Source organism: Malaclemys terrapin, chromosome 23, assembly GCF_027887155.1.
Source record: "Malaclemys terrapin pileata isolate rMalTer1 chromosome 23, rMalTer1.hap1, whole genome shotgun sequence".
In the NCBI taxonomy this organism is placed as follows: Eukaryota; Metazoa; Chordata; order Testudines; family Emydidae; genus Malaclemys; species Malaclemys terrapin.
The window spans coordinates 12,091,353-12,160,906 of record NC_071527.1 but is presented as its reverse complement, the minus strand read 5'-3'; the positions used below and the strand labels follow the sequence as shown (position 1 = coordinate 12,160,906).

General features: G+C 56.3%; 1 protein-coding gene and 1 pseudogene across 5 annotated transcripts; both read right to left on the bottom strand.

Annotated features, from left to right (window-relative positions):
- Window positions 1-17,423: 17,423 nt before the first annotated feature.
- On the bottom strand, window positions 17,424-37,129 carry LOC128828327 (syntaxin-binding protein 2-like). 5 transcript variants are annotated; one of them, XM_054012895.1, is made up of 20 exons: window positions 37,093-37,129; window positions 35,010-35,059; window positions 33,898-33,979; window positions 33,203-33,298; window positions 32,671-32,684; window positions 32,482-32,560; window positions 31,653-31,756; window positions 30,374-30,522; window positions 29,686-29,770; window positions 25,655-25,785; window positions 25,408-25,515; window positions 24,375-24,432; window positions 23,772-23,837; window positions 22,986-23,066; window positions 22,513-22,651; window positions 21,826-21,958; window positions 21,288-21,375; window positions 18,833-18,924; window positions 18,056-18,213; window positions 17,424-17,503 (listed from the first exon to the last, which is right to left on the bottom strand). In XM_054012895.1, the coding sequence occupies exons 1-20, from the start codon at window positions 37,127-37,129 to the stop codon at window positions 17,424-17,426; spliced, it is 1,830 nt and encodes a 609-aa protein (XP_053868870.1). The 5 variants fall into 5 exon arrangements, with proteins under 5 accessions (XP_053868870.1, XP_053868871.1, XP_053868873.1 ...); XM_054012896.1 differs by lacking the exon at window positions 32,671-32,684 and having other exon boundaries at window positions 33,222-33,298; XM_054012898.1 differs by lacking the exon at window positions 32,671-32,684 and having other exon boundaries at window positions 21,832-21,958; window positions 33,222-33,298.
- Window positions 37,130-41,732: 4,603 nt separating this feature from the next.
- Window positions 41,733-53,861, bottom strand: LOC128828464 (vesicle-associated membrane protein 3-like; annotated as a pseudogene).
- Between the last annotated feature and the right edge of the window lie 15,693 nt (window positions 53,862-69,554).

Here is a 69,554-nt window from a genome sequence, read left to right as displayed (position 1 = left end):
GCCCCCCCAGTCCCATTGCACCCCCTCCCTTCAGCCTGCCCCCCCAGTCCCACTGCATCCCCTCAGCCTGCCCTCCCCAGTCCCACTGCATTCCTTCCCCTCAGCTTGCACCCCCAAGTCCCACTGCACCCACAGCCTGTGCCACCTCATCCCACTTCACCCCCCCACTCTCCCATTGCACCCCTCCTGTTGGCCTGTGCCCCTGCACTTTCCCACTGCACCACCTCCCCTCAGCCTGCACCACCCCCTCCCCTCAGCCTGCACCCCCCACTGAACTCTCCTCCCACAGCCTCTACCATCCCTGCAGTCCCACTGCCCCCCCTTCCCACAGCCTGCACCACCCAATCCCACTGCACCCCCTCCCACAGCCTGCACCCCCCTGTCCCACTGCACCTCACTGCCCTTGACCTGTGCCCCTGTCCTACTGCACCCCCTCCCTTCAGCCTGCACCCCCCCAGTCCCACTGCACCCCCTCTCTCGGCCTGCTCTCCCACTGAACTCCCTCCCCTCCCCTCAGCCTGCATCCCCCGAGTCCCACTGCACTCCCACCCCTTGACCAGTTCCCACACTGACCACTGCACCCCCTCAATCAGCCTGGGCCCCCCAGTTCCACTGCACCCCACTGCCCTTGGCCTGTGCCCCCCATCCCACTGCACCCTCCTCCCCTCAGCCTGCACCCCCCAGTCCCACTGCACCCTCTTTCCTTAACCTGCATCCCTCTACTGTCCAACTGCATCTGCTCCCTAAGGCCTGCGCCACCCCTCCTGCCCCATGCACCTCTGACTCTCCCACTGCACCAAATATCAGTTGGAAATAAATAGCCCTACAGTTTGTAATATTTGGTTACGCATTGCACCCCAACGCTCTCTAATGACTGGACACATCCACCATCTACGCTCTGACACTTTTTGGGGTTACATTACCCAAGGTGTCTGGGATGAATCACGACCACCTGCTTAAAGCAGGCGGGAGCCCTGTCTGTGCCCATGGAGGGAACTCTCCCCAGCCGCTGGCTGCTGGCCATGCAGGTGCTCCACTCCAGGTTCTGTCAGCCTGCGCCCCCTGTCCCATTGCACCTCCTCCCCTCAGCCTGTGCCACCCCATTCATCAATGATTTAGATAATGGTATAGTGCGTACACTTATAACGTTTGTGGACGATACCAAGCTGGGAGGGGTTACAAGTGCTTTGGAGGATAGGATTAAAATTCAGAATGATCTGGACAAACTGGAGAAATGGTCTGAAGTAAATATTATGAAATTCAATAAGGACAAATGTAAAGTACTTCATTTAGGAAGGAACAATCAGTTGCACATATACAAACTGGAAAATGACTGCCTAGGAAGGAGTACTGCGGAAAGGCAGGGGCGGCTCTATGTATTTTGCCGCCCCAAGCACGGCAGTCAGGCGGTTTTCGGCGGCGCTCCTGCGGGAGGTCCGCTGGTAACGCGGATTCGGCGGCATGCCTGTGGGAGGTCCGCCGGTCCCGCGGATTCGGCGTACCCGCCTCCAAATTGCCGCCGAAGCCGCAGGACCGGCGGACTTCCCGCAGGCATGCCGTCAAAGGCTCCTTGACTGCCGCCCCCACAGCAACCGGCAGGCTGCCCCCGGCACGCGCTTGCTGCGCTGGTGCCTGGAGCCGCCCCTGCAGAAAGGGATCTGGGGGTCTGGTGGACCATCAGCTAAATACGAGTCAGCAGTGTAACACTTGCAAAAAAGCGAACATCATGTATTAGCAGGAGTGTTGTAAGCAAGACGTAATTCTTCCATTCTACTCTGTGCTGATTAGGCCTCAACTGGAGTATTGTGTCCAGTTCTGGGCACCACATTTCAGGAAAGATGTGGACAAATTGGAGAAAGTCCAGAGAAGAGCAACAAAATTGATTAAAGGTCTAGAAAACATGACCTATGAGAGAAGGTTGAAAAAATTGGGTTTGTTTAGTCTGGAAAAGAGAAGAGTGTTTGAGGGGACATGATAATAGTTTTCAAGTGCATAAAAGGTTGTTACAAGGAGGAGGGAGAAGAATTATTCTTCTTAACCTCTGAGGTTAGGACAAGAAGCAATGGGTTTAAATTGCAGCAAGGGAGGTTTAGGTTGGACATTAGGAAAAACTAACTGTTAGGGTGGTGAAGCACTGGAATAAATTACCTAGGGAGGTTGTGGAATCTCCATCATTGGAGATTTTTAAGAGCAGGTTAGACAAACACCTGTCAGGGATGGTCTAGATCAGTGGTTCCCAAACTGGCGTTCGTGAACCCTGGGGGTTTGTGAAATGTTACAGGGGGTTCTCAGGAAAAAATTCCCTAATGACGGACAGAGCTGTCCCTAGGGTCCCCGGGGAGCATGGGGCCAGCAGCCTAGAGCCCCTGGACTTCCAAGAGCTAAGCAGATCAAAGCAAGCATATCTATCACATTAAAAGAACAGGAGTACTTGGGGCACCTTAGAGAATAACAAATTTATTTGAGCATAAGCTTTCGTGGCCTACAGCCCACTTCATCAGATGCATAGAATGGAACATATGGTAAGAAGAGATCTATAAACACACAGAGACCATGAAAAGGTAGAAGTTGCCATACCAACTCTAAGAGGCTAATTAAGATGAGCTATTATCAGCAAGAGAAAAAAAAACTTTTGTAGTGATAAGCAAGATGGCCCATTTCAGATAGCTGACAAAAAGGTGTGAGGATACTTAACATGGGGAAATAGATTCAATTTGTGTAATGACCCCGCCACTCCCAGTTTCTGTTCAAGCCCAAATTAATGGTATCTAGTTTGCATATTCATTCAAGTTCAGCAGTTTCTCATTGAGTCTGTTTTTGAAGCTTTTCTGTTACAAAATTGCCACCTTTAAGTTTGTTACTGAGTGACCAGAGAGGTTGAAGTGTTCTCCTACTCACCAGCAACCACACACCACAAACACTAACCCAGGAACCTATCCTTGCAACAAAGCCCAATGCCAACTCTGTCCACATATCTATTTAATTGACACCATCATAGGACCTAATCACATCAGCCACGCCATCCACTGCTGGGATGATTTAGTTGGGAATTGGTCCTGCTTTGAGCACCGGGTTGGACTAGATGACCTCCTGAGGTCCCTTCCAACCCTGATATTCTATGATTCTGTGATCAGGGGCTCATTCACCTGCACATCTACCAATGTGATATGTGCCAGCAATACCCCACTGCCATGTACATTGGCCAAACTGGACAGTCTGTACGCAAAAGAATAAATGGACACAAATCTGACATCAGGAATCATAACATTCAGAAACCAGTAGGAGAACACTTCAACCTCTCTGGTCACTCAGTAACAGACTTCAAGGTGTGTAATCGCAGTGCTATCTCTGGGGTTGTCTGTTGTTCTCAGCATTGATTGAGGTAGCCCTGAGATCCTGCCTTGCCCCAGCTAACCAGTCCCCCTTCAACGCTTTTGCAATTTACTCATCTGCATTTTCCATGTCTCTGAAGCTATTTCCCATACAAACAGCTCCCAATAACCATGACAACCAGCTAGTTCGTGGCTTTCTGCAGAGACCACACACGACCCCTTTGGTGAGATATTGAGAAGACAGTTGGACACAGGAGTGATGTGTCTGCCTGAGGTGTTTGTGTCACGTGCATAAAATCTCCTCTCTCTCTCCAACATCTGTCCCCATTCGCTCTCGCTATAACCTAACTGGTGCGAAGTACAATTGAAACGGTACCCTAAAGAATCGTTGTTTTATTGTGCAACAGGCCGAGGTTGCGGCTCCTCTTTCCCAGAGCAAATTCCATTCCTCTGAGGTCATTTGTCTGCCCAGATCCTTTCCCCAGTGAATCAGAGATGGACGTTTTTAGTTAGGAAAGATTGACATAAATCATTTTTCTGTTTTTAAACTGACCAGAAGCCATCACTTCTATTGACGTTTGTGTTCTGGATACAAAGCAGGTTGGGGTTTTTTTGAGCATCCAAGACCCCAAGGAGGGGAAAGATTCCATGGCCTGCTGGCTCTGGCTGGGGGCCAGCTCGCCATGCCTCATCCATCCTCTCCACGCCCTCACCCTGTTTGTGGTGACTCCAGCCCAACGTGGATGTGGAGGTCAGGATGGTGGGAGTCCGTAGCCCTGGCAGGATCCCACATACTTTGTTGGCATTTGGGAGGGGGATGCAGATTCTGGGGATGGAGCAAGCCTAGATGGAGAAACCGAGTCCTGGCTGGGTCAGAACAATTCATCAAGTCCCAGCCAGATCAGACCCAGCACGGGGACTCTGGCACCTCCTGCCCCTTTGCCCCATCTGCTCAATGGCTGGAAAGTGCCACTCACCCCTTCTTTGAGTCCCCTCACTCCATCTGGATTCCCACCACACTTCACTTGCCTGCCTGGAGCCAACTGGCCTCAAATTTCCCTGGCACAATCTAGATGTTCATCTGTGGGGCTCCATGAAACCTGTTGGAGGAGGAGGAGGAATTCTGGGGCAAAGGCAGTTTGACTCCTACCTGAGTCCCACTGGGGTCCTCCTGGGTCTGGCTGGCACAGCTGCGCCAAGGCTCACGTGCCACCTCCCTGGGCTATCACATGCCAGGAACCGTCTGTCTGACTAGGGTGACCCAGGCTCTAGGTGCCTGTCTGGTGGAATGGGCACAAGGCTGGTTCCCACCACTCTAAACCCACCACAAACATTGCGCTTGGATAGGGCTTCACAGCCAGATGGGTGGCCCCCCCAGCTCTGGGAAAAGAAATACCATCCCGGGGGGTGGGGGGACAGGCCCAGAGAGGGGAAGTGAGTCACCCAAGGTCCCTCAGCAACTCAATGGCACAGCAGGAATAGACCCAGGCCACCTGCTCCCTGGCATAGACAGGTCCTAAGGCAGCTGCCTGCCCCAGGGCTGCGATCTCTGCGTGGGGAATTGGCCACAGCTCCTCTATTGCTCCCACAGCATTAGCTCCCCATGTTGCTGCTACCCCAAGCTTCGCAGAGCGCCTGGCCCAACAGCCTCCTCCTCTGTGAGCCCTTCCTGCCCCTCCCTTTCTGTGCGATTCTCACAGCCCAGAGGCATGCTAAAGCCAGCTGTGGGCAGGGCCGGGAGCCGGGGCGCTGGGAAAGACCTGCCAAGTCCCTCGACCTCTCAGAGCACATCTGCAGAGGTTTGGGGGGCCAGGAAGCAGCCTCAGCAACAGCTTTGGGGTGCCAAAGTGCAGTCAGCACAATGGGCTGGGGGAACAAGGGCTCTGGGGGACACAGACAGGTTGGAGGGCAGCGTGTGGGGCTTGGGAACACAAGCAGAGGGATTTGGGGAGCACAATGAGAGGTTTGAGTGCCTAGGAGTGCACCCTGTGAAGGGTTTGGGGGTGGCAAAGTGACAGGTTTTGGGGGCAAAAACACACAGCAGCGGATTTGGGGGTGCCTGGGGGCTCACACAGTGAGGGTTCAGGGGTATCAGGGGGGCTCACACAGTGAGAGTTTGGGGGTGCTGGGGGGTCACAGTGAGGGTTCAGGGGTACTAGGAGGCTCACACAGTGAGGGTTCAGGGGTGCTATGGGGAGATGTGGGGCTGGAGGGTAGCAGGGGGACTGGGGGGCTGGAGGGGAGATGTGGGGGGATAATGTGGGGCTGGAGGGGAGCAGGGGGGTGGCTGGGAAGGATCTTTTGAAGCTGAAAAGATGCGTCTTTGTCATCCGTGCCGAACTGGGGAACACCTGCAGCGATACCAGCAAAGCCCGTCTGGGCTGGGACCCAGCAGAAGCTGCAGCCCGGGGTGGGGCAGAGCCTGGGAGATGATTAGGGACAGAACGAACCTGCGCAGGCCCCACTGCCCCCTACAACCTGCCTCCCCCATCCCTACTGCCACATACACGGTATGCAGGGACCAGCCAGCGCTGAGCTGCAGCCACTTCTGGGGTGGGCCAGGGGCAGTTTAACAGCCACATGCACTACATGGCTGTGCAGACATGGCTGTTTAGGACAGGAAGTGAAGGTCGCAGTCATAGCAGGGAAGATGGAGTCTGGCTGCCTGTTGGGGACTCTGGCCTGTATCTGCTGTTCCCCCTCCCCCACAGCCTCCGCTCACTGCGCCGCCGTCGCAATGCTCTGGGCGTCAGCGCAGCTGCAGAGCCCACAGCCTGACCCGGTGCTGTGTGCTGCGCGGTGGCGTGGCTGGCTCCAGCCGGGTGGCGCGGCTACCTGTCCTGGTGCTCTGGGCGGCACGGCTGTAGCGCTGCCAGCCATCATGCTCCAGGCAGCACGGTAAGGGGGTAGGGAGCAGGGGGGGTTGGATAGAGGGCAGGGGAGTTCGGGGTGGTGGTCAGAGGGCAGGGAACAGGGGTGTTGAATAGGGGCAGGGGTCCCAGGGGAGCAGTCAGGAAGGAGGGGGGGGGTTGGATGGGGTGGTGGGGGGCAGTCAAGAGCAGGGGTTCTGGGCGCGGTCGGGGAGAAGGGGTGGTTGGATGGGGCAGAGGTCCCGGGGGGGCAGTCAGGAATGAGAAGAGGGGTTGGATGGGGCAGTCAGGGGCAGGGGGTCTGGGCGCGGTCAGGGGACAGGGAGGGGTAGATGGGTCAGGGGTCCCAGAGCGGGCCGTCAGGGGACAGGGAACAGGGGGGGATTGGATGGGGCAGGAGTCTCGGGGGGCTGCCAGGGGGCGAGAAGCAGGGCGGGTCAGATAGGGGGTGGGGGCCGGGCCAGGCCTGGCTGTTTGGGGAGGCACAGCCTCTCCTAACCGGCCCTCCATACAATTTCAGAAACTCGATGCGGCCCTCAGGCCAGAAAGTTTGCCCGCCCCTGCCCTAGAACAAGGGAGCTGCTACAAGGATAGTGAGGGGCAGCTGGTGAGGGTGCTAGAGGGACCTGAGGTGGCCGAATGGGGGTGGTGGTGAGGAGCGGGGAGGAGGTTGGGGGCTGGGCTGTCTCAGGGGTAGGAGGGGTTGAGGCACTGGGGCAGCAACACTTTTGGGCCATGAGCTCCGCTCTCCGCACTCCATCCCTGGGGAGGCGTGAGGCAGATCCAGGCAGGACGTGGTGCTGGGGCCCATACAAGGCCGCAAGGATGCAGGGGGAGGGGGGAAGGGAAGTGGCAGCAGCTTCTGAGGAGAGGAACCCTCCCTGCCCCATATGTCAGGGGCACTTCCCCCCAGCCCCACCCCAAGGATAGGGTTACCATTCGTCCGGATTTACCCGGACATGTCCTCCTTTTTGTGCTAAAAATAGCGTCCGGGGGGAATTTGTAAAGCACTCACAATGTCCGGGATTTCCCCCTCCCCCGGCAGAGCAGAGCGAGCGGCTGGGAGGGCTGCAGGAAAGTCCCGGGCTGGACTCCGGAGCAGCTGTAGAGGAGCTCCGCCCTGCATTCTGAGCAAGTGTCTCAGCACAAAGTGCAGCCCTCCCCTTTTGCAACTGGGAGCGGTTTCTGCCATGCAGCGTAGCAAAACGGGAGCGAGAGCACTTTGTGCTGATACAAGGGCAGCTCCCCCCCTGCAGCCCAGTCCGGCAGCCCTGTGCAGGGCCAGGGACCGGGTTTTGTTGTGCTGGGGAGCGCAGCCACGTGTCCGGCTGGCACAGAGCCCAACACCCTGTTCTGAGCAGCAGGGTAAGGGGGCCAGGGGGCAGGGAGGTTCTGGAGGGGGCAGTCAAGAAACGGGTGGGGGGGCTTTTTGGGGGGAGTGGAGAAAGTTTTGGGCAGTCAGGGTACAGGTAGGGGGTAGGGTCCTGGAGGGCAGTTGGGGGGGGGTCTTAGGAGGGGGCAGTTAGGGGACAAGGAACAGGGAGTCTTAGGTAGGGGGTGGGGTTCTGGAGGGCAGTTAGGAACAGGGGTCCCAGGAGGGGGCAGTCAGGGGACAAGGAGCGGGGGGGTGGGGGGCTGGGAGTTCTGGGGGGGAGCTGTCAGGGGGCAGGAGTGGGGAGAGGGATCGGAGAAGTCGGGACAGGGAGCAGAGGGGTTTAGATGGGTTGGGAGTTCTGGGGGGGGCTGTCAGGGGGTGGGGAGTGGTTGGATGGGGCGTGGGAGTCCCAGGGGTCTGTCTGGGGGTGGGGGTGTGGATAAGGGTTGGGGCAGTCAGGGGACAAGAGGCAGGGAGGCTTAGATAGGGAGTGGAGTCCTGGGGGGCAGTTAGGGGCAGGGGTCCCAGGAGGGGGCAGTCAGGGGACAAGGAACGGGGGGAGGGTTGGGGGTTCTGGGGGGGCGGGAAGTGGGAGGGGCTAGGGCGGGGCTCCTCCCATCCTCTTTTTTGCTTGCTGAAATATGGTAACCCTACCCAAGGAGAGCTGCTCTGTGGGCACCCAGCGCAGCCCCCCTCCCCTGAGTCGAGCCGCCCAGCTGCTCTCCCCAGCACAGGGAGCCCCAGAATGTGCAGGCCTTCTACCCACCACCACTTGGGGGTCTCCCCATCCCCACACCACAGGGCTGGGCTAAGGGTCCTGGGGACTGGGACCACCCCCACCCCCGCTCAGGGCACCAGCCCCCTCTGGGCCAAGTATCCCACAGCTGCTCTGAGCCTGGCCCTGCAATGCAGGGCTCTCCCCTGTCCCCTCTGGGGACAGCAGCTGGTCTGGGCCCAGACCCATCATGGCAGAGCTCAGCCCAGACTCAGTGCCTGCGCGGAGCAAGGTCACAACATACGGTCAGCATGAACTCTGCAGGGGAAGCTCCCTCTCCTGGGGGAAGCCCTGGCGTCCAGGGGGCACCGAGGAAGCTCAGTGCAGGCCAGGCCCGCTAAGGCCCCACAGCCGCCCACATGACCTTGCATTGGGGAAGCAGAAAGGGGGACCAGAGGAACCATAGTTATGGCCCGTGGCGCTATACAGACATGGCCCAGGTGACCTGGTCATGGAGGCTAGGGGGTGGGGAGGGGGCTGTCCACTTGGCCCCCCACCCCACCCCTCCACCCACAGCAGGGAGGGAGCTCCTGGCAGCAGGACAAGGGTGTGTGGGGAGGGCAGGGGGGATGGTGCAGCCCTGGAGTCAGAACTCCTGGGTTCTATCTCCAGCTCTGGGTGGGGAGTGGAGTCTACAGGTTAAAGAGCAAGGGGTGCTGGGAGCCAGGACTCTTGGATTTTCTACCACTATCTCGCTGCACAACCCGGGGTCAGTCCCTGACCCTCTCTGTGCCCTGCCCCTCTAGTTCAGGTGGTGAGTGGGACTCTGCCATCTCCCTAATGCGGTTGCCAGGGGGGTCCAGTCACTGCCTCCCCACCCTGGATCACCCCAGCCTCAGTCTGACTGAGGAGTCTGGGATGATGGGGCAGCTGCCCGAGGGAAGGGCACAAGACAGGCACCTTCTGTCTCCAACTCTCTGTAGAAGGAAGGACTTTGGGGGGAGGGGGAAGGCTGGAGGGGCCTCATCCCCCCAAGGGGTGCTGGGTCTGACTGAGACATCTGCAGATATGGGCGCTGTTTGGGGAAGCATTTCCCTGCCCCTCTGTTGTCTATCTCCGCCCCTTCACTCCCCTCCCTTGGTCGGTGCACAGCCCGCACTCACTGGGTCCTGCACTGTCCATCTCCCCTCCCCGTCCCGCTTCCCTGTGTCTCCAAAGGGGGGATGCTGACCCCTGGCTGGGACATGTCTGTATTTAGGGCCCCCTGTGCCCGGCGACAGGTGACTTTGTGGGTGGCTCAGTGGCACCTGCGCAGATCTTGAGCACCTCCTCCCACAGCCCCTCAACTGTTCCCCCCACCTCCCGCGCCCCAGCGCAGTTCCCCCTTCATGTCCTGGGGGCAGGTCCCTTAAGCTGCATTCCCAGACCTAGACCTCAAACCTCAGCCCCCCACTGATCAATGCCGGTGGGGGCCTGGGTCCTCGAGGCCAGAGCCAGCAGAGGGGAGACGGACTGGTTCCTCTGTCCCTGTCCTGCCTGATATGGGGCCCTGGCTTGTGTGCAGACATCTGGAGCTGGGCAGAACCACATGGCCTCTTCCCCTCCCCACGCCCCGGTTGCAGGGAGACTGCACTGGCAGCTGATACAGGCAGCTGCTTCTCTGGGGCTTCTCCCTGCAGCTTCCAGCCCGGGGAGCCTGTCACGGACTCACAGGTCGTCCCCATTCTTGGCCCCATGCGGTCCGTGGGGGGAACCCCTTTCCGTGTGACAGCCCTTCTCGGGGGTCCCTCTCTCTTGGGGGTTAAGCCCCTCCACCTCCTGGAGACGCACCTCTCGGAGCCTTAGCACACCTGTTTCTCGCCGTGGGCCCCCTCAGGGAGTCCACTTGCTCTGGACCCCCAGGGCCTCCACTCCCCAGAGGGAATAATACAACCCTGATCTCTAGACCGGAGCGACTCTCAGCCAGCATAAAACAGGAGGGTTTATTGAGAGTTGAACACAGCACGGGAAGCTCTCAGGGCCTCAGGCCTGGCCTCCCTCAGCCCAGCACACCCCAGTATCTCTGCACCCTGGTCGGCTCTGCCTGCTCCCCGTCTCCAGCCCAGAGCCCCCCTGCTTCCCAGCTGGGCATCTGATATCACCTCCCCCAAGCCCCGCCTCTGTCCATTGTCTTCTCTTCAGGGAAACAGGGTCGTGAACCGGGGCCTCCTCTCCCCTCTTCTGTCCTCTGGCTGGAACCGGCTGCTTAGGTCACTGGGTCCTCACTCTGCAGTCCATTGTCTGCCCACCGGCCATAACCGGCTGCAGCTCCTAAGCTGGGCCTCCGGGTCACCAGGTCGCCAGGTCACCGGTCGCTGGGGTATCCATCCTCCAGGCCATCGGCTGGGGCCCCAAGTTCTCTCTCCGGTCCTTTGCAACAACAAACTCCCTCTCCCCTCACCTTGTTAAACCAGTAACACCCAGGGAAACTGAGTCCCACCCCCTCCGCATGCAAACCATTTAAACTCCACAGAAAACAAGAAAACTCCCCACTTTGTCACAGCATAGCACAGCTCACAGGCCTGAAGCCTCCCTCCCACCTTGTGGAGTGCACGACTATGTGCCCCCGGGGCACCAAGGGAGCAGGGGATGGGCTGGGAGAGGGCCGGAGGGGCCATGGCGTGTGCGCAGGTTGAGAGAAGTTAGACAACCCTCAACCCTCATGAGTGATGGGTCTGATCCCCCGCCACGGTCACCCCTGATCTGGGCCCTGATCTCCTATACCCCTCCGGGACCTGGGGCAGGTCCTTGACCTGGCACTGGTCTCTGTCTCCAGCTGGTGGGGGGTGGGGTGGGATTGCTGATGGCGCTAACCCCCATGCCCAGTGACTACAGAGGCAGGACGAGTCTCCGAGCTGAGCCGGGGGAGCGGGGTGCGGGAAGGGTAGGAGAATGGGGCTCTCACAGCCCCTCCTTGTCTCCTTTCACCCTCCAGTGGGGGGGGAGGAGTTTGGGGACACTGTCACTGCACCCCCAGCTGCTGGCACAGGCTAGAGGGTGCCAGAGGGGAGGCCTCGCCTGGCTGGCGGGATGAGCCTACAGCAGGTGCTCACACAATGCAGGTGCCAGCGCAGGAACAGGGCCCCAAGGGCTGGGGGCCAGCAGCAGCCGGGGTAGCAGGACCCTGGGCAGCTCTAGGCACAGGAGGATGGAGGAGGTGGGGGTTGGGGAAAGGCCAGGCCCTAGAGGGGGAGCAAGGAGGCAGGTGTTCTGTCCCAGATCTGAGCGGGAAGCGGGGGCTAGTGCTTAGAGCGGGAGCTGGGACGTAGGGGGCTGGGTTCCAGCGCTGATTATGGGAGGGACAGGAGCTGGGTGGGTATGGCTCCCTGTGGGGGCCAGCCTGGGGGCTGGGCCCTGGTGCTCGCTCAGTGCCTGCCCCAACCCCACACCTGATGGGGACCCTATAGCTGCTTGGGGGAACTCCTGGGGCTCCCTGCTGGTCCCTCTGGCACACGGACCAGAGAGGCAGAACAAGTGAGTCGGGGCAGCGGGACACGGGAACTGTGTAGGTTCTGGGGCACGGCTGGGTGAGCCAGCACTGTACCAGCAGGGGGCGTCCACAGGCCAGAGCAGAGCTGCCCCCAGGCCCTGGTCCAACACTCCAGCTACTGCCCCACCCTCCTCCTGGGGGCGGAAGGTTGGGAGGGGGCAGGGTTGGCCGGGTGACTCGGAGCCAGGGACCTGGAGCAGGGCCAGAGGGGGAGCTGGGGAGATCCCGCTCCCTGGCACCATGGGCCCTCAGCCTCACACCCCGCCCCGTCCCCTCCCTTCCCCTTCCCCGCCTGTGAACAGCAGCAAAGGCCTCGGCCAGCCTTTGGCATCGCACTTTACTGGCCCAGGAACAAGCCCAGTAGGGCAGGAGCAGGGGCAGGGGCAGGGCCAGCACTGACTGTGTGATAATGGGGTGGGAGGCTCAGAGCAGAGAAAACACAGACACAGACACACACACAGAGTCCTCTTTACCACCCTGGGAGGTCACTCCTGGTAAATGAGGTCACTGCTTTACCTGGGGTCACTCCTGCCAGCGCTTCCCCAGCACAGCCCGGCTGGCGGGCAAGAGGGAGGGGACCTCTAGGGCCCGTGGGATGCAGGGGGTGAGGCTTGGCTCAGGGCTTGGTCAGACCCACGGGGGCTGGAGCTGGCTGCCTCAGCTGGAGCTGGGGCTCCAGGTGCCCAGGGGGTGGCTCTGATACCCAGGGAAAGGCACTGGGGAGGGTGTCTGCCACTGGGCAGGGGCATTTGATCCAGGCCCATCGGGGCGGCAAACCCGTCCTGCGGGGTCCTAGATGCAGCCTGGCTCCGCCCTGCTGCTGCTGCCCAACCCTGGACACGCCTCCTATGCAGCCCTGGCTCCACCCCCACTTACTTGGGCACCTGACTGCAACTCCTCCTAGGACCCCTCCCTGTCACGGAGTATTGGGGGACTCAGGGCCCTGCACCCCCGGCTTCCTGCGATTCACCATGACTCTCAGCCAGCCAGTAAAGCAGAAGGTTTATTTGGATGACAGGAATACAGTCCAAGACAGGTCTTGCAGGCACAGACAACAGGGACCCCCTCAGTTAGGTCCATCTTGGGGTCCCCGGGCATCCCAGCCCAGCCCCCCTTGGGAGGTCAGAGCCATCTCTGCCCCCCAGCCCTCTCTCCCTGCCTGCTTCCAGCACTCTGCCTTCAGCGACCCCTCCCACAGCCTTTGTTGTTTCCCGGGCTAAGGAGTCGCCTCCCCTTCAACCCCTTCCTGGGTTCTCATGTTACACACTCAGGTATGCGCCCTCGGGCAGATCCCATCCTGCAATGCAGACCATCCTAGTCACACTCCCCTGTCAGCATTCACAGACCACAGTGAGAACAGGCCCAGTTCGTCACATCTCTCCCCCCTTCGAGACCGAACTGAGCAGGGTCACTTTAGCCAGTGACCCGGGGAAGTTCGAACCTACCCCCGTTCCCATGGATGCCCCCGCATCCCTCCCATTCCTTGGTGAGAATTACACCAGGCCCCTCCAGTTTCACGCCCCCCCTTAGGTCGGGGGTGCTTGATGGCACTCGCAGTTCGCATGTGGGAAGGTTTATGCGGCCTGCGCCCTTTTCCCACCCCCATACCTCTGGGGTTCCAACTGGGCTGTGGTCTTCTCCCAGCGCTCCAGTCTGGAGGTCTGTGCTTTGGGCTCTCTTAGTTCAGAGCCGCCCTTTTAACCTTGGCCACCCTCTGGAAAGGATCCTTTATGCTGGGCAAGGGTCCTAAAGCTGTTTTCCCCTTGTCCCAGGCCTTCCTCCCCCTCTGACAGGGGTCACAGGATCCGCAGTACTGTCGGACAGTAACAAAGACCCCAGGCCAGTAAAAGCTCCGTAGCAGCCTCTGCTGGGTACGCCAGGTTCCCTGGTGCCCTGAGAGGGGAATGTCATGGGCCCGGCACAGCAGCTGGCGGCGATACTTCTGGGGTACCACCAGCTGCCTCCTGATCCCCCCTGACTCCATTTTCCCTGGGGGAGCCCATTCTCGGTACAGGAACCCCTTCTCCCACAGGAACCTTTTCCGGCCACCTCGTCCCATGGTCTGTACCGCATTGAGGTCGGCCAGGTCCCTTATCTTCCGCAAGGAGGGATCTCTCTGCAACTCGGCCTGGAACTCAGCAGCTGGGACAGGGATGGCCACCTGCTCTTTCTCGCCCGCTGGGTCCGAAGCTGCAGCCTCCCTGAGCCGCGTCCCTGGGCGTTCCCTCCCCACCAGCTTAGGGTCCCACGCCTCAGGCAAAGCACCCCCCCCAAGGCCAGGGGGCAGTGCCCCTTGCCGGCTCTGACCGCGGGTCACAACTAAGGCGGTCTGGGGGCTGCTTGGCCAGTCCTCTAGGTCCCCCCCCATCAACACCTCGGTGGGCAAATGGTGGTGCACTCCCACGTCCTTGGGGCCCTCCTTGGCCCCCCATTTCAGGTGTACCCTCGCTACGGGAACCTTGAATGGGGTCCCGCCCACCCCGGTCAGGGTCAGGAAGGTGTTGGGCACCACCCGATCTGGGGCCACCACCTCGGGCCGGGCCAGTGTCACCTCTGCGCCCGTGTCCCAGTAACCATAAACTTTCTTCCCCTCCACCTCCAGGGGAACAAGGCACTCGCTCCGCAGGGACAGCCCCGCGCCAACCCTGTAAACGGAGAACTTTGAATCCGGAGCATCTGGCCCCCCAGAGAAGCTAGCCTGGGGCTCTCCTCCCTCCTTAGCAGGTGGTACTCTGCCAGCCCCCCTTCCCTGGGAATGCTGCCTCTCGCCGGGCTGGGTCTCTACCCAGTCAACCCTCTGTGGGTTCGGCCTGCTCAGTCTGTCCCTGAGCCTGGGGCACTGGGCCCGTATGTGGCCCTTTTGGCCACAGTGGTAGCAGCCCATGTCCCATGGGTCCCCTTGAGTGGGTCGGATGGTCCTGATGCCGGATGTTCCCCTCTGATGGGGTTTTTCTGTATTTTCCCACGGGGAGGTCCCATGGTGACTCTCTCTCTGCGTTGTGGTGGGATTGCTCCTTTGGGACTCCTCCCTTTTATCTCCTGACCGGCTCTTTACGAACTCATCGGCCAGCCGGCCTGCCTGTCGCGGGTTCTCTGGCTTTCTGTCCACCAACCACAGCCTCAGGTCAGATGGGCACCGCTCATACAGTTGCTCCAGTACCAGCAGTTTGACCAGGTCCTCCTTCGTCTGGGCCCCATCAGCCCACTTGCTGGCGTATCCTTCCATGCGGGCGGCTAGTTGCAGATATGAGATCTCAGGGGTTTTATCCTGATTCCGGAACCTTTCCCGGTACATCTCAGGAGTCAGCCCAAACTCCCGTAGCAGGGCCTTTTTGAATAGCTCGTAGTCCCCTTTCTCTGCCTCTTCCAGTTGGCGGTACAATGCCACGGCTTTGGGGTCCAGTAAGGGGGTAAGGACCCGGAGTCTGTCCGCGGGATCAACCTGGTGCAGCTCGCAGGCCGTCTCAAAGGCCTCCAGGAAGTCATCCATGTCCTCCCCCTCCTTGTATGGGGCCATGATGCACTTATCAAAGCTCCGTGCAGTCCTGGGTCCCCCCTCACTCACCGCAGCCGGGGGTTCGCTGCCCCTCAGTCTCGCCAGTTCCAGTTCACGCTGATGCTGTCTCTCATTCTCCTGTCTCTGTCTCTCTTTCTCCTCCCGTTCATGCTGTCTCTGTCTCTCTTCACGCTGATGCTGTCTCTCTTTCTCCTCCCGTTCACGCTGATGCTGTCTCTCTTTCTCCTCCTGTTCATGCTGACGCTGTCTCTCTTCATGCTGTCTCTGTTGTTCACGATCCTCCAGCTCTCTCAGTTTTAGCTCTTTCTCCCATTCCAGCCAATTCCGCTCCCCGGATGCCGAACGTCGCCGGGAGGATCCTCTGCTGGCCGGCGAGCTTCGCCGGGGGGACCCCCTGCTGGCCGGGGGGGGTCACGGCGCCCTCGGTATTTGCTGGGCTCCTCCCCACCCTTCCCCTAGGCATAGGAAGGAGGGGTCTCGGGAAGCCCTCAGCAGCCGGCTGACCACTCCCAGCTGGGACAGACACTGGTGCCTGCGCTGCATTTGCCAGGCTGCTTCCCTGAGACACAGGGATCAGTTCATTCGCGCGATCTTCCGCCTCCAGCTGGGCAATGAGCTGTTCTTTGGTGAGCCTCCCAATGCGCAGCCGCCTCTGCTTGCACAGCTCCACCAGGTCGCTCTTAAGCCGCTTGGCATACATCTTCCTGCTGGCCACTCACCGGCCTGTGTGCTCACAGCTCCCCACAGTTCCCAGGGGGCCCCCTAGTGTGCCAGCCCTTCTCGAGGTCACCGCCTCTCTGCCAGGGTCGAGCTGCAGACTCCTCCGCCCCTGGGACCACTCGCTGCGATCCCCCCGGGGGACCCTGTTACTGCAAAAGTCCTTCTCGCTGGTCACACACTCCCAGGGGTAATAACCGTCTCTCTCTCACTCTTCAGCACGCCTGGTCCCCGTCAATCCCCCTTCGTTTTACTGCTCCCCAGTCACTTACTGCAGGAAGCGCCGTCCACGGGGTGCAGTAGATCCCACCGCTGCCACCAGTTGTCACGGAGTATTGGGGGACTCAGGGCCCTGCACCCCCGGCTTCCTGCGATTCACCATGACTCTCAGCCAGCCAGTAAAGCAGAAGGTTTATTTGGATGACAGGAATACAGTCCAAGACAGGTCTTGCAGGCACAGACAACAGGGACCCCCTCAGTTAGGTCCATCTTGGGGTCCCCGGGCATCCCAGCCCAGCCCCCCTTGGGAGGTCAGAGCCATCTCTGCCCCCCAGCCCTCTCTCCCTGCCTGCTTCCAGCACTCTGCCTTCAGCGACCCCTCCCACAGCCTTTGTTCAGTTTCCCGGGCTAAGGAGTCGCCTCCCCTTCAACCCCTTCCTGGGTTCTCATGTTACACACTCAGGTATGCGCCCTCGGGCAGATCCCATCCTGCAATGCAGACCATCCTAGTCACACTCCCCTGTCAGCATTCACAGACCACAGTGAGAACAGGCCCAGTTCGTCACACTCCCCCCTTCTGGAGCCGAGGTTCCCACCGCGAGGCCAGGGTGCCAGGCTGTGCTGGGAGGGGTGCAGGGAGCCAGGGCTGGGCCAGCACCCCAAGGCGGTGAAGGGGGATGAGATGGGGACAGAAGGGGGGTTCTCTTTAACCCTTTGCAGACTGGACAGACACAGCCTGGGGCTCAGTGGCTGGATCACATCCCCCCCAAAGCCAGTCGTTGGTAGCAGCCTCTGTGCGCCCCGCATCGCTGGCAGAGGGGTGACAGGAGGGGGAGGGGCTGTGCCTTGGGTCCCAGGGAGGGGAGGTAGGAATGGCTGACGCTGTACATAACGGAGTCTGACTCTTCCCCATCCCATCAGTGGGGCGGTGGCCATGGGGCACAGAGGGCCACAACCCTAGATGGGAGCCTGGCCTGCCCCCTGCCCTAACAGCCAAGCAGCCTGGGGGTCCCGTCCCCTCTCCCGTCCCTCCCCAAGAACTGACAGCGCTGCCAAGAGTAGGGGGGAAGGTGCTTTATTGCGAAGAGCAGGTGGCTCTGTGGGCAGCGAGCTGTGGGGGGCAGAGTCTCTGCGGGGAGGGGGCTGCTTCTAGACCTCCTCAGGGGCCTTCCGGTCGAGGGTTTGGACGTCATCCAGGAAGCTCTTGGGGGTTAGGATGTGACTGGAACCTGGGGGGGAGAGAGGTGGTTGGCAGCGGTGGGCACAGTGGGGCGGGCATGAGGCTGGCATCACCATCTCCCCCATCCTTGCAGCTGGACCCTGCTCTAGTGCAGGGGGGGGAGGGGCTGTCTCCTGCCCCCCGCGGCCTGGCACCGCACCCCTCGTGCCGCTGTACCCTGCACGGCCAGGCAAGAATCCGCGTGCTGACAGCGTTCCTCACCCTTGGGTCTTAGAGGGGTGTGTGCAGGGGGTGAGCCATATCCCTATGGGTGTTACTGGGGGTGTCTGACTGGGCCCCCACACATGGTCCCTGGGAAAGGAGAGGCCTGGGGAGCCAGGGGCCAGGAGATCAGGTGTCTAGATACAGGCCATGCGTGGCTGAGGCAGGTGGGGCAAGCGCATCTGTTCCTGGGCCCCCGGGTGCGGGAGGACAGAGGGTGGCAGGGGCGCCCTGTGGGTGCTAGGCAGGCAGTTCTAGGGTCTCCCCCTCTCAGGAGGTCCCGACTGTCCCTGACCTGGGCATTCCAGCCGCCTCTCCCCCCAGGACTCGCCCCACTCACCGATCACCACCTCCCACTCGCCCTTGGTGGCCCGGGTCACTTCGTAGGCGCAGCGCATCTCAGACATGGTCACCCCACCCAGCACGTAGATGATGAGGCGCGGGCCCGTCCGGTACTCGGCCGCTGGCTTGCCCTTGTGCCAATGCCCAAAGCGGGTGCTGGGGGAGAAAGGAGCAGTGTGGATACCAGGGGCTCGCTGAGGGAAGGCCAGGCGGAGGGGTGGGCACTGCCCAAAGTGGGGACTGGGAGGAGAGGGGCTGTGTGGATACCAGGGGCTCGCTGAGGGAATGCCAGGCGGAGAGGTGGGCACTGTCCGAAGCGGGGGCTGGGAGGAGAGAGGGGCAGTGTGGATACCAGGGGCTCGCTGAGGTAAGGCCAGATGGAAGGGCAGGGCCTGGAGGGGGATGGGGGGCAGGCCCTGCCCAAGGCAGTGGGACAGGAGTCCCAAAGGAGGCAAGAGGGAGTAGGGGAGTGAGGCACCTGCCCTGGGCTGGGGGTGCTGTCTAAAGCTCGGCCAGTCCCTTTCCTCCATCCTGGGCCCTGGTGTGTTGAGGGACTGCTGGGGTGCGGGGGACATGGTGAGTGGGGTCCAGGGCTCCAGACTCTTGGACATCCCCTCCCCTGCAGAGGGCAGGGTCCTGGCCACGCACTCCCAGGCACAGAGGCTCCTACACCCGGGGGGTAGGGAGGGTGTCAGGGCTCTACCCCTCACAGCCCAGCCAGGCTCAGCCTTACCTGACAGCAGCCTGGGAGCTGGTGGTGGGGACCGGGTCTGACATGAAGGGGACAGCAGCCTGGGAGCTGGTGGTGGGGACCGGGTCTGATATGAAGGGCCACAGTTTGTTGTCCAGTTTCTTCTCAATGATGTCCTGGCGGGGGGAGGTGGGGAGAGGACAGGTCAGCAGGGGCCAAGCAGCAGGAACCTTGGACCTGGTGGCCAAGCCAGGCCCCAGTGGGGGGAGGGGCTGGGATGGCTCCTCCCTGAATGATTGACAGTCCCTGGGGGAGCAGCCTGGGGCCCCCTTTCTGGGGGCATGGGAAGCCAGCAAAAAGCACGTTGACTCCTCCCATGATGCCCCCCCCATCTCCCCACCTCCCCCTCAGCTGCTCAGTGCCCTGCTGTGAACTCCACACCCATCCACCGTTATGGGGAGGGCAGAGACCTCCTGCAGTCAGATCCAGGGCCCCTCACTTGGGGGAGGAGGGAGGCAGGGGGCTGCCCTCAGTGCCCCTTCCCTGCTGCGGGCAGATCCAGGCCCTGCCTCTTGCCCCATGAGGTGTGTCCCAGCCATGCAGGGGGCCCAGGCTATGATACATCCTAATACCACATAATAGAGGCTTTTACATTAATCCGCTGCGTTGACTTGTACCGGGAGGCTTAAGGCCTGTCGAGCTGCGGCTAGTGCGGGGGGTGGGGGTGGGGGGTTGGATTAGGCACAGGATTGAGGCTACCGCAACTGCCTGCCCCAAAATCCCACAGGAGGAACCATCACAGCGCTGGAGCAGGGGCCTGGGAGCCTCTCTCGGGTGGGGGGGTTAATTCTTTGCCTGGAGGAGCCCCAAGCCAGTGGGCTGAAGGCAACTAAGTGTGCCCCCCCACCCCCTTGAAGAGTGCCCCACAGGGCAGGGCGATGAGGGGCTCAGCCCCCAGCAAGCATTGGGGGAAGGAGCGACCATGTCACCTCTCACAAGCTAAGCAGGTTTGGGCCCAGGCAGCGCTTGGAAAGGAGACCTCTAAGGAAAAGCCAGCGGGTGCTGGGGGGTGCTAGTGAGTCAGCAGAGGGTGCTTTATATCCCCAGTGCGGCGCTAGGGGGCGCTGTACTGCCAGGAGCGGGCGGGGGGCTCAGCAGGGGGCGCTCTCCCCTGGCAGTCAGTGCTGGCCCCAGTGCGGCGCTAGGGGGCGCTGTCCTGCAGGGAGCGGGCGGGGGGCTCAGCAGGGGGCGCTCTCCCCTGGCAGTCAGTGCTGGCCCCGGCGCGGCGCTAGGGGGCGCTGTACGGCCAGGAGCGGGCGGGGGGCTCAGCAGGGGGCGCTCTCCCCTGGCAGTCAGTGCCCAGTACTGTGCTGCAGGAGTTCGTCCTTTAGATGAACGTCAAACAGCTGCTCCTCACTGGAGGTTAGGCCAAGGACCCTGCCGGCCATTCAGATTCCAGTGCCTGTCATGACAATGGGCTGCCTGGATCCCCTGCACTTCCAGCCCCGCACGCTGATCACCTCCTGCCCTAGACTCTCGGGCAGTGCTGCTGTGCGGCTGTTAACAGCTGCCTGCCGCTCCTCAGGAAGAATTCAGCCCCGGTGAGGGACCCCTGTATAAACCGCCCATGCCCCACCCCAGAGGTGGCAGCATCTCAGCACCGGGTAAGACAACTGCCTGCACTCGTGTCTATGATCTAAGACCCCTAAGGATGGCAGCAGCAGAGGACTTTCTGATGAGCCTCTCACATGGCTAGATCCCTGCACGGATACAAAAATGTGGATGCGCATCAGCCCGCGATCCACTAGCCGCCTGTATCCGCATCCTCATGGGTAGCAGCAAGGGGGGGAAGGGGTCTTGCTTGGAAAAGGCAGCGTGAGGGTGGGGCTTGGGGGTAAGGGGCAGCTTGGAGGGGGTGGGGGTTTGGGGGAAGGGGCAGCGTGGAGGGGTCAGGGTCTAGAGGAGAATGGGTAGCGCGAGGGCGGGGTCTCAAGAAGGGGCAGCGTGGAGGGGGTGGGGGCTGGGGGAAGGGGCAGCGTGGAGGGGGCAGGGTCTAGAGGAGAATGGGTAGCGCGAGGGCAGGGTCTCAAGAAGGGGCAGCGTGGAGGGGGTGGGGGCTGGGGGGAGGGGTTTCTCATCATGTGATGCTCCTGGGGGGTCACAAGCGCCGGTACACGGCAGCAGCAGAGCATGTTGCATCGCCGTGGGGTGCTGCCCGGAAGCTGGTGGGGACGCTGGTGCTGCTCAGCGTGGCAAGGCGAGTGGGTGTCGGGCAGCCCTGACTCCGACCTGTCGCCCAGCCACTGGCTGCTGGCCGGCGGCCCCGAGCGCGCTGTGCCCCCCAGGCTGCCTGAGCCGGATGCCGCGGGCCAGGTGCTGCTCGGGAGTAGAGCCCGACCCGGTTGTATCTGCAACCCATCGACTATCCGCAGAAATGGTGCATGGATATGCAGGGCTCCACACATGGCTGACCCCAAACCAGCCCCTCCCCCTTGGGCCCAGCCTGCCAGGTGTGACCCCCACCCCCAAGGCCTGGTACCTCCATGACGTCCTTGAGCCTGGGGGTCCAGCGGGAGAGCAGGTAGGTGGACTCCGGCCGCACCTTCCTCTTGGGTCGCAGCTGCCCCCTCTGGGGGAAGAAGGGAGAGTGGGTGAGAGGCAGCAGGGATTGGGTGCGGGATGGGAACGGGTGCAGACAGGGAAAGCGCAGCCTACCTGAGTCGCTCCAGCCGGGCTGGCAGGGGAGGGGCAGAGAGAAGAACAGAATGGATCACTGAGCGAGAGAGAGAGAGAGAGAGAGAGAGAGGAGGGGAGAGCGACTGATGGGAGAACAGTCGCATGGCCACCCCATGCAGTGGTCACCAGCTCCAGCTCCCAGCGATCTGAGGTCCTGACCCCCAGGGTCCTCTGCAGGGCAGAAAAGGTCACCCCAGATGGGGAGTAACTCGGGGGTCACCCTCATAGGGGGAGGGCGTCACCACACTGTATGGGGCAGAGGCCACCTCTGTGCTGGGAGTAGGTCACTGCCATGGGGGGCACCCCCAGGATGGCCTGGGCTCCCCGGCCATGGGTACAGCTGCTGCCCCTGGCCCCAGTCCCTTACCCCAGGCATGATGGAGATGCCCAGGAAGTCCATGTTGTCGATGATGCCGCTCAGCTGCTGGACGTTGGCACACTGGATCAGCTTGTGGCGGTTCACCAAGCTCACACCTGCATGGGGAGAGACAGGTCAGCGCCAGCACCCCTGGGATGCACCCACAGCCTTGGCACATTCAGTCCGTGGCCCAGGAGTCCTAGTTCCCTGATCAAACCCTGAGATCCTGCTCTTCCCACCCCTCCCAGAGCTGGGGGTAGAACCCAGGAGTCCTGGCTCCCAGCCCCCCTCTAACCCACTAGACCCTACGCAGTTAATGACTGAATTTAGGTTCTTGATGCTCTTCCCTCCCTCCAGAGGTTCTCTTGGGCGCTGGGGGCAGGGGTCTCTCTAGCGCCCCCTGGCAGTGCAGAGGGAGTCCCCCTCCCCCGATCTGGGCTCCCCCATCTGCAGCCAGTCAGGTACAGTGTCAGAGCCGAGGCCTGGGTCCTTAAGGCTGCGAGGCCTTGAGCTGGAGGGACGGCAACCCCTCAAACCATTTACTGCTGCTTAGTGCAGAGGGGGAGGCCTGGCAACTCCACAGCGCCCCCTGGCCAGGCAACTGGGCAGCCAGAGGAGCCACATGAGGGCACCCTGGCCTGGGCAATGGGCTGCAGGCCTGTGGCGTTACCGTTCTTCAGGAGGATGTAGAGCAGGATGATGCGGATCTTGTCGTAGGCCTGCACGCTGGGGTCCAGCAGGACGGGCAGGATGATCTTCATCGGGTCCCTGATCACCTTCCCGTCCACGTCCGTCCCCATGGCCAGGTCCTGGGGGGGAGGGGGACGCACACACAAGGCCCAGGTCAGGCTGCTCCGCTTCCTCCTGCCCCGCAGCAGGATGGGAGACGCAATGGCCCCACGACCCACAGGTCGCCTACCCCCTGTGCCAGGGCCCCCTCCTCCCTGGGGTCAGCTCCCCCTGGGGTGAGCAACGGGCCCCCAGGGAGTAACCCGAGCCCCATGTCCCCCTTCTGCACCCGCGGTGCTACATGGGGGGGCTGGCCCTGGCTCCAGCGAGCCTGAGGCTCTGAGACCCCTTTCTCCGGGCTGAGTCCATGAGCCAGACTCTGGCCCCCCAGACAGGCTCTGCCCACAGACCCACCTGCTCCACGCTGCACAGCTTCTCCACCGTCCCTTTGAAGTGCCGCATGCAGTGCTCGGCCAGGTTCAGGTGCGTGGAGTACTGCGGGGAGAGACCGGGACAGGGGAGTTTACTGCGGCACTGCATCACCGGCTGGTCCAGAGCACCCCCACCCCCCAGCCCCCCAGGAGGGCCCCTTGGCCAGAAGAGCAGCCCCAATCGGCTGTGTCAGCCGAGTCTATAGGGATTGTCTTGCCCAGCACTGAAGTGCAGCCACCTCTGGGATGGAGTGGGGCAGCTGGAGGGGAGGATCAGGAGGAGGGAGCAGCTTCCAAATCAGCCCACGGCTTCTCTGTTAGTCAGCATGAGGTTGGGGGCTTGGAGACCAGCAGGTGTCGGGGTACCTGTGCCAGAGGCCAGGAGCTTTCTGTTGGCACGTGGCCCAGTGGCACCAGGAGTGGCTCCAACGGGCTGGTTTGGAAGCCCACCAAGGCCCTCTCCTGAGAGCTGCAGCAGCAAGGCGTGGGCGTTACCCAAGGGCTGCCATTGCTGCGGCTAACATGGCAGCTCTGGGCACTGACGGGCAGGCTGCTGCCCATGGTGCCACACAGCACCTGGGGGGGAAATGGCTCTGCCCGACGGGACAGGTCAGCAGCTCTCATCAGGCAGTAAAGCGGAGAGCCCCAGAGTGCCCTGCCCCCCAGAGAGTCCCTACTGTCCCTCACCAGCCCCACAGAGCACCCTGCCCCCCCATCAGCCCCACTGAATGCCCTGCCCCCCGCCCACTAACAGCCCCAGCCCCGTTACCTTGTTCAGCTCTCTCTGGTACTCGGGCAGCTTCTTCAGGATCTGGGACAGGTCCTCAATGTTGGCCTGGAGGGAGGCAGTGGTGAGATCCCGGCCCCTCCCAGCACACAGAGCCCCCTGCAAGGCAGAGGCCTCGCCTGCGGACAGCCGCAGCAGCCCAACCACGCGTGCCAGGGCCAGGGTGGGTCACTCAGACCACATGTGGCTGCGGCTTGGGTTAGACCTGCTCTTCCCAGGCCAGCTGGAATGAGACGGGAGCCCCGCAACCCGAGTGCCCCTTGAGGTGTAAAGCGGGAGCGGGCCAGGGAGATGCAGCGTTGGCTCCCTGCAGCTCTCCCTGCGCGGCCCTGACCCTGCTTTCTAACCCTGCCCCATGGGCCTCTGCCCTCCCCCACCGTGGGGAGCTCCAGAGCTCTGGTTGGGGGGCAGGGGGCTCCACATACACCTCTTAGCCCTTTACAGGCAAACCCTGGGAGCAATTGGACAGCCCCGGCCCAACCCCTCCTAAGGCAGCAGGGAGCCTCCCCTCCCCATCAGTGGCAATGGGATGGGTCCCCCCGTCCCAGACTCCCCAATCACTCCCCCTCCCAGCCCCCACCGCACCTCGTCCGTGGTCAGCCTCTTGCTCTCACAGAAGGTGCGCAGCAGCTCCGTCACCTTCCTGCAGCAGGGAGAGGGGTCAGGCCGGAGCCAGGCACTGCCTTAGAGGTAGGGGGTGCCCTGTCCTATGCTACAGGGGATGGAGCCCCCACCCCACGGGCACCACGGTTCTCTGCCTCGAGAGCCTCAGATGGGGCACGGGGGGGACTCTTCCCAAGTTACCCCAAGGCAGAGTTCAGTGCACCTCTGGGGGCTCCTGGTGTCCTGATGGGGGGGGACGGGGGACCTGGGGGCAGCGGCAGGTCCAGCAGGAGGTCGGTGAGGGACTCACTCAAGGGGCTGTGAGGTGCCTGGGGAGATCCTGGGGTCAGGGGAAGACAGTGTCCAGGGGGATCCCCGAGACGAAATGCAGACAGTTGCTCTGGAAGGGAGCACTCAGGGGTCCTTTCGGGAGAGGGGCTGGGTCCAGGGGGTCTGAGGGACAGGCCCCAGCACTGGGTGGGAGGGGGAGGGGGAGTCCTGGCACTGAGCAGGAGAGGGGTGTGTTGCTGGGGGGTGTCCTTGCACTGGGTCGGAGAGGAGTGTATCCAAAGGGGAGTGGGGTTCCAGCACTGGGTGGGAAGGGAAGCGGAGGGGTGTATCCGAGGGGGCCCCAGGGTGGGGAGGGCTGTGTCTGAAGGGGAGGATGGAGGAAGTCCCAGCACTGGAAAAGAGGGGGTGTGTCAACGGGGTGGGCTGTCCTGGCACTGGGTGGGAGAGGTGTGTCCGAGTGGGAGGTCCTGGCAGTGGGCGGGGAGGGGAGGGCTGTGCCAAAGTGGGGGTAGGGGGTCCTGGCACTGGGCGGGGAGGGGAGAGGTGTGCTGAAGGGGGGGGTAGCAAGTCCTGGCACTAGGCATTGGGTGGGGCACAAAGTGGTGTGTCGGGGGGGTCGCAGGGGCGGATGGGTCCCGGCCCTGGGTGGGGCACGGAGGGGCATATCCGGGGGGACGGACGGGGCACAGAGGGGCGTGTCAGGGGCAGGGCTGAGCGCGCTCACTTGGAGACGTCAGCAATGTGCAGGTGGCGTAGCTGAACCCAGAGTTCGTCATCATCATCCAGCAGCGCCTCTTTCTCCCGCGAGTCGCTGGCGCCCGTTGTCTCGTACCTGCGGAGGGGGGATGGGGTCAGGCTGCGACACCCCTCCTCCGAGCGTGGGAGCTACAGAGCAATGCAGGTGCCTGGGTCCCACCTCCCCAGCCTGCCTGAGGAGTGCGGGGCGCCCCCTGCTGGCAGCCAGGCCCTACCTGTAGGTGTTGTTTTCGATCCTGAGCAGGTCGTAGGCCATGGCCTGGAAGGTGAGCTCATGCAGCAGTGGGGACACCAGGTCGAAGCGCCGGTCCACAATCAACAGCTGAGAGCGGGCTTTGTCAGGGCCCTGGGGCAAAGGAGAGAGAGACCCGTCACCCCCTGCTCTGGCGGATGGTTCCTGGCCTGGCTTACACGGCACAATCCAATGGGCCCTGGTGGGCCTGAAACTTCACCACCCGCCCTCTCTGCGGCCCAGCCCCCAACCCCAGGGGAAGCCAGGAGACACCCCCCAAACTAGCTGAGACGTGCCCTGGGGTCCCGCCCTGACCGGCAGGGAGAGCTCCCCAGCCAGCTGCGCTGCAACGCCCCCTGCAGGGACGGGCCACCTGCCCCTCGTGCAAATAGCAATGGCCACTCCCCCAAGCACGCTCTCTGCTCGTGCCTCTCCACCAACGGGAGCGTGCCCCTTACAAGGCAGCCCCCCGACTGCGCCCTGCCCCATGTGCTGCGTGGGGAGCGGGGGAACTACACCAGAAGGCCCTGGTTAGTCTATCGTTAACCAACACCAGGCCCAGAGACTCTTTGATATAAGGTCCCAGAGGGGGACAATGAGACATTATCCCTATGTCCCACCTTGCTTCTGAGCTGGGACCCCATATGAGGCTTTAGCTCCCCACTCCCAGCCTGGGTGGCCCCCCCAGCATCCAGCTGGACAGAGACCACTCAGATGGTCAGCATCTCAGACCCACATCATGGGGCGGGGTGGGGGCTGGCCCAGCCCCCGCTCCTTGCCTGATCAGCATGCACTGCCCTCTTAGCACAGCAGGTGGCGATAGGAGACCAGCCCTGCGCTCCCATGGCAGACGGCTCTGAAACCGGCTCCAGCAGCTCCAGTGGAACTCAAGCCCACCCAGGAGCACCTCAGCAAGGGGCTGCGTCTGCTCTTCGCTGGGTAGCACAGACAGTCAGGGGGGCCGGGGACGTACAGCCCCTGACGCTTCCCCAACTGTCCCACCTCAGTACGTAGCCCGATTTTCAGCCACACTTGGTCTCCACAGCCTCTGGGTAAATAGGTTGAGGCTGACCGGGGAGCGCCTCTCTTGGAGGAGTATCTGGACCCCACCACTGTAGCACTATCATTGCTGCATCCTGCCCGCCTATGCACGTGGGGCTGGGCAGGGCTGTCACCCCATTGCAGAGCGGGATGAAGGCCCAGAGGGGCTGGGTGACTCACCCAAGGTCACACAGGAAGTCTGTGGCAGAGCAGGGACATGAACCCAGAACTGGCACCATCATTCCTCTCCAGCACTACCCAGCCTGGGTGGGTTGCTATGCCCAGCGCCCCTCCCGGACTCTGCTCACACCTTTGCCAGTTCAGCTCGGCTGGAGGGATCCCCGAGTGCAGATGGGGGCTGGCGTAACCACCAGGTCACCCCCCCAGAGCAGAGCGGCGCTTAGTGCACTGGTGAGTGCCACAGCACTGCCTGGGCCAGCTACCCCTCAGGGCTGGCAGCTGGGAAACATCAAGGCAAGAGGGACTAGTGCAGACAAGGCCCCATGGTGCCATGACCGTGGGCTGGGTGGCTTTGGACACTTGACTGTTAGAGGCCATGCTACAAGAGTCCCTGGGGTTCTGTGCCAGCTGGCAAGGCGGGGGCACACTGGACTGGCCAGCCGGGATTGTGCGGCATGGAGCCAGCACTGCATTGAGAGCAGGGGCTTGAGTCAGCACTCCCGGTCCTGCGGTGGGCGTGCTGTCTGGACTCCTGGCTCCTATTCCTGCCTTTGCCACCTACTTGTGGCACGCTGCTCCATGCCTCAGTTTCCCCCGTGTAACATAGGGACAGTGCTGACACCTGTGACAGGGAGGCTTGGCAAGAGTCTCAGGAATATCCCTGGGGGGGCTCAGAGGAGCAGGGTGTGCACGGAGCAGGACTTTGCCCTCCCCAGCGCCGCTCTCAGCTCCTGAGAATAGCACAGATCAGACCGGGGCTGCAGGCTGGAGCCAGCTCTGCTGCAGCAAGTAGCTCCGGTGGTTAACAAGCATGCTGTCAATCCCTTCCCTGGGTAGATGGTTTGGGCAGCCAGGTGTGTGCCAGGCTCCCCTCTGGAGGCAGGCCTGTGCTACCAGCTGTGAGTTACAGAGCGTCTGTGTCATGGCAGCCAGCTATCCCAGAGGGGGCCCCCCTGCCCGAGACTGGTATCATTATCCCCATTTTACAGATGGGGAAACTGAGGCACAAATAGGAGGGGTGACTTGCCCAAGGTCACCCAGCTGGGAATAGAACCCCGGTCTCCCATCCCAGTCCAGGGCTCTAGCCACTAGGCAACATTGCCTCGGTGGATGGGAAAGGAGAGAGGAAAGGTGCGCTCATGGATCCACAGGGTCGGTGCCAGGGCCTCAGCTGGGGAAGTCTCTGGGAGGAAGCCCTTTGCTGTGCCAGACCCCAACAGATCTCTCTCTTCCTCCAGGACAAGCCGTACGGCCTCCCACCTCCTGAGACCGAACCGCTGGGCTTCACCCCGTGAGCCCTGCCCAGCGAGTCCAGCTGAGACAGACCCTGGGACAGACCTGTCCACTGCGCAGGGCCCGATGCCCCTCAGCCCGGGTGACAGGGCCACTCCCCCAGCGTTGTCAGAACAGTTGGGTTTCTTAGGCACCTGGACCCCAGCCCGGGCAGCCCAGCCCACTGAAGGTTAAAGCAAGAGGCCGTTCTGGTCAGCTCAGAGCCCGGCCGAGCTGCAGCGAGACCTGTTTTCAGGCTCCTGGTCTCTCGCTCAGGGCCTGTCTACATGTAAACCCGTGCAGCTGCGCCGCTTCAGTGACGCCGCCTTTCTCATACCCCCGAGCGAGGCAATTGCCTTGTGTAGACCAGGCCTCGGTCTGACCTTGGTCAGTTCTCAGGCGAGAGCTCCCAGCTTCCCCCACTTATCCCCCAGCTCAAACCTTCCCAACCCTGTGTTCTCGAACTGGGGGCCCTGCTCCGATTCCCTGCTGGGAGCGTCCAGCCAGGAACCATTGGAGATGTCATGGTCTTTCTGGCCCCCAGGCTGAGCTGGGTTGGATTCTCTTCATTTCACCAAGACAGGGATGTAACACCCCCCCCACACACCATGATTCTTATCTTCCCTGAGAGTCCTTCCCCCACGCCCCACCAGAGAAGCCATGAAACATATAGGGGAAACTGAGGCACGCATCGGCTTCATAAAAGATATTACAAACATTCCCAGTTGGTCACAGGTGCACAGTCTCCCAGCAGCTCGGCAAAGGCTGGAAGCAAGAGCAGAAGCAACAGGAGGGAGAGATCTGGGCAGGCCTTGGATTTTACATCACTTTGGTTCTCCTAGGGAGACAGGAGCCACTGGGTTTCCCATGCGAGAATCCAGGGCAGGGTGGGTTTGCAGCTCCCCTCTGCTGGGGGTGGGACGGGGACGGCAGGATCTGGGTCAGGGCTGACTTGTGGCTAAGGCTCGGGAGAGCTGGGTTCTACTCCTGCTCTGACAGACTCCCTGCATGCCTCAGTTTCCCATCTGTAACACAGGCCCCCCTGCCTCCCCTGGGAGGGTGAATTCATTAATGAGTTCCGATACCACGGTGGTGGGTGTAGGAGCACACACAGACAGGAGTGTCCAGGTGTGGAAGAGGCGCTGTATGCAAAACTTACTTCTGTGACTGAACTGCCCTGTTTATAAACAGAGATTGTGCTGGGCACACACTTCCCCAGTCGGTGCCTCGGTTTCCCCATCCGTAGAGAGGGGACAAGGACACTGGCCTTTGTAGAGCACTTTGCGATCCGCCCACGGCCACTGTTAGAGAAGGGCTGGGGCCGTTAGTCCAACCACACAGGGAATGCTATTGTTCTCCCGAGCCCTCAGGATCTCCAAGGGGGTCTAGACCCCACCCCTCCCCCCGCCAGGATCTCTGAGCAGGTTCTAAATCACTCCTCCTTCCTTCTACTTCTCATGTACTCCCCCTCCCCCTCGGCTCTGTCCCATGGTGAGGGCGTGGCCGGCACAGCTCGCTCACCTCTCCCATGCTGGGCTCGTATGCCTTGAACACCTTGAGTTTGGCCAGTACAGCATGCGCCAGGTGGAAGTTATCTTCACGGGCCCTGCAGCAAAGACAAACCCTGTGGGTAGAAACAGGTCCTCCCACAGGGGCACACGCACTTCCTGTAGGAGATGACCAGGTAACCGTCTCCCTCTGGGCACACTCACTTCCTGTAGCGGATGGCTGAGTACCTCCCCATGGCACACTCAATTCCTATAAGGGATAACTGGGTACCCCTCCTCCCAGGCACACTCACTTCCTCTAGTGGATGGCCGAGTACCCCTCCCCCCGGGCACACTCACTTCCTGTAGTGGATGGCCGGTACCCCTCCCCCGGGCACACTCACTTCCTGTAGCGGATGGCCGGGTACCCCACCCCCGGGCACACTCACATCCTGTAGTGGATGGCCGGGTACCCCTCCCCCGGGCACACTCACTTCCTGTAGCGGATGGCTGGGTACCCCTCCCCCCGGGCACACTCACTTCCTGTAGCGGATGGCTGGGTCCCCCTCCCCCGGGCACACTCACTTCCTGTAGCGGATGGCTGGGTACCCCTCCCGCCGGGCACACTCACTTCCTGTAGCGGATGGCTGGGTACCCCTCCCGCCGGGCACACTCACTTCCTGTAGCGGATGGCTGGGTACCCCTCCCCTGGGCACACTCACTTCCTGTAGCGGATGGCTGGGTACTCCTCCAGGGTTTCACACAACGAAGCAATCTGCTCTGCCAGGATCTCCAGGTCCTTGTTCCTTTCCCAGGCGGAGCAGGGGCTGAACCAGATGTGGAAGGTCTGTGGCCTGTCCAGGGAGTACACCTGGGGGGCAGGGGGAGCAGAGATCAGACCCTGGTGCCAAGTGCTGGCAGCCAGGCCAGCTGTGCCCCATACCGCAACCCTAAGATGCGCTGTTGGACCAGGCCAGCCTGGCGGAGCCGGAACGAGCCCCTAGTGAGGGAGAGATCCCTTCACCAGAGCCACTCCTGTTGTGGTAGAGGGACAGCAGCCCAGAGATTCATGCACCAGCCTGGGATGAAGACGCCCCGGATTCAGGTCCTTACTGAGCTGCAGGGGTGTGTCTCTGCCCTGGAGAAGTCAATGTTGGGGGAGGGGGCTTGGACATGCTTCTAGTCTGGCGAAAGCCCCAGCGTAGCCACAGGCAAACCCGGCATCAACGCGCTCTGCCACTGTCGCTTATTTCACTGGACGAAGAGAACGAGCCATTGGGGAAAACGTGCTTGGACACCAATAAAACAGTATCGGCCCACGAAGGGTTTGCTGGTGCTACGGGACGGGTGAGCCAGCAAAGCCTCCTAACGCACACTCAGCTTATACCAGCCAAAGCTTCTCTTGGCACAGCTGGCACCGGTGCCCAGATGAAATAAGCTACAGTGGCAAAAGGACTGCTTTGCCAGCGTAACGGCCTCTACTCAGGGGCTCTGCCAGCACAGCTGCATTAGTTACAGGGGGGATTTTTTCTCTCATGTCCCCGTAACAAACCCGTACCAACGAAGCTTTTGGGTGTAGACCAGGCTCATGTCTCTCCGTGCCTCAGTTTCCCCACCAATGCAATGGGACTGACAACACAGCCCTGCCCCTCAGGGGCATGAGGTGGGGAAATCCACTGACGATACAAAAAGGAGATGGTGTGGTTGGGCAAAGGGCAGGCGTGTGCGGGCTGTCTTGCAGGCCTGTTATAAACCATCAGGAAGAGCTGGTAAAGCTAGGGAGGCAGCGCCCTCCTCCCCCATACATCCAAGCCAGTGATTCCACGTCTCACAGGGTGTGAGCAGCCGGCTAGTCCCTGCTGCCCTGTGCTGGCATCAAACCCAGGGCCCTAGAAGGGAAAGGTGTCCCCGCCCCGAGCCATGTGGAACACTAAGGTTGGGGTGTCATACATCACCATCTGCCCTGCGGCCCTGCTCCTCCAAAGCCCGGTCACCCCTCACCTGGCTCTCATAGGGCAGGAAGGCCATGTTGATCTCCATGAGGGTTTTGATGGCCTTGGTGATCCGTGACTTCCGCAGCTTGTTGAACAGAGGGTCAGGACACGCTGCAAGGCAAAGGCAGTGGGTGGGGGTGACAGGCACAGGGCTCAGGGCCCCCAGCACAGCGCCAGCCCCCACGGACAGGGCCAGGACGGGCACAGCAGGGGCAGTAGTGCTGCACACCTATGGGGAACCTGGGCAGGTCAGCAGGGCCACACAGGAGTCAACTATGAGTCCAACCCCCCTGAACCAGAGTCACGCCGGGTTCTCGGCTTCTGCAGCATCAGCAGCGAGGAGGGCGAGGGCACAATCTCTCCTACGCGGTCCCTTTCTCACACCCTGCCCTCAGCCCACCACAGGGGGAAGTGACTGGAGGGTACAACTCAGCATGATGCACAAGGAGGAACAGGGACTTGGGCTGTAATGAGGAGAAGCAGATGTGACCTTGACACACTGGGTATTGTGGGTGTACCATTCCCAAACCCCAGTTGGGACGGATGGAGCAATGCATGCTGGGAATGGTAGCCAGAGGCCGCCTTTCTGGGCGCACGCTGCAGGTGTCTGTGAGCCGTGCTGGCTGGAGGCAGGCCCATGGGGGAGAAGGGGGGGAAGGGATCGGTGGGGTCGTTCGGTCTGGCCTGCTGGGTCTGTATCCCCCTGCAGGAGGGCAGAGCGTAATCAGGGTGCTGCGCACTGGCCTGCCGGCAGAGACAGACCCCCCCACCCCCAGGCTCCAGTGTGCCGCTGGCCAGGCTCCCGGCAGGGGGATTCCCCGCCCCCCGATACTCACGGCTGAGGAAGAAGACGTGAGCTGCCTTGTAGGTGAAGGTGGGGGTGCCCTGGAAGTCATCGATCAGAGCCTGCACCGACTGCAAAGGGGGGAGAGGAGGGGTTGTCAGCACCATCCAAAGCCCCGCCCTGCTGCCCGAAGGGCCCAGCCCATGCCCAGCCCCTGGGGACTCAGGGCCCAGCATGATGCCATCGGGAGGTGGGCTGTTTTTCACCCCCCGCCCCTGGTCTCCCTCCACTGGCCTCCCTGCTGCAGACGCAGGAGCCTCCTCCCCCACAGCTCCTGCCACCTGAGCCTCTGCCTCAGCGATTCTCCTTCCCTTTGAGTCTCAGCTGAGGACTTAGGGTGACCAGATGTCCCGATTTTATAGGGACAGTCGCAATGTTTAGTTTTTTCCCTTCTATAGGCTCCTGTTACCCCCCAACACCTGTCCCGGTTTTTCACACTTGCTATCTGGTCAGCCTAGCCGAGGTTGCCTCTCTCCGCCTGCTGCACCTTCCCATCCAACCCCCACGGGACTGCACTGCGGAGAGGTCTGGGGGACAGTCTGTGCTCACGTGGCAAAGAACACGAAGCCCAGCTCCGGGAAAACAGCCTCTTGGGGAGCCCCTACTGGCCCCATTCCCATCCTGACCTTGTGCTGCGCATCCCCCCGGACGGCGTCACCTCCAGGCTGCACTAGGTGCTGCCCCGGAGTCTCCCCTGCTCCCCATCCAGCTGCCCCAGGCCCGAGCTCCTACCTTCTCCACAGGGCTGAGCAGGTAGATGGCCTCCAGGCTGGGGATTGGCTCCCGGCGCTTGTTAATATCTTCCACGACTAGGAGAGAGCAGACATTGGGTGCAGGTCAGTGTGTCCTAGCCACCCGCCCCAGCCACTCTCCACCGGGATGCGGGGAGGGGAAGCCAAGGGGAACAGGGATGTTCGCTGGCAGCAGGCTGAGGGGTTCCACAGGCTACAATGCAGCAGCCGATTTGATGTGGGGCCATGGGCTGCGATGCTGCCCCAGTACGGAGCAGGGAGGGAACGTCCCTCTGTACTGTGCTGGGGACAGCCCCCTAGAGCGCTGGCTCAGCTCTGTGCCCCTCAACCCCAGGGCTCCTCCACCCTGGAGCAGGGAGCCAGCATTCCCCCTCTCCTGCCAGGACCCTGCCCGCAGCATGGGGGAGGAGCAGCGAGGAGTTAACTGGGGTCTGAGAAAAGCGGTGAAGAGGCTCCAGGGGCTGAAAGCGCCGGGCTAAGGGAACTAGATCTGGCTGGGAAGGTACCAATAGCAAGGAGGGCATCTAGGGGGCTGCAAAGGGGGGAAACTAGATGCAAACGTGAATGTAGACAAGTCAACTCCCCAACTGTGAGGTGTATCCAAGGGGGAGGGGAGCCCTGGCGGGGGGAGCAGACGGGAGGGAGGGGCCACTCACGCGCGATGCCTTCATCCACGATGTCGGACATCTTGCAGCACGACGAAAGGATGCGTGTGCTGGGGCGGTCCATGATCAGCACCTGGGGTAGCAAGAGGGGAGCGCACCGCTTCGGACGAGCTAGTCACTGCCCTGAGCCCAGCCACCCACCATCATCATCCATGGAACAGCCAAGGGAGTAGAGCGACTGCTAACGGCAGAGCCGACGGCTCCCGGCCCAGCCCTTCCACAGCAGAGCGGCACGGCCGTTACCAAGCCTGCACTTGGCTAAGCTGACCGTGCTAAGGACTGCGTGAGGAGCGACAAGGAGAGCAGCTCCGAGCAGAGTGGCTAGTACGAGATGTCGGAGACAAACCTGGGACACCCGGCCATTCAGAATGGTTCCATCCTCCTAGATTGGAGGAGATCAGCCTCTTGGCCCAGGTGACGGGGTGAGTGCAAGAGGCAGGGACAGAACCCAGGAGTCCTAGCTCCCAGTGCCCTCCTCTGATCCACCAGATACCCGCTCCCCAGCCCTCGGACAGAACCAGGATCAGGGCACAGAGAAATGGAACGAGGGGAGTCTCCGTGTTCCCCTAGGAAAGCCCTGTAGGCCCAACATCTCCACCGCCTTCCTGCCGTGCCGAATGAACCCATTGCTCCGTGCAGCCCAAGCATCCTGCTGCACCAGATCCAGCCACTGGGAAACCTAGTCCCCTGTGCTCCCTCTGCCGCACCGGCCAAGCCCACTGCTCCACACACCCCAGCCCAGTCCATGCCGGGGGCTCAATAACCTGCCTGCCCAATGGTACATGCTGCCCCCATGCTTGGCGCTTTCCTGCTCCTCCTCCCACCCAGGCTGGCTCACTGGGCCCAGTGGTCTGATCTGGTGTGTGTGTGGGGGAGATATGGGGCTAGCTGGACCAGCTGGGTCTGATCCAGCGCAGCGGGAAGGCAGACATACCCAAGCCTAGCTGGGGGCGGATGATGGGCTAGACAGAGCAGGGATCTGATCCAGCCTGGAAAACCTCAGGGTCCTAATGAATCCCAAGAAGCTGGAGGGGAAGGAGCACGATATATGGATACAGCATATCCCCAGGGGAACACCAGGGCAGCAGGCCCGGCCTGCTTACCTTCCATTCTCCTTCCTTCTTCACGCTGCGAAAGACAACGCTGAGGATCTCTGCGAGGGAAAGAGATGGGGATTAGTGGTGGGGATTGGATGGGACGGCTGTGCCCTGAGCCAGGACCCACTGGCTGGTGGAAGGACCCCTCGGGGAAGTGGCTCAGAGGCTGCTCTCGGGCCAGCTAGCGACGTGCTCCTAGCAGAGCCCCAGTCAGCGATCGTAGTGGGGTGGCAGACTAGATGGGCCATGGCTCTGATCCCCTTCCTTTCTGCCAGGCTGGATACGAGCGCAGCTGAACTAAGGATCTGGCCCCGTGCAGCAAGAGAACAGATCTTGTCCAGCACCTCTTGACTGGAGGGGATCCAGGGACCCTCTACTGTGTGTGGGGGACGACAACACGACAAAGACTTCAAATCCTGAGTCCTGCACGAAGAACCCCTCCAAGGCATGTCCCGCTCAGGGAACTGCCGGCCTGTCTCCTGGGCACCTTCCACGGCCAAGCTAAGCAATTAGATAGTCAGCTCTTCGGGCCAAGCACCATCTTTTTGTTGTGCCCAGCAGAATGGTACCCTGACCCATGAGTGGCACTCCTGGGCGCTACCGTAATACCCCTAATAAATAATGTACAAAGCCTTGCAAAATGGGACCTTGGTCCATGACTTGGGCTCCTGGGTCCTACCATAATACAGGCATTTCAACCCTGAACTGCAGCTACGGCCCCCCACACCAGCCCTGGGCTGCCCCCACCAGCTGTGCCAGTGCCCCTCACTATTGACTGGAGCCCCCTGCTACCCCAGCCCTGGGCTCCCTCCCATTCCCAGCTCTGCCAGTGCCCCTCACTCCTGTCTGCAGCCCCCTGCTATCCCAGCCCTGGTCTGTCCCCCACCAGCTCTGCCAGTGCTCCTCACTCTTGAACCGCAGCTATTCCAGTCCTGGGTTCCCCCCTCACGGCTCTGCAGATGCCCCTCACTCCTGACCTGCAGCCCCCTGCTATTCCTGTTCAGAGACCCCTCTTGAACCGGGGTAGTATGGCCCAGCCCAAGTATTCAAAAATCACGTGTCAGGCCCTCCTAACTGTGCGATTTACTGAGGAAAAACTAAGAGAAGAGCTAAGGGTTATTAGCACCACCGGCGGTCCTGAGCTGTGGGCCACTTTTGCTCTGTCCCAGTTCTGGGGGCAACCATGGAACATCTGAACTGAATCCACTTTCCAAGGGTCTTTTAAACCCCAGGCCCGTGGTCTGGATTTAGCCACAGGCCCCGTCCACTGCAGCTGGGGCTGGAGATTCAGCAGTGGCTTGGGCTTCTGAAGTAACACAGCCCACACAGCGGGGCAGGGTGTTGCCAGAAGACAATGACTAACACATAGCAACTAACCCCTCAGAGTCCAGCATGCACAAGACAACGGAGGCCATGCTGATCAGGTGTAAGGCTTTAACTTGTTCTCTCCTACATTACAGCTATAGCCTACGCCAGCTCTGCGCTGCGGCCGGGCAGAAGCGTACTGCTTCACTACGGTACAAAGTGGCTCTGACGTCATTTTTCTCCTCATGTGCAGCTGTTACCCGTTCTGACAGGCTGTTTATAATGCTAAGTTTACTAGTTTTCGGAGGCGGTTGGGGGAGGAGAGGGGGTGCAAGGTGGAAGTTTCGCCTAGGGCGCAAAATATCCTTGCACCGGCCCTGGCGGGAGTCACCCTGATGGAAAGAGATGACGATGATTCCCCCCAAAGTGCAGCTCCTATGGGAGGGGGCAGCCCTTGGGGGTGGGGCAGACACCCTCCTGATGTGTGACAGGCAGGCGGGGGGAGGAGGAGCTCTCTGCTCTGACTGGTTTCAGAGTAGCAGCCGTGTTAGTCTGTAACCCACGAAAGCTTATGCTCTAAGAAACTTGTTAGTCTCTAAGATGCCACAAGTACTCCTGTTCTTTCTGCTCTGACTGACTCCTAATCCTCCCCGAGGGTGCGACACCCCCATAAGCGCCCCGCCCTGCCCTCCCAGGGCCCCCCAACTGGGTCCTGTTCCCCCAGACCCACACCCGACTGGATTCTGCCCCCGACCGGGCTCAGACCCCCCAGCTTTGCACTCACTCTCGCGCACCACCGCCTTCAGCCCGGATGGGGTCATCTCCGCCTTCTCTCACGCACCTTCGAGTCCTGTGGATGGAAGTGGGACTCAGCTGCGTGCGGGGCAGGGCTGGAGTCAGGACTCCTGGGTTCTACCCCTGCTCTGCTCCTGCCCTTGTGCGCGCCCTGGCTTCTCCCTGCCGTGCTCTGGGGAGTGTCTGTGACACTGGGCGACGGCCCCTAGTGACACTGATGGAGGGGCCCAGTTCCCTCTAGTGTCACTGATGGATGGGCCCAGCCCCACCAGTGATTGATTTGAGTATAAAGCAACTGGGGTGCTGGTGGGTCGATGTCTGCAAGGCTGATGACGGCCGAACGCTGCAGCCCCCCACTTCTGGCGCTGCGGGGGCCGGGCCTGGCACCCATGGGCCTGTGCCTGGTGACAGGGCCACGCAGGTCCCCACTGAACCCCCACCCGGTCACGTGGGGCGCAGAGGGAGGAGGGGCCCCCTTGCAGGGTTAAAGCGAGGACTGGGTTGGGGTAGTGGGGCCTCAACCCACTCCGGTTAGGGCCCCCCACCGAGCTGCAAGTCCCCCCCAACCAGTGCCCCCCCCAGCAGTGCCCCTCGCCCCCCCCCGAGTCAAGTCTCTTGCCCACCTCCACCCAGCCCCCCTCCCCCCCCCAGCCAGGCTCCTCAGCCCCCCTCCACTCGGCCCCCGCAGCCAGGCCCCGTGTGGTACCCAGGAGCAGGAGCGGGTTCGATGGAACGTCTCCTTCCCTCGCTCGTCACTTCCCCCAGAACGTGCTGGGACGGCCTGAGCCGCGCACACAGTGACTGGGACGCACTGCACCACTCGGCCGGGAGCTCAGTCCCTTTCTGCAGTTAGTGGCGGGAAAATATGGTACAGTCCCAGCAAGGGTGGAAAACAGTCTGAGGTAAAATTGTCCTTGGAGTGGCCAAAGGCGGGAAAAACCGGTTGGATCCAGTTATGACTGGGCCAGGATAACAGTAAACAACAAGATGGCGGTCACAAGATGGCAGTTCAGACTCCATCTTGGATTGCTGCTATAGCTTTACAAACTACACATTGAGTTTAATCTACACATATTTTAACAGACTATAATCCTATAACAAAACACACCCAGCAGTATATAGAGCAGTATAAACAAGTCATTGTCTGTATGTAATTTTAGTTTGTACTGACTTCGCTAATGCTTTTTATGTAGCCTCTTGATGTACCCCCTGGAAGACCCCTGCGTACCCCCAGGGGCACACGTAACCCTGGTTGAGAACCACTGGGTTAGAGAAACCGGGGACGGGGGTCCTAGAAATCAGGACTCCTGGGTTCAATCCTGACTGCAAGCGGAGTGGGGGCTAATGGTTGGAGCAGAGAGCTGGCAGTTAGGATTCCTGGGTTCTAGTCCAGGCTATGCAATTGATTCATTCTGTGACATGGTTCGTTCTGCCTTGTCTGCTTGCGACATGTGGAGCGCAGAGACCTGCCCCAGCCCTTCCCTTCCGGCTGGGTGGTGCAGTAATTAATGGCCATAGAGCCTGGGCTCCAAGATCCTGGAGCAAAGCGTCCTGGAGAAGGAATTTGTTCCCCAGGCTTGACTGGCTCCCTGCCCCATCCCTCCCTCCATCAATCGGAACAAATCCCTCCTGGCAGAGCTGTTGTCTGACCCAATCTATTGGGTCCTGGCTGCTGTTCAGCTCAGGTTAACAGCATGTTCTGTTTCTGTAAACTCCCCCAGAGCTTTCGAATGGAAGTGAGAGTCTTCTTCACACTCTGCTCTAAACTGTGAGTAGTGTCGCTCTGTGGCTGTTCACTCTACCTCCCCCCCCAGAGATGGCATCATTTCAGTGCCAGGTTAGTGATCTCTGTATAGTGTTGCTGTGTTACTACACTGCTGCTGCGCTCCACCCCAGAGGTATCTGCATTTCAGTGCTGGGCAGGCAATCCCTGTGCAGTGTTGCTGTGTGTTGTTATGCAGCTACTGCGCTCCACCCCAGACGTGGCTGCAATTCAGTACAGGGTGAATGGAAGTCCATGTCTCATTTTTCCCGGGGGGGGGGGTTAAAGAGCCCCCCAACCCCTCACCTGCACCCCAGCTCCTAGGAGGGGTTATAGAGCCCCCCCCCCAACCCTCACTTCCAGCCTAGGGGGGTTTAAAGAGCCTCCCAACCCCTCACCTGCACCCCAGCTCCTAGGAGGGGTTATAGAGCCCCCCCCAAGGCTGGAGAGTTACAGCCCTTGCCCTTAGCCCGGCGGTTCTATAGGTAGAGCCCCCAGAGCTTGCCCCCCCATCACTCCCCGGGCTCGAGCCGCTAGCGGGTCTCTCTCCCCCTTCCTGAGAGCCTCACGTGGCCCCACAGCAAGCGGGTTTGGCCTCCGACTCACCGTGCAGCTGCCTCCCATTGGACCCCAGGCTGGTCTCCCCCCACATTCCCATAGGGCAAGACGAGTGGGGGCGGGACAGAGCAGCTGTCAGGGAGTCCTGCCCCCAACCCCCTCAGGGGCTAGAACTGGAGCCGGAACCAGCTACTGGCTGGGGCTCGAGCTGCCGCTTCAGCGCCTAGCTCCCCCCACCCCATCATCCAGGGCGGGGATCCGGGGCTACAGCCTGGCCCAGCGCAGCAACCGTCCATGGGCCACTCTGCCCTCAACGGCCGCCCCCCAGGAGGTGCAGCCGCCTCCCCAGCAGCGCAAGGCAGCAGAGACCTTTCTTCCTAACACCCCCGCCCGCCTGCCCACACACACGCCAAGGAACACATGGTAGTTTCAACAGCCACTTTATTAAACGTTACAAAGGCCAACACAGTGCAGGGACACACGCCTCCCTGGTGACATACATTTAGAAACCTCTGACAATGTAGGAACTAGTACAGAGAGTTGATATTTCTTTAAAAGCTGCAGCATAAACATAATAGTAAAAAGTTTCTTAATTTGTGAGTAAATAAGATTACATTTTTGTACAGTTAGCTTTGTTACTGGTCCATGGTGCATTCATACAGTAGAGTTATTTTTCTAGAGACTTTGTACATTTAAAGAAGTCACTGCAGTGATAAAGATAGAGCAGAAATTAAAATACTTCATTAGGCACAGAAATCCTTGCCTTTCTCTCCCTCTTCATCCTCAACCAAACAGGCAAGGCCTTAGATAGTTAATTATAAGCCAACAGAGCAACTTTCCACAACACTCACTACCAAAAAGCATCTTGTACTTTGGGGTAAAGAGGCCAATATTTCTTGCTAGGTGTTTAGAGGGCAGATCCACCATTGGGCTTAGCCACCCTCTGAGCGCTCTGTCACATCTTTCTGGTAGTTGTCGCTCCAGAGTCTAGCTCATTTTTTGTGATAACAGCCAAAGCAACATCCAACACTCAAAGAAGTAGGCTATGTCGATTAGGTTTGTGAATCAATTTCACAGTGTAGCTACTTGCAAATCTACCCCAAAAAGTAAGGGAGGAAAAAAGAGACAAGAGAAAGGAAAAACTATACAGAGGAAGTAGAAACAAGGACTGGAAGGAAATTAGAAATCGACAAATTAGAGGGTACACACAGTGGTGACTCTGTGTGAAGCACCAAGTTATTTCTTTCCCTCCTCATAGAGAGCAGTCACCCATACCTAAAAAGTTTGTCTCTAAGAGGGAAGAGGCAACGGCGTTTGTTACCAGCCTTTCCTGAAGTCCTAAGGGAACACTCACTCAGGGGACTAGTTTAGAGGGAAGATAATTTGTGAAGTAATGCAAACAGATTACATATAAATATATATAAAATTTTAAACTACATTTGGCACTGATTCTACTCTGGAAACATTTTGCTGGCTTGCAGAGAAAAGTTTTCACTGATCTACTTTTTGGCAAAAGACAAAAACCTCAAACAAAACCAACTTTGGTAAGTGTCTACATTACAAACACTAAACATTTTTAAAGGTACTCTTTCAGATTAAACTGACACCAAAAAGTGACAGACTGTCTTTTGAAGAGAATGTAAACAACTTATAGAGGTTTAATCACAAATACCACAAGGCAGCACTAACGGTTCAGTGCTCAAATATTTAGAACTTCAATAATAGAATTTAACTGCATATTCTTAAAACAGTAGTGAATGACAAGTAGTGTTTACAAGGGTGGCAGGCTCTTCCACAACTAGTCAGAAGGCATTAATGGAGTAAGAGGCAAGGCAGGGAAAGTCTGTTCAAATGGCAGACGTGTTAAGAGTTTCTTCCAAGAAGGCACAAATTTAAGATTTGGTTCCCATTCCTTTAGTAGTGTGTCAGAAGAGACACCTTTAAATTGCGGCATGAAGGAGACAGTGAAGAGGACAGATACCCAAACATACTCTTCACATTTATCTAGAATGCAGTACTCAGTGGCAACAATACATTGCTTCTAGATTCTGAAATGCAAACATGAAATCCTCTTCACCAGCCCATACTCAAGATTACCAAAGCACTGTGCAAGTTGTGGGCTGTGCTTATTAGTATTTTAAAATTAGGAGTGTAACTTTTAAATAAAGGCACATTTCCTATACATGAGAGAGTTATCACATGACTAATCAAAATAATTTTGCTTTATACATCAGTAGGTGAGAGCTTGAGAATACAGCAGGTTTGAAGGAGAGAGATGGCTTCTGCAGGTTTGCATTTCTTCTTGTAACTCATGAGGACACATTCCAGACTATAACAGAAAAATAAGGATTGGAAAAACGACAGTCCTCTTCCCCCCACATCAAAGAGGCATAAAACAACCCTGCAACTTAAAGACTTGAGCTACGGAAAAGACGGTTACTCACCGTTGTAACTGTTGTTCTTCGAGATGTGTTGCTCATATCCATTCCATTAGGTGTGTGCGCGCCGCGTGCACGATCGTCGGAAGATTTTCTACCCTAGCAACACCGGCGGGTCGGCTGTGGAGCCCCCTAGAGTGGCGCCTTCATGGCGCTGAATATATACCCCAGCCGACCCGGCGCCCCCTCAGTTCCTTCTTGCCGGCTACTCCGACAGTGGGGACGGGGGGCGGGTTTGGAATGGATATGAGCAACACATCTCGAAGAACAACAGTTACAACGGTGAGTAACCGTCTTTTCTTCTTCGAGTGCTTGCTCATATCCATTCCATTAGGTGACTCCCAAGCCCAACTTAGGTGGTGGGGTCGGAGTGAGACATTGCTGTGTGCAAAACCGCTGATCCGAAAGCAGCATCGTCTCTGGACTGCTGCACTAGTGCATAGTGAGCTGTAAATGTGTGGACTGATGACCAAACCGCTGCTCTACAAATGTCCTGAATCGGAACTTGTGCCAGGAAAGCCGTTGAGGAAGCCTGGGCCCTCGTGGAGTGAGCGGTGAGGTGCGGTGCTGAGACACCTGCCAGGTCATAGCAAGTCCGGATGCAAGACGTAATCCAGGAGGATAGGCGTTGTGAGGAGACCGGTGAGCCTTTCATTCGGTCGGCCACTGCAACGAAGAGTTGTGTCGTCTTTCTAAAGTGCTTTGTGCGGTCAATATAGAAGGCCAGGGCCCTTCGTACGTCCAGGGAATGCAAACGTTGATCCTGGCGAGTGGCATGTGGTTTGGGATGAAAGACCGGGAGAAAGATGTCCTGGTTGATATGAAAAGGAGAAACCACCTTAGGGAGAAAGGCAGGATGTGGACGAAGCTGCACTTTATCCTTATGGAAAACTGTATAAGGGGCTCGGATGTAAGCGCCCTGAGTTCAGAAACGCGCCTTGCTGAGGTGATGGCTACAAGGAAGGCTGTCTTCCAGGATAGGTACAAAAGTGAACAGGTGGCCAGTGGCTCGAATGGAGGACCTGTGAGCTTGGAGAGAACCAGGTTGAGGTCCCACGTCTGAACGGGCTGACGTTGTTGTGGGTACATCCGGTCTAAGCCCTTGAGGAATCTAACGACCATCGGGTTAGAGAATACCGAGGACGCGAGTTCCCCTGGGTGAAAGGCCGATATAGCGGCCAGGTGAACTCTAATTGAAGATATCGCCAACCCCTGCTGTTTTAGGGAGAGGAGATATTCCAAAATGAGAGGAATGGGTGCCTGCAACGGGGACATGGCTCGTTGTTCGCACCAACAGGAGAACCGCTTCCACTTGGCCAGGTACGTGGTGCGTGTTGAGGGCTTCCTACTGCTCAGCAGAATCTGTTGGACAGAGTGCGAGCATTGCTGCTCTGCCTGGGTGAACCATGGAGCAGCCACGCCGTGAGGTGGAGTGATTGCAGGTCGGGGTGACGCAGCCGGCCGTGGTCCTGAGAGATGAGATCCGGACACAACGGAAGCGGGATCGGTGTCTGAACCGAGAGTTCCAACAGTGTGGTGTACCAATGTTGTCTCGGCCACGCTGGAGCGACCAGAATTACCTGTGCCTGGTCTCTGCGCAATTTTAACAGTACCTTGTGGACCAGAGGAAACGGAGGGAAGGCATAAAATAGGTGGTCTTTCCAGGGAAGGAGAAACGCATCCGAGAGGGAGCCCGGAGCTCGACCTTGCAGGGAGCAGAACACGTGGCACTTCCTGTTGTCTCGAGATGCAAACAGGTCTATCTGGGGAAACCCCCACCTCCGGAAGATGGAATGTATGATGTCCGGACGGATAGACCACTCGTGCGTCTGGAAGGACCTGCTGAGTCGGTCCGCTAGAGTGTTCTGGACTCCAGGGAGGAACGATGCCGTGAGATGGATTGAGTGGGCGATGCAGAAGTCCCACAGGCGAATGGCCTCTTGGCATAGAATTGACGAACGTGCTCCTCCTTGCTTGTTGATGTAAAACATGGCCGTGGTGTTGTCGATGAGAACTAACACACATCGGCCACGTAGGAGGTTGAGAAATGCCTGGCACACCAGGCGCACCGCCATCAGTTCCCGAACATTGATGTGCAGGGCTAGCTGGTGTGCAGTCCACAGGCCCTGGGTATGGTGTTCGTTGAGATGGGCGCCCCAACCCAGAGATGAAGCGTCTGTGACCAGGTGCAGAGAGGGTTGTGGGGCGTGAAATGGCATCCCCTCGCAGACCACATTGTGATCTAGCCACCAGGTGAGGGAGGTCAGGACCGAGATCGGGACCGTGACCACCATGTTCAGGCTGTCCCGATTTGGTCGATATATTGACGACACCCAGGTCTGGAGTGGGCGAAGCCGAAGTCTGGCATGCCTGGTTACGTACGTGCAGGAGGCCATGTGACCCAGCAGGGTACGGCACGACCTCACCGTGGTAGTTGGGAACGCCTGGAGCCCTTGAATGAGGCTCGTGATGGTGCCAAATCGGTTGTCTGGCAGGATGGCTTGTGCACGTCTGGAGTCTAGAACTGCGCCTATGAATTCTATTCTCTGGGTAGGTTCTAGAGTGGATTTGTCCTTGTTGAGTAGGATGCCCAACTCGTTGAATGTGTGCACTATTATGTGGACGTGAGCTTGAACTCGCTCCTTGGTGCGACCGCGTACCAGCCAGTCGTCTAGGTACGGGAACACCTGTATCCCTTGCCGCCGAAGGTATGCTGCCACGACAGCCATACATTTCGTGAACACTCTTGGGGCCGAGGATAGGCCGAAGGGAAGGACTGCAAATTGGTAGTGCACCATGTTTACCACGAATCGCAGGAAGCGTCTGTGAGGTGGGTAAATTGAGATGTGAAAGTATGCGTCTTTCATGTCGAGGGCGGTGAACCAGTCTCCAGGATCGAGGGAAGGGATAATGGCCCCCAAAGAGACCATGCGGAACTTCAACTTTACTACGAATTTGTTGAGTCCGCGCAAGTCCAAGATGGGCCGCAGACCTCCTTTGGACTTGGGGATCAGGAAGTAACGGGAATAGAATCCCCTGCCCCTTAACTCTACTGGAACCTCCTCTATGGCCCCCATAGCAAGGAGCGTGGAAACCTCCTGTATAAGAAGTTGCTCGTGAGAAGGGTCCCTGAAGAGGGACGGGGAAGGAGGGTGGGAGGGGGGGATAGAAGAAAACTGGATAGTGTATCCCCTCTCCACTGTGCGGAGGACCCAACGGTCCGAAGTTATAAGGGACCAAGCACGGTGGAAGTGGGAGAGACGATCCCGAAAGGAGGGGGCTGGATCCTGGGGGATGACTGGGGCGCCGTCCTCGACCGCACCTTCAAAAGTTCTGCCTGGGGCCTGAAGGTGGTCTAGGTGTCCCCTGGTTCTGGCCGGGTTGAGGGCCGGCCCACCTTCTTCTACCACCTCGCCCTCGCCTCCGGATCGAGTCCTGTCTCTGACGAGGCGGGGGGGGGTAGAAGTGCTGAGGCTGCGGCCTAAATGGTCTGCGCTGAGGGCCCACAACATGCATCCCCAGGGAGCGCATGATTGTTCTCGAGTCCTTGAGGCTCTGCAGGCGAGAGTCCGTCTTGTCCGAGAACAATCCATGTCCCTCAAAGGGCAGATCCTGTAGGGTTTGCTGTAGCTCCGGAGGCAAACCCGAAACTTGAAGCCAGGAGATCCTCCGCATAGCGATACCCGAAGCCAGGGTCCTCGCAGCTGAGTCTGCTATGTCCAAGGAGGCCTGCAAGGAGGTCCGAGCCACCTTCTTACCCTCCTCTACCATGGCTCCAAACTCTTCCCTGGACTCTTGGGGAATCAACTCCTTAAACTTCCCCATAGAGTTCCAGGAGTTAAAATTGTAACAGCTCAATAGCGCCTGTTGGTTCGCCGCTCTAAGTTGCAGCCCTCCGGCTGAGTAAACCTTACGGCCAAACAAATCGAGCCGCTTAGCCTCTTTTGATTTAGGCGCTGCAGCCTGCTGGCCGTGGCGCTCTCGTGCGTTCACTGATTCCACCACCAGTGAACACGGTTGGGGGTGGGTATACAAGTACCCGTAGTCCTTAGACGGGACAAAGTACTTCCTTTCCACCCCTCTCGCTGTGGGTGGGATAGAGGCAGGAGTTTGCCATATCGTATCCGCATTGGTTTGTATCGTGCGGATCAGGGGTAGCGCCACCCTCGATGGGGCATCCGCTCCGAGGATGTTCACGATAGGGTCCTGTACTTCCACTATCTCCTCCGCCTGCAGGTCCATATTACGGGCCATCCTACGCAGGAGATCCTGGTGAGCCCGAAGATCTATCGGAGGGGGACCCGTACATGAAGTGCCCGCCACTGCCTCATCCGGAGAGGAGGAGGAAGACGCCTCCGGTGGTACTGGATCCAAGGGGGGGTCCTGATCCCCCTGCTCTTGGGCCGGAGCATCACCTGTACTCGGGTCTATGGTGTCAGGTGGCGTGGACACGGAAGCCTCCATGCCCCCTGGCGGAGGCCGAGAGACGGTGGATTCTGGGGCCCTTCTAACCGAGTGACCCGAGTGAGAGGTCGATGGTATTGGAGCCCCTTGCTCCTGGTGGTACGCCCACGGGGTCCAAAATGACCAGTGAGATGGTCCATGAGAGTGGTCCTCTGCCATCTCCTGCCAATGGCCCAAGTTCCGTTCCTCGGCTTGCCCTTGAGGGGGGTATGCCGATCTCGACAGGTCCTCCGAGGAGCGAGACACCGATCTTGACGGCCATGGCGGTGTCGAGAGAGATGAAACGACCCCCGTGGGCTGCGGTGCCGCACGGTACCGGTCCGGAGATGATCTATCTCTGCGCGGTGCCGGCGAACGGTGCCGGGACCGCGATCGGTGCCGATGACCTCGTCGGTGCCGGGAGCCGGATCTGGACCTCGACGAGGACCTGGAGTATGCCCGGTGCCGGGAGCGGCCTCTCGACGTCGAGCGTCGACCGTAGCGGTGCCGAGAACTACGTCTCGACGTTGATCGGTGCCGACGATCATAGCGGTGCCGAGACGTAGACCGGTGCCGCGACGAAGATCTTGGCCGCGAGTACGACCGGTGCCGAGGTGATATTCGGTGCTGGGACTGCGAGCGGCGTGGGGACCTGCTTCTGGACCTGGACCGGTGCCGAGGTTCCAGCCCTTGTGATGGAGGGCGCATCAAGGCAGGTTTCCCCCTTGACTGGACCGGGCGGGTCAACGGTGCCGTCGGTGCCAGTGGTTGAGGCGGTGCCGGCTCCGTGAGAGCTATCAAGTCTCTCGCCGCCACGAAGGTCTCCGGAGTCGACGGGAGTTGTATTACCGCCGGTCTCGGTGGAGACGCTATCTGCACCGGACTCAACGGCCTCGGTGCCGGAGTCGACAGTGCTGGAGGCACCTATTTCCGGTGCTCCACCGGCGCACTCGGCTCTACCCCCGGCACTGGGGGAGCCGGCGTCTTCGGTACAGAGGTCCCCGTCTTATGGGCTTTTTTATGCCCCGGGGATAATGACCGGCGCCGAGGTGCCTGCTGCGGTGCCGACGAGGTCCGGTGCCGGGGAGGTTTGTCCGACACCGCCCGCGTTGTCGGCATTGCCGGTGCTGCTGGGGCACTGCGCACCGAGGCGCTAGGTGCCTGGGCCTGGCTCGTAGAAGGAGTGTCCGGGCTAAGTGCCGCCTCCATCAGGAGTTGCCGGAGCCGAAAGTCCCGCTCTTTCTTGGTCCTTGGTCTGAAGGCCTTACAGATCTTGCACTTATCTGTTTGGTGGGACTCTCCCAGGCACTTCAGACAGGAGTCGTGCGGGTCGCTCGTGGGCATAGGTTTAGCGCAGGAGGCGCACTGCTTGAAGCCGGGAGCTCTGGGCATGAGCCCGGGCCCGCGGCCGGGGGAGAAAGGGGGCGACGACCCCCTTAGTCCCCTGGACTATTATAACAAATCTAACAACTTTAAACTATTTAACTATTAAACTACAAACACTAGAACTATAACTATAACTACAACTGCGAATAACTAACTAAGCTAGGGAGAGTGGAGAACAGCTATGCCGCGCTCCACAGTTCCAACGACCGTCAGGGGCGGTAAGAAGGAACTGAGGGGGCGCCGGGTCGGCTGGGGTATATATTCAGCGCCATGAAGGCGCCACTCTAGGGGGCTCCACAGCCGACCCGCCGGTGTTGCTAGGGTAGAAAATCTTCCGACGATCGTGCACGCGGCGCGCACACACCTAATGGAATGGATATGAGCAAGCACTCGAAGAAGAACACTCAAAATATTCAACAAAAGGAAATTCTAAATAATTTCCTGTGTTTGTTTTACCATAGTTTCATTCTTGCACAGGATTAGCTTTTAGAATTCATGTACCAAGTATTTCTCACCTATGGTCACAATTCTGTTTGTAGCATCACAATTAGTTGCTGTAGACTGTGTTACACAGGCCCAAAGGTGAGAAATGAATATGCTGTCAGAGCTGGAGAGTAAATGAATCCTGCTGGAAAGCTTGTTAACAGCTACATCACAAATTCAAACAGCTGAACACCAAGCAGTGTAACTAGGCAGAAGCTCCCTAGCTCTACTATGGCCAGAATATGAATCCACAGTCTTCCTTGCACCCACCAGAAACATCTCCACTTGCGTTTGTATTTACAGGTTTGTTACCAGTTATAATGATGGGCTCGTGGCTGTTGTATACATACGGGTACATCTGGCAACATTCAGAAGTTGGGACAAGTGAAATCTGGATATCAAAGAAGGGAGCATGAATTTCTTTCCTCTTAAAGCTTCTACTGCAATATATTTCTGTTTAAACAGCTTGTTCACTGGTGATGAATCCTTGAGAACTGTCTGTCCTCCTCCTCCTCCCCCAGGATTCTGCTCCAGCAGGAAAGCTAGTGCATGAAGTCAGTGGTGTTTCCTGCAGTCAAGTGAGGCTAGTCAGATCAAGGCTCTTGCCTGGACTGAGTTTAAGGGCAGGGTTTTAAGTGTCGACCTGCAGTGGCACCAGTGCAGCTGGACTGCTGTAGCGCTTCAGTGAAGACAATATTACACTGATGGGAGAGCTTCTCCACCTCCATGAGAGACGGTAGCTATGTTGAGGGGAAAAGCTCTCCTGTCCACATAGCGCTGTCTACAATAGGGGTTAGGTAGGTGTCACTGCGTCGCTCACAGGTGTGGATTTTTAACACATAGTTATAACAATGGCACACAGGGGTAAATTTACAGTGTAGACGTGTCCTAACTACCTTGCTATCTAAGCACTATTGAGGATTGGAGGAGGAGTTTCATATGAAACTTCCCTACTTTTTTTGTGGTTTGTTTTGCCTGACTTCTGGGCTGGAAGACAGCAAGGGTAGTCTGATTGGCTGGAGTACCCATTTGGGGATTAAGAAAAGGGTGTGACCCACTAGAAGAGGGCCAGACTGCTTTGCAAGAAAGAAAAGTGACATAAGGATGTTGAACCTGGAGTCTAAAGGATTAATAAATGTAGAAATATCACGAAAGATGAATTTGAGAAAGGTGTATGTCCACAGCTCCTGTCATCTAAGTTCTCAAAGCATTTCATGTTACTCTTTGGAAACCCCTGTGAGGTATGCATCATTATCCCCATTTTAAAGATTGAAAAACTGAGGCAAAGAAGTGGTCAAGTGACCTGGTCACGCTCAGAGTCACTCGCAGAGCTGGGACTGGGACTCAGGGGTCCCAGTCTCCTGTGGGATCCCATTTCTGCTGAATGCACAAGAGCCTGAGATTCAACAGTTAAGGTTCCCACAGAAGACATAACTTCACCACATCACACAGATTACATTCAAACATCAATTTAGCAGCGTAAGTACTACTTTGAACTACTGCATATGTCAGGCATGCAATATGGCTAAGTTAGCGTTACTGTGTGAACCTTAACTTTTGAATATTATGACCTATGTACTAGCAGTCACAACCAGAGTGTGTTACATTAACAACTTTTTGCATTCGATTTACAGTCTTATGCCCCATGTACGCTAGTCCTACTGACAAAACAGTGCTTTAGCTAAACACTTACCAATGATGATGATGATGACAATGAGAACAAATGCTATCAATACTGCCCATATCTGTTAAAAAAAGCACATAATTTAGTACAAACAACTCACTTAGATATTTTTAAAAGAGGGCAAAAGCTTCTTCTCTAGACCCAACTACTACTCCCCTGCCTTACAAATTAATGTTTTCCACTCTGTCTTGGCTTCTCAGCAAATAAAGAGTAGGCTTCCAGGCCTTCCTGTAATTAGCACACATGACTGTAAGAGACTAAAGGTTCTTTGTGCTGCTGTGTGTGTTGTCGTCATTCAGTCCATAGCACTGAATTTCTTTCTCCTAGATCTCCAACACCTTAAACTAGTACATTCATTTATCCTTAGCCACATTTCTGGCCTGGAGAACGTTTTGCGTAAAGGAACTTGGCCAGGCCACCCAACTTTTGGAAAGTTCATCTACTTCACTAAGCCAAATGCTCATTAAGGACCGTATGTTGTAATCTTAAATACTATTCACCATGAGTAAAGGCTGCAGAAATTGGCCATATGTTTTCATGTTTAAAGTTATCTGGATTTCTTTCCCTTTATGTAGTATTCAACAACTTATAGTTCTTAGTGACATTAATTTGCATTGGAAATACTCAAGTCATGGTTACCTTATAGTTCTTCCACAAATACTTTCTTTACAACTTGACAGCACTGGTCTCAAATTCCGCTGCAGTGCATCATCCAACTCTGACAGCTTCTGATCTCGTTCCAAAACCTTGTCCACGTTCACCGTCATGATGCCAATCACCTACAGTGATTTAATAGTCACAGTAAGTTATTCATGTGTTAGATGTTCATCTCCTCAAACACTTTAAGCATGCAGCATATCCTGACAGACACCTTTTAGAACATTAACATCATTCAAGCGTTTGTTTTTAAATAAAGCAGAAGATATTGCCTTTTGGATTAAGAGTAGACAATACTGAATTTAGGTTCTTATATTAGCTAAAAGATTTGTGGAACTAAGTAATTGAATTGGAGATTCCCAATGCCTGCCTTGGGGTTTCAATATCAGAAGCTTTGTTTATAAACTTACTCCTACTGAAAGTAAAGTATTCCACTAACAATCTAGCATGTTAGAGAAGGGTCATCACTGTATAAGAAAAACTCAGTTATGGAAGCCACAGCTGGCATTTGAACAATACAGTAACTGCTCATTTAACATCATCCCGGTTAACATTATTATATTGCTAATCAATTAGAGAACACGCTCGTTTAAAGTTGCGCAATGCTCCCTTCTAATGTACTCGGCTAGCTTGATTATCACTTCAAAAGTTTTTTTTTTTTTTCTCTTAATTAATTGGCCTCTCAGAGTTAGTAAGACAACTCCCACCTGTTTATGCTCTCTGTATGTGTGTATATATATCTCCTCATTATATGTTCCATTCTATATGCATCCGAAGAAGTGGGCTGTAGTCCACGAAAGCTTATGCTCTAATAAATTTGTTAGTCTCTAAGGTGCCACAAGTACTCCTGTTCTTCTTTTTGCGGATACAGACTAACACGGCTGTTACTCTGAAACCCTTCTAATGTTGTTTGGCAGCCACCTGCTTTGTCCACTGCTTGCAGAAAGAGCAGCCTATTGGAGCTAGCTGATGGGGCTTGGAACCAGGGTAAACCAGCAGCCTCCCTAAGTTCCCTGTGCGACTGCCGCCCAGCAGGCTATCAATTGCTGGGCAGTTCAGCTGTCCCTTCCCCCACTGCCATATGCTACTTCTGCCCTCTGCCTTGGAGCTGCTCCCGGGAGCCTCCTGCTTGCTGTGCGGGGGATGGGGGTGATGGGGAAGAGGAATGTTAATGTCAGGGTGTCCCCCTCCCCCCTGCTCCTGTACCCTATCTCCACAGAGCAAGGGGGGATATGACAGGGCTCAGGACAGAGGGAGCTTGCTGGAAGCAGCTGCTGTCTCAACTTGCCAATCTTCTTAAAAAGGTAGTGTACTTAGAGTGGGGGTGAGTGTACTTAAAGGGACAATGCACATCTCTCTCTCTCTCTCTCACACACACACACACACAGGGTGTGTGGATCTGTCTCTCCCTCTCTCACAGAGACACAGTCTCTCTCTGCCATGCTGTGTCTCCTCCCAGCATCTGTGCTGCTTTGTAGAGTGTGAGGCTACATTAACAACAATGTGTTAATCCTTGAGGGCTCAGGAGAGTGCTAGTTCATCATTTAACAGTAAGGCATTCCCTGGGAAATATCCCACCCTCTGACTCCACCATCTCAACCAAGCTTCAATCATCATTGCTGCGTACATTGTTTAAATTGTTTAAAACTTATACTGTGTGTGTGTGTGTGTGTGTATATATATACACACACACACACACACACACACATATAAAAATTAAAATATAGTTTCTTGTCGGACGAAAAACATTTCTCTGGGACCTAACTCCCCCATCCTTTTACATTAATTCTTATGGGGAAACTGGATTCACTTAACATCGTTTTGCATAACGTAGCATTTTTCAGGAACATAACTACAACATTAAGCGAGGAGTTACTGTACAATGTTTCTTTTGACACACAAAGCACCTATGACTTCTGAAAAGGAAGTGATGTGCTACCCTATCCAGCCAGAAAGAAATGAGGCTCTCAGCCAAGGATGGCTTTTGGCTCATGCAGGAAGTTTGCCGTAGTTTTGATATAGAACTAGAAACCCCTGGCAATTGTGGATTTCCACATAGCAAAGCTCATTCTCTGTCAGAAACCAACTGGAGTCATGCAGTTAACACATTAGCTCACAAGATAGTCATCTTTGCAAGATCAGGTCAACACCTGGGAAGTATCACAGGTTTCCTGCAATGAGTCTCAAGATGATAGTTCAGATCACAAGAGGGACAAACGATGAAGACATTCTAGTGTTTGGTTCATACACTGAAGCAGACAAATTTACTCTTTGCCCACACAGCACTTCCATGTGTCTTCCCTCTGTCAGGTTTCCCAAGGTCAAAGGAATGGTAAAGCTGCTCTATACAAGAACCATACCTCATCTACGTGGTGTTGTGTCTGCTCAAGGTGACGGTTACTGCCAGAGGCACTACTTGAGTTTCCAGGGCCACTTGTTGACCTGCAGTGTAGAGACAGTTACACTACGATATCATACCGTTAATTACATTTATATATCACCTAGAAGTATGCTTGGAAATTTGCAAACAAACGGTATGCAAACCAGTGAATATAAACGTAAACACCAATGGTCATAACAAAGAAAGGTGGAACATGCCCAAGGAGCTAATATGCAACAGAAGAAAAAAAGTTAGATTTCTTTTGCAGTGGAGGAGTGAGGCTTGAGCAGCAAGCTTTAGCCATAGAATTCAGACAGTGGTTCCAAACTTACCACTAACGAATGGCTGCAATGCCACTGGAGATCCGAGAAGCAGGTGGGAGAGAGAAGAGCGGCACTATAGCTCAGAGCATAGTGTACTGTTGCTCTTGATTGACCAAGAACATGGGTTTAGGGATCTCCGCCCCCCCCCCCCCCCCCCGCCTTTGAAATAAAAAGCACATGAGCTTGTGTGCACTATTTTCCCTTGGTTGAACTTGGGAATTTAAATTCTTTTTGGAAGCTACTGAACTCAGAAAAGGATTGTGTCAGTCACTGGAAGCATGCAACATTCGCTGCTTGTTTTCCTAAAAGTTCACCACAGACTAGAGAGGCAGTGGCCAGTACCAGATATTTCAGAAGAAGGTGCAAGAAGCACTGTAGAGCAGTGGGACTCAACCTTTTCAGACTACTGTACCCTTTTCAAGAGTCTGATTTCCCCCCATGAAGGAAAAAGAACAGTACATCTACAGTTTGTACACATAAGACATCTACAACAGTGGTTCTCAAGCAGGGGTCTGGGGCCCCCTGTGGGGGGCCGCAAGGAGGTTTCAGGGGTCCACAAAGCATGGCCAGCATTAGACTTGGGGGGTCCAGGACAGAAAGCCAAAGCCCCACTGCATGGTGCTGAAGCCAAAGCAACTTTGCATGGTGGGAAACCACTATGGCACAGGGAACTGGGCAATTGCCTTGCTTCTACCCCCAATGTCATTCCTGGCTTTTATATGCAGAAAAACAGTTGCTGTGGCACATGGGGGCCATGGAGTTTTTCTAACATGTTGGGTGGGCCTCAGAAAGAAAAAGGTTGAGAACCCCTGATCTACAATATATCCTGTATTTTGGCTTTTTATCATTTGCTTGCTGTACCACCTTTCAATATTGATTATGAACACAATTCTAAATAGGACACTGAATTTATATAGAGGCAACAGGATATTTTCTATCCTATTATCTATCCCTTTCTTAATTATTTCCAGCATTCTGTTCGCTTTTTTGACTGCTGCTGCACATTGAGTGGATGTTTTCTGAAAAACATCCACAATGATTCCAAGTTTTCTTTCTTTGAGTGGTAACAGCTAGTTTAGACCCCATGATTTTATATGTATAGTTGGGATTATGCTTTCCAATGTGCATTACTTTGCATTTATCAACATGAAATTTCATCTGTCATTTTGTTGCCCAGTCACCCAGTTTTGAGAGAGTCTTTTGTAGCTCTTCGCAGTCTGCCTGGGTCTTAACTATCTTTAGTAATTTTGTATCATCTGCAAATTTTGCCACCTCACAGTTTACCCCTTTTTCCAGATCATTTATGAATATGTTGAATAAGACTGGTCCCAGAACTTACCCCTGGGGGACACCACTATTTACCTCTGTCCATTCTGAAAACTGACTATTTATACTACGCTTTGTTTCCTATCTTTTAACCAGGTCAAATTACAAAGGATGAATATAAATAAATAACACAAGTAGGTAGGGACAAAATTAGAAAGGCCAAAGCACAAAACAAGATCGAACTACCTAGAGACATAAAGGGTAACAAGAAAACATTCTACAGATACATTAGAAGCAAGAGGAAGACCAAGGACAAGGTAGGCCCATTACTCAATTGTGTGTGTGGGGGGGGAATAATAACAAAAAATGGGGAAATGGCAGAGGTACTTAATGACTTCTTTGTTTCAGTTTTCACCAAGAAGGTTGGTGGGGATTGGACATCTAACATAGTGAATGCCAGTGAAAATGAGGTAGGATCAGAAGAGGCTAAAATAGGGAAAGAACAAGTTAAAAATTACTTGGACAAATTTGATGTCTTCAAGTCCCCAGGGCCTGATGACACACATCCTAGAATACTTAAGGAGCTGACTGAGGAGATATCTGAGCCATTAGCTATTAAGACGAGAGAGATTCCAGATGACTGGAAAGGGGCATATATAGTGCCAATCTATAAAAAGGGAAATAAAGACAACCCAGGGAATTACAGAACCGTCAGCTTAACTGTTGAACCAAGAAAGATAATGGAGCAAATAATTAAACAATCAATTTGAAAACAGCTAGAAGATAAGGTGATAAGTAACAGTCATCATGGATTTGTCAAAAACAAATCATGTCACATCAACCTGATAGCTTTCTTTGACAGGGTAACAAGCCTTGTGGGAGGGGGGAAGCGGTAGAAGTGGTATATTTTGACTTTAGTAAAGCTTTTGATACTGTCTCATATGACCTTTTCATAAACAAACTAGGGAAAGGCAAGCTAGATTGAGTTACTATAAGGTGAGTGCAAAACTGGTTGGAAAATCATTCCCAGAGAGTAGTTATGAGTGGTTCACAGTCATGCTGGAAGGGCAGAATGAGTGGAGTCCCACGGGGATCAGTTCTGGGTCCGGTTCTGTTCAATATCTTCATTAATGATTTAGATAATGGCATAGAGAGTACACTTATAACATTTGCAGACAATACTAAGCTGGGAGGGTTGCAAGTGCTTTGGAGGATAGGATTAAAATCCAAATGATCTGAAGTAAATAGGATGAAATTCAATAAGGACAAACGCAAAGGACTCCATTTTGGAAGGAACAATCAGTTGCACACATACAAAACGGGAAACGACTGCCTAGGAAGGAGTATTACAGAAAGAAATCTGGCAGTTGGAGAACCACAAGCTCAATATGAGTCAATAGCGTAACTCTATTGCAAAAAAAGCAAACACCATTCTGAGGTGTCTTAGCACAGGGGTGGGCAAACTTCTTGGCCTGAAGGCCACACTGGGGTTCCGAAACCGTATGGAGGGCTGGTGTAGTGTACTAAATTGCTCCCCATAGGAATGTGCTACTTACAGTGTATTACTTATGGCTGCCAGTCCTGGTACTCTGAGCGGCATGGTAAGGGGGCAGGGAGCTGGGGGGTTGGATAAGGGGCAGGCAGTCCTGGGGGGCAGTAAGGGGACAAGGAGCAGCGAGTGGTTGGATAGGCATGGGAGTCTCGGGGGGACCTGTCGGGGCAGGGATGTGGATAGGGGTCGGGGCAGTCAGGGGACAGGAGGGGGCAGTCAGGGGATAAGAAGCAGTGGGGTTGGATGGGTCGGGAATTATGAGGGGGGCAGTTAGTGTGCGGGGGCCAGGCTGTTTGGGGAGGCACAGCCTTCCCTACCTAGGTGTAATATATTAAATTGCTCCTCGTAGGAATGTGTACTTATGGTGTACTACTTACGGCTGCCAGTCCTGGTGCTCCCTAAGTAGCACATTCCTATGGGGAGCTTGCAGCCCGGCCGCCCCGAGTACTGACTGCACGGTGAGCTAAAGCTGTGGGGGAAGGGCTGGGGGCTCAAGGGCCAGGCAGGATGGTCCCGCGGACTGGAGGTTGCCTGTAGTTTACCCACCTCTGTCTCAGCAGCAGTGTTGTAAGCAAGACACGAGAAGTAATTCTTCCATTCTACTCTGCACTGATTAGGCCTCAACTGGAGTAGTGTGTCCAGTTCTGGGTGCTGCATTTCAGGAAGGAAGTGGACAAATTGGAGAGAGTCCAGAGAAGAGCGACAAAAATGATTAAAGGTCTAGAAAATGTGATCTATGAGGAAAGGCTGAAAAAATTCAGTTTGTTTAGTCTGGAAAAGAGAAGACTAAGCAGGGACCCGATAACAGTTTTCAAGTACATAAAAGGTTGTTATGAGGAGGAGGGAGAAAGACTGTTCTCCTTAACCTCTGATAGGACAAGAAGCAATGGGCTCAAATTGCAGCAAGGGACGTTTAGGTTGGACATTAGGAAAAACTGCCTGTCAGGGTGGTTAAGCATGGGAATAAATTGCCTAGGGAGGCTGAGGATTCTCCATCAATGGAGATTTTTAGGAGCAGGTTAGACAAACACCTGTCTGGAAGGGTCTAGATAATACTTAGTCCTGCCACGAGTGAAGGGGACTGGACTAGATGACCTCTCAACATCCCTTCCAGTTCTATGATTCTATGGGAGATATGATAGAGGTCTATAAAATGATGAATAATATGAAGAAAGTGAATAAGAAAGTGTTATTTATCCCTTCACACAACAAAAGAACCAGGGGTCACCCAATCCAATTAATAGTCAGCAGGTTTTAAACAAGAGAAAATACTTTTTCATACGGTGCACACTCCATCTGTATAACTCATTGCCAGGGGATGCTCTGAAGGCCAAAAGTCTAACTGGGCTCCAAAAAGGATCAGGCAAGTTCAGGAGGATAGGTCCATCAATGGATATTAGCCTATATGGTCATGGACAGAACCCCGTGCTCCAGGTGTCCTTAAACCTCCAACCTCTAGAAGCTGGGAATGGAGGATGGGATGGATCACTTGCAACTGCCCTGTTCTGTTCATTCCTTCTGTAGCATCTGACACTGGCCACTGTCAAAAGACAGGATATTGGGTTAACTATTGGGTTATAAGAACTAGGGGCCACCAAATGAAATTCGTGGGCAGCAGGTTTAAAACAAATAAAAGGAAGTTCTTCTTCACACAGCGCACAGTCAACCCGTGGAACTCCTTGCCTGAGGAGGTTGTGAAGGCTCAGAATATAACAGGGTTTAAAAGAGAACTGGATAAATTCATGGAGGTTAAGTCCATTAATGGCTATTAGCTAGGATAGGTAAGAACTAGTGTCCCTAGCCTCTGTTTGTCAGAGGGGGGTGATAGATGGCAGGAGAGAGATCACTTGATCATTACCTGTTAGGTTCCCTCACTCTGGGGTACCTGGCATTGGCCACTGTTGGTAGACAGGATACTGGGCTGGAGGGACCTTTGGTCTGACCCAGTACGGCCAGTCTTACGTTAAATGGACCATTGGTCTGAGCCAATGTTATGCTATAGCTTCAACAGAAATTATGGACTTCCTGCATTGTACTAGCCAAAGAACTGCACCAAGTCAGACTAGATGATCAGAATGGTCCCTTCTGGACCAAGATCATGTTTGTTGTAGCATCTATTTTAGGAGAAATCTTTGAACTATCCTCTGATTCTCTCTCTCTCTCTCTCTCTCTCTCTCTCTCATTTTAAAATGCTTTAATGCTTTTTTGACTGCTCAAAGTACTATTGTCACTATAAACACCCTCTGGTAGCTAACTTATAGAATGAATACTCCATCATATTATATGCAGCCTTTTAAAAACAGCACCAAATAACCAGGTTCCTTTAATTTGTAAAATAAAGCAGTACAAAACCAAAATGAAATAAAGAGTTCCTATGTTCATTTTGAAAACATTGGCATCTAAGCAGAATCACAGAGCTTACCATCCCTGCACACTATAATCTAGAAATAAAGAACATTCTGCTTAATTTGTCAACCTAATATGAACTGACTAGTTAGCACTGAAGTCATTTAACAGCACAGCATCAAGCTGTCTGGAAGAGCCACAACCCACGATTTACCAGTTCTATGAACAAACAGGCGTATTCCCAGAAATTCCCAGATTCCTTTCACTGGGGCTAAACCTTTAAAAAATAAAAAAGCAGCACTGGTCCTTTGATAGGGGAAAAAGTCCCCAAACACACTGCCCACAAAAAGTTGAAAGATCTAATGCCATTCATCTTTTACTCCTTCCTAACCTGTAAAGGCAGCCCTTACAGAAGTCACATCTATCACCCTTAAGAGGCATACAGCAAAAAAGCATGAGTTTTCTATGACTTAGTAAACCCCTTTCAACTCAACAATCACAAGAAACAGAGAGGTAAATGAATGCTGCTGCATGTGAGGCTTCCTGCCTAGAGTTAGAAGAGAGAACACAGCAAGTGGATGACAGCAGCTGCCGCGTTAGGAAGCAGAGACTGGCTGTGGTGGCAGGACCCTGTGTGACACACTCGGGGGTGCAGATCCGACTCCAGCTGAACTGCCACACGCCCGCAGCAGCAGGTCCGCTCCACACACTGTCTGTGCAGTTTTCAGAGTAGCAGCCGTGTTAGTCTGTATCTGCAAAAAGAACAGGAGTTAGCCCATTTTTACTCCTACAAAAAGTTTTTTTTTCTCCTGCTGACAATAGCTCATCTTAATTAATTGGCCTCTTAGAGTTGGTAGGGTAACTCCCACCTTTTCATGTTCTCTGTATGTATATAGATCTCCTCACTATATGTGCCACTCTATGCATCTGATGAAGTGGGCCGTAGCCCACGAAAGCTTATGCTCACATAAATATGTTAGTCTCTAAGGTGCCACAAGTACACCTGTTCTTTTTGTCTGTACAGTGGTTGTGACTTGGGGCCACCTGACCCAGCCCGGATCCACCTTGGCTCCAGTCCCCGAGCCCAGCCGTGGCGCAGAGCAGTGTGTGCCCGGTCCTCATGCCCGGCCATGCCCACGCGCAGCCAGCCCGACAGCAGCGGGGGGAGCGGGCAATGCTGCAGGCTACCGTGGCTCATGCCCACACACTGCAGACCGTGACCCTTGTCCCGGCCACACCCTGCCCAGCCCGTGCACTGAGCAGCGGCTCAGGGACACGCCCAGGCCTGTCCTGTCACAGGGCCTTCACCCCTCCGCCGTGCCCACCCGGCGCCCGCAGCCCCCCACAGGGCCGCCTGGGAAGGGGGCACCGGGCAGCACCCCACGGGAGAAGGAGGTGCTGCTGGACGAAGATGACGAACTCTGGGTGCAGCTATGCCACATGCACATCACTGATGTCTCCAAGTGAGCGTGCTCAGCCCTGCCCCTGACATGCCCCTCCGTGCCCTGCCCATCCCCCCAGATATGCCCCTCCGTGCCCCACCCAGGAACACAGGGCCGGCTCTAGGCACCAGGAAAACAAGCTGGTGCTTGGGGCGGCACATTTTTAGGGGCGGCATGGCCAGCGCCAGAATACCGCCCCTGCCGCCCCTAAAAGTGTGCCCGGCTGCCCTAGCTCACCTCCGCTGCTGCTGCCGCTCGCGCACCGCTGCTTCCCCTCCCTCCCAGGGGCTCCATCCCCTGTAGCATAGGACAGGGCACCCCCTACCTCCAGTTCTCAAACCTGGAAGGGAGGGGGAGATTCCGAGCGGCCGCAGCACGCGAAACAGCTGATTCACACGCCGCAGCCACTCGGGATCTCCCCCTCCCTTCCAGGTTTGAGAGTCCGGGGGGAGGGGGAGACTCTGAGTGGCCGCGGCGCGCGCGCCGCTTCTACCCCTCCCTCCCTCCTAAGCTTGAGAGCCTGGGGGGAGGAGGCAGGGCTGGGGATTTGGGGAAGGGGCGGAGTTGAGGCAGGGCCGGGGGTGGGGTAAGAAAAAAATGGGGTGAGGAGGCGGCCAAAATTGTTTTTGCTTGGGGCGGCAAAAATCCTAGAGCCGGCCCTGCAGGGACGGGACCCATCCCCCCCACGCCGGACACACCACTCTGTGCCCCACCCAATGCCTAGTGCCGGGACTTGCTACCCCCCCCTGCTTCGGCACACCCCACCCCTCCACCCCCACTTTGGCACAGCCCTCTCCTCCATGCCCACTGCCAGGACCTCCCCCTCAGACACACCTCTCTCACCCAGTGCCAGGACAGCCCACCCTGTTGACACACCCCCTCCCCCTCTTTTCTAGTGCCGGGACTTCCCCCATCTTCCCCTTCAGACACAGCCCTCCCCACCCTGTGGCCTGCTCGGACACACCCCTCCCCTTCCGTTCCCACCCAGTGCTGGAACCCCACTCCCCCTTGGATATACTAGGGTTACCATATTTTGTGCCTCCAAATGAGGACACTCCACGGGGCCCCGGCCCCGCCCCCAGCCCCGCCCACGCCCCCGCCCCAACTCCGCCCCCTCCCAAAAGTCTCCGCCCCCTCCCCTGCTTCCCGCGAACATTTAATTCGCGGGAAGCCTGAAGCAGGTAAGGGGGGTGTGGGGGGAGGAGGCGCGGCCCAGGCTGGCCCCCCGGCGGCACCAGCCTGGGTCAGCTCGGGCCCTCGGGTGCCGACCCCGGCCCCCGGCCGACCACCGCCGGCCCGCCCAGCACTGCCGGCCCCCGGCGGCCCGGCGCACCCCCCGGCGGCCCAGCCCGGCGACCCCGGACCAGCCCCGCGGGCCCGGACCGGCTCCCAGCCCCGCGCATCCCCCGGCAGCCCGGCCCCGCGGCCCAGCGCACCCCCCGGCGGCCCGGCCCCGCGACCCCGGCCCGGCTCCCGGCCCGGCTCCCGGCCCCGCGGCCCAGCGCACCCCCCGGCGGCCCGGCCCGGCGGGCCCGGCCCGGCACCACGCCCCCGGCTCCCCACCCGGCCCCGCGCCCAGCCCGGCCCGGCACTGCGACCCCGGCCCGGCACTGCGCCCCTGGACTCCGGCCCGGCACCGCGCGCCCGGCCCGGCCCCGCACCGGCCCCGGCCAAAGAGGCCCCGGCCGACCCCTCCCTCCCTCCCTCCCGATTTTCCCGGACATGCCCAGCTTTTGGGGATTTCCCCCCGGACGGGGATTTGAGCCCCCAAAAGCCGGACATGTCCAGGAAAATCCGGACGTATGGTAACCCTAGGATATACTCCTCTCCCACCCAGTGCAGGGACACCCCCCAGCAACACACCCCTCTCCTGCTCACTGCCAGGATTCCCCCTTCCCCTCCCACCCAGTACTGGGGCCTGTCCCTCAGACATGCTCCTCTCTGAGTGCTGAGACCCCCCTGGACCAAGCCCCTCTCCCCAAAGGACCCCTGAGTGCTCCCTTCCAGAGCAACTGTCTGCATTTCCTCTCGGGGATCCCCCTGGACACTGTCTTCCCCCGATCCCGGGATCTCCCCAGGCACCTCACAGCCCCTTGAGTGAGTCCCTCACCGACCTCCTGCTGGACCTGCCGCTGCCCCCAGCTCCCCCTCCCCCCCATCAGGACACCAGGAGCCCCCAGAGATGCACTGAACTCTCTGCCTTGGGGTAACTTGGGAAGAGTCGTCCCCCCCCGCCCCGTCTGAGGCACTCGAGGCAGAGAACCGTGGTGCCCATGGGGTGGGGGCTCCATCCCCTGTAGCATAGGACAGGGCACCCCCTACCTCTAAGGCAGTGCCTGGCTCCGGCCTGACCTCTCTCCCTGCTGCAGGAAGGTGACGGAGCTGCTGCGCACCTTCTGTGAGAGCAAGAGGCTGACCACGGACGAGGTGCTGCGGGGGTTGGGGTGGGGGCTGGGAGGGGGAGCGATTGGGGAGTCTGGGACGGGGGGACCCATCCCACTGCCACTGATGGGGAGGGGAGGCTCCCTGCTGCCCTAGGAGGGGTTGGGCCGGGCTGTCCAATTGCTCCCAGGGTTTGCCTGTAAAGGGCTAAGAGGTGTATGTGGAGCCCCCTGCCCCCCAGCCTGGGCTCTGGAGCTCCCCACGGTGGGGGAGGGCTGAGGCCCATGGGGCGGGGTCAGAAAGCAGGATCAGGGAGAGCTGCAGGGAGCCAGCGCTGGCATCTCCCTGGCCCGCTGCCGCTTTACATCTCAAGGGGCACTCGGGTTGCGGGGCTCCCGTCTCATTCCAGCTGGCCTGGGAAGAGCAGGTCTAACCCAAGCCACAGCCACGCGTGGCCTGAATGACCCACCCTGGCCCTGGCACGCGTGGTTGGGCTGCTGCGGCTGTCCCCAGGCAAGGCCTCTGCCTTGCAGGGGGCTCTGTGTGCTGGGAGGGGCTGGGATCTCCCCACCGCCTCCCTCCAGGTCAACATGGAGGACCTGTCGCAGATCCTGAGGAAGATGCCCGAGTACCAGAGAGAGCTGAACAAGGTAACGGGGCTGGGCTGTTAGTGGGCGGGGGGCAGGGCATTCAGTGGGGCTGATGGGGGGGCAGGGTGCTCTGTGGCGCTGGTGAGGAACAGTAGGGCTTCTCTGGGGCACTCCACTTTACTGCCTGATGAGAGCTGCTGACCTGTCCCGTCGGGGCAGAGCCATTTCCCCCCCAGGTGCTGTGTGGCACCATGGGCAGCAGCTTGCCTGTCAGTGCCCAGAGCTGCCATGTTAGCCCGAGCCAGTGGTTCCCAAACTTTAACAGCCCGCGAACCCCTTTCTCTAAATTGTGAAATCTCGTGAACCCCCTTCTAAAAATGAATATTTCCAGGGTTTTAAATTTAATTTTCCTCAGTGTGATGGATGCGCTTGCTTTGCTCTGCATAGCTCTTTGAAGTCTGGAACCTTTGGAGAAAGATAAAGTCTCAGGTCTGGTTCAGCATCAAGTCTGTTTCTGTATTTGGTTTTCAGATGTGCATACGAGGAAAACGCTTTCTCGCATGAGTATGTTGTTGAAAATGGTAACAAAACTGCAGCAGCTTTTTCTGCCAGAAGGTGGTACTTGTTTCTTAAACTCAGCCAAAAGTTGATCAATGACAGATTTCTGAAACTCCTTCTCAGTTCGTAATCACAGGAAATCTCAATCAATTTCTCTTTTTCCTCAGTGTTCAATATCTGTGTTGAGAAAGTGGTATCATCAAAAGGGTTGCGAATCCAGTCATTATCGCCTGATATAGCTGGAAAGTAATCCCTGAATGTTGTGCAAAGTCCTTTTAGGTGTGCAGTTATATTGGTTTTAGTGCACTGATCCAACTGAAGTTTATGTTCTGCCAGGAAGTCATGAAGATTACTGAAACACTCAGTTTGATTGTTTTCCAAACAACTTTCCCAGAACTGCAACTTCTTTATCATGGATTCAACTCGGTCTTGCACATTGAAAACTGTTATATTGAGACCTTGAAGAGATACATTTAGGTCATTAATTCTTGAGAAAATATCTGCTAAATAAGCTAGGCTCTGGAGCCAGACATTATTTTCCATACAGCTGGCAAGGTGGAAAGGGTGGCTGTTGAAAAAAAAACTAGGATTTCCGTTCTAAGCTCAAACAAGCGCACCAGGATTTTGCCCCGTGAGAGCCATCTAACTTCAGTATGGGTCAACAGACAATCGTGTCTACTACCCATTTCTTCACAAAGTACGTGAAATATTCTGGAATTTGTTGGCTGTGATTTTATGAAATTCACCATTTTCACTGCATTGTCCAGCACTTCCTTCAGTCCCTCAGGCATGTGTTTTGTTGCGAGGGTTGTCTATGGATGCTGCAATGAGTCCAAGAGACTTTTGATGCAACCTTTTTTGTTCGAGCTACAAATCCAGTATACTTCCCCGTCATTGATGTGGCCCCATCAGTGCAAATGCCTAGGCAACGAGACCAATCTATTTCCTTTTCTTGAAAATACGCATTAGTCAGATTGAAGATATCTTCTCCAGGTGTACGTTCTTCCAGTGGTCGGCAAAACAACAAGTCTTCTTCAACCAGACCTTCATTCACATAATGTACAAACAATAGCAAAATAGCTAGATTAGCTACATCAGTTGATTCATCCAACTGTACAGCATAATATGGACTATTTTTCACTCTCTGTACAATTGTGGTCTCTACGTTATTTGACATGTCATTAATACTTCGTGACAACGTATTATTGGACAAAGGTACCATGTCAATCCTTTTTGCAGCCTTTTCTCCGAGCATGCAATGAACTACGTCTTTTATACATGGACCAATCAAGCTCTCCGCTATGGCATGGGCTTCTAATGCTTTTGTTACTTGGTAGCTCACGCGGTACGATGCTTCAAGTGCATTTTCATGATCAGTACTTGCTTTGGATATAAAACTGGTAATGTCACTTTTCCTCTCAGCTAATTTTCGCTTGAAAAAAATCACCTGGCTTATCGAGTTGTGCAGGATGCCTAGTTTCTAAATGGCGTCAAAGTAGAGAAGGTTTGAGGCTGCTGTTTGCTAGAACATCACCACAAATCACACACAGGGGTGTTAGTCTCTAAGGTGCCACAAGTACTCTTGTTCTTTTTACAGTGGTTTTGGACATTCTTGATCACCAATGCATGTAAAGCCATATTTTATACAATCATCATCATATTTTCTTTTCTTTGTAAGTGACTTTCCAGGACCATCATGATCATTAGACGTAGATTTTCCACAGTGTGGACTTGAGGAAACACTAGCTGATTCCAGCATCTTTACACTTTCCTTTTTCAGCCACTTATCCATTGAACTTGTGTACAAAAGTTCTAATAAAACAACACAGAGAGACTGCTAACAACCAACCAACTAGAAAATGAGAAGATTCACTCAAGTCTCACTGAAGCAAAACAGCACTTGAGAGAGAATGACAATTACAGAGGCACCTTAACATTGCTACACTGGCTACAACGTGCTTCCGGCTGGTTTGGCTCCCAAACAGCTTTTCTTCCGCCATGAGGTTTCTCCCTAGGAGGGTGCCCTGTGAGGGACAAATTAGCTTGGACCACCCCCCACGTACAGCATTGCTCCTGCTAACTCTGCCCTCCACGCCAACTTCCCCTGTCTGACGAGGACAGGAGTCCGAGCTGCCACCTGCAGGTCTGGGGGTCTCAGCTGCCACCCTGCCCACCACAGGGCTCAGGCTACTGGCCCCGCACCACGGCCTGGGCTGCTGGATCCACACTCCCTGGGGCTCCTGCTGCTGGACCCCATTGACCGCCCCGGTCAACTGAGCTCCACTGAGCTTCTGCTGCAGGTCCCGCTGACCGCTGGGGTTCGGGCTGCTGGCCCCAACTGCCTGGCCCCGTTCTCCCCGAGACTCGGGGCTGCCAGCTCCACCGGAGCGCTGGGATTCGGGCTGCTGGCTGCCCCGCTGATAGGGGCAGGGCTCGGGCTGCCGGCCCCAACTGCCCGGCCCCGCTTTCCCTGGGGCTCGGGTTGTGGCTCCCCCGCTGACAGGGGCAGGGCTCGGGCTGCCGGCCCCAACTGCCCTGCCCCGCTTTCCCTGGGGGTCGGGCTGCGGCTCCCCCGCTGACAGGGGCAGGGCTCGGGCTGCCGGCCCCAACTGCCCGGCCCCGCTTTCCCTGGAGCTCGGGCTGCGGCTCCCCCACTGACGGGGGTCAGGGCTCGAGCTGCCAGCCCCAATTGCCCGGCCCCGCTCTCCCTGGGGCTCGGGGCTGCCAGCTCCCCCTGCTGATGGGGGCAGGGCTTGGGCTGCCAGCCCCAACTCCACAGCCCTGTTCTCCCTGGGGCTCTGGTTGTCTGCCCTGAAACCAGGTCCCACCTGCTGCCTCCAATGCCGGGGTCCTCTGGCTGCCATTAATGAATTTTTTCTTGCGAACCCCCTGTAACGTTCTGCGAACCCCCAGGGGTTCACGAACCCCAGTTTGGGAACCACTGGTCCACATAATAGGGTTATGAAGATGGGTCTATCGGAGGGTTTGACTTCCTCTACCATGGGCTGCTATTGCAGGAAGGAGGTTTGCTTGGAAGAGATGGGGTCCGTCTGACCAAGAAGGAGAAGAACATCTTCATGCACTGACTCACCAACCTTATGAGAAGAGCTTAAAACTATGTTCAGAGGGGGCAGGTGAAAAAAGCCACCAGGTAAAAAAAGGTGACCTTAATAGAGGACTAGATATTTGAGGAGAAGTAGATGTGGAAAATTGCAGTCGAATTATAGGAGAAACAAGAGGGAAATCTATGGGGGCATCTGCTTAACATCTTAGATGTCTATACACAAATGCAAGGAGTGATAATAATGGGGAATAAACAGTAAGAACTGGGAGTTTTAGTACATAAGTCATAACTCAGCTTAACTGGCACCACAGATACTTGATGGGTTCAATCTCATGACTGGAATATTGGTATAGAGGCCTATAGCTTGTTCAGGAAGGACAGGCAGGGGAAAAAAGAGGAAGTATTGCATTGTACACTTGTTCTGAGGTCTGGAAGGAGGTGAGAAGCAGACCAGTTGAAAGTCTCTGAATAAAGATAAAAGAGGGAAAAAACAGGGGTGATGTCCTGGTAGGGGTCTATTACATACCACCTGTCAAGGTTCCTTCCCCACTCTGAACTTTAGGGTACAGATGTAGGGACCTGCATGAAAACCTCTAAGCTTCTCTACCAGCTCAGATCTGCTTTTGCTGCCACCACTCCCAATGTGCTAAGTCCCTTCCCTGGGTAGCCTTGAGAGACTCTTCCACCAATTCCCTGGTGAACACTGATCAAAACCCCTTGGATCTTAAAACAAGAAAGAATTAATCATTCCCCCTCCCCTTCCCTTTTCCCCCACCAATTCCTGGTGAGTCCAGATCAATCCCCTTGGATCTTAGAACAAGGAAAAATCAATCAGGTTCTTAAAAAGAAGGCTTTTAATTAAAGAAAGAAAGGTAAAATCATCTCTGTAAAATCAGGATGGAAAATAACTTTACAGGGTAATCAAACTTAAAGAGCTCAGAGGAACCCCCTCTAGCCTTAGGTTCAAGGTTACAGCAAACAGAGGTAAACACTCTAGCAAAAGGAACATTTACAAGTTGAGAAAAAAAAAGATAAAACTAACACGCCTTGCCTGGCTGTACTTACAAGTTTGAAATATGAGAGACTTGTTCAGAAAGATTTGGAGAGCATGGATTGACATCTGGTCCCTCTTAGTCCCAAGAGCGAACAACCACCAAAACAAAGAGCACAAACAAAAGCCTTCCACCCACCAAGATTTGAAAGTATCTTGTCCCCTTATTGGTCGTTTGGTCAGGTGTCAGCCAGGTTACCTGAGCTTCTTAACCCTTTACAGGCAAAAGGACTTTGGAGTCTCTGGCCAGGAGGGATTCTATAGTATTGTACACAGGAGGGCTGTTACCTTTCCCTTTATACTTATGACACCACCAAATCAGGAAGAGGAGGGAGATGAGGCATTTCTAGAACAAATAACAGAAATATCCAAAACACAAATCCTGATAATAATGGGGGACTTTACCTACCCAGACATCTGTTGAAAAAGGAATATGGCAAAACACAAAATTATCCAATAAGTTCCTGGAATATACTGGGGACAATACTTTGTTTCAGCAAATGGAGGAAGTAACCAGGGGGACAACCATTTTAGACTTGATTCTGACCAACAGGAAGGAGCTGGTTGTGAAGGTGGAAGGTGATTTGGGTGAAAGTGATCTTGAATGATAGATTTCATGATTCTAAGGAAAGGAAGGAGTGAGAATGATAGAAGAAGGACTAGAAAAAGCAGACTTTAACATACTCCGAGAATTGGTCGGTAGCCACCCATGAGAAAAAAATCTAAGGCATAAAGGAGTTCAGGAAAGCTGGCAGTTTCTCAAGGAGACAATATTAAAGGCACAACTGGCAATGCAAAGGAAAGACAGGAAGAATAGTAAGAGGCCAATATGGCTCCATCAGAAGATTTTTAGTGACACAAAAATCAAAAAGAAATCCTACAAAATGTGGAAACATGGACGAGTTACTAAGGCGGAGTACAAAAGAATAGCATATATGTGTAAGGACAAAATCAGAAAGGCACGAAATAAGTTATGCATAGCAAGGGACAAATGTAATTGGAATTCTTTTTCCATATGGTTTACTGCAAAGATGTCATCACTCTGAATGCTTTAAAGGCAACATAACTTCCAAAATCAAGTGTTGGCTCTACATATGGCCATACATATGATACCACACTGTATTAAACGCAATAAAAACTAATGTCGTTGATTTGTTTGGCAGGACATGGAAATGAAGTATAAATTTCAATTCATTGTAAAACAATATAAAATCAATATTTGTAATACAGTTCAATAAGGTTTTCACCTGCCAACCAACCACACTCAAGTGTCACTGTGCATTCTCCAAGGCCGTTTCTTCTCTTTCTTTCTTTGGTGCTTTTATTTTATATAAATTCAACCAGGAGCAGATTTTCAGATTAAACCGATATTGGAAAGTGTGGCAAACAGAGAGGGACCAAACCAAAATTCAAAATGACGGAGCAAGAATGAGAAATTCGACACTGGAGCAAATTTAGCCACCTATTGGACTGCTTACATGTATGGGCCCAGATATTGAAATGTATTAAGGTTCCTAACATCTATTGATTTCAGTGCGAGTTAGGAGCCTAAATAACTTTGACCATGTAATTACAGCACATACCTGGTCAGCAGCAGTTTATGTGGTGTGCCACAGTCACATGGATGTCATAATAGTGCTGTCATAATCTTAACTGGCTATCCTGGACATGACTGACTGAGAGGTCAGCTGCCTATCAGTACGGGAGCTCTTTGGAGGTCGGACTGGAGGAAGTATTAAACATGAATAAATTGGTGATTGAGCAGGAGGTAACCGACAGAGGTAAGGGTCAGCATTGTATTCTCTATATCCATTGTATAATCACAAACACATTTAGAAAGCATAGGCATACAGATAGATTAGCTGTAATGTTCTCCATTTATATGACCAGAACCTCAGCTGCTGTAAACCAGTGTCGCTCTGTTGACTTCCTTGTAGCTGTGTTGATTTACACCAGTTGAGGAGTTGGCCTACAGCCTCTGGACCTGCAAACTTTCCTGAGAATCTGAGTTTCTATTGAATGCTATGGGGGAGATCTTCCTTCTTTTCTCCCAGTTGTTTTATGTTTATTATGGGTCCTCATTTTG

Bases quoted from the DNA above. Each gene is read 5' to 3' on its own strand.
- LOC128828327 (XM_054012895.1), bottom strand. From the start codon at position 37,129: ATGACCCCATCCGGGCTGAAGGCGGTGGTGCGCGAGA. The intron at 35,060-37,092 runs GTGAGTGCAAAG...TTTCCCTCGCAG, and splicing joins GAAGGCGGTGGTGCGCGAGA to AGATCCTCAGCGTTGTCTTT. The intron at 31,757-32,481 runs GTGAGTATCGGG...TTTGCCTTGCAG, and splicing joins TCACGTCTTCTTCCTCAGCC to CGTGTCCTGACCCTCTGTTC.